This window comes from Arvicanthis niloticus, chromosome 30 (genome assembly GCF_011762505.2).
Source record: "Arvicanthis niloticus isolate mArvNil1 chromosome 30, mArvNil1.pat.X, whole genome shotgun sequence".
In the NCBI taxonomy this organism is placed as follows: Eukaryota; Metazoa; Chordata; class Mammalia; order Rodentia; family Muridae; genus Arvicanthis; species Arvicanthis niloticus.
The window spans coordinates 5,712,159-5,776,905 of record NC_133438.1 but is presented as its reverse complement, the minus strand read 5'-3'; the positions used below and the strand labels follow the sequence as shown (position 1 = coordinate 5,776,905).

The following is a 64,747-nucleotide window of genomic DNA, read 5'->3' as shown; positions in this document are numbered from 1 at the left end:
CAGGCCATTGGGCAGGTTGGACAGTCTCTGCCAGGCAGCTGGAGCCAGTCAGTCTGAGTGTCTCTCGGCATCCTTACTATTATATATGCTTGGGGGATAGTGGGTCTAGTGTATCTGGTCAGTTTCAGTGACTGTCTCAATCACGGAGTTGATTACTTCCTGAGTTAAAGGGTCTTCCCTACAGTGTGATATATTCCACCTCCCTTTAGAACATCCTGCATCTTAATGAGATTCCCTACAAGATGAAAGGTATTATCTCCAAAGAAACCGCTACAAAATAGTAGGGAGAATGCAGAGCAGGAAATGAATGTGGCAACTGTTTGGTTGTACCTATCTCTATAGCCCTACTAGGCTATGCTGGCTTCTAATTTTATGTTTTGTTTGCAGCCCTGGGAACCAAAGACAAGGACGCACACAGCTAAGGGTAGAGAGTGGAGAAGGCACAAAGAGAGAAATGTGTATCCTTGACCTAGGCATGGCATGTTCAGGACTCTTAACACTTCAGCCCCACAGGACTGGCTACAGCTTACCTAGGCAAGGCTCAGGGGATGGCAAAATTTTCCTAAAGAGTCCAAGTGCAATTGAGTGACCAGTGTGTGTAACACCGAGGGTGATGAATCCGGGGTCACTCAGATTCGCCATGGCAGAAAATAAATTTTAACAAGAGGCTTTTTGTTTAAGCACTGGCACCTGGACTAATTGGTGCCAGGACTGCACTTGGGCATTCCCAAGATGCAGCCTTTAGTCCTATCAGCCCAGAGCTTACAAAGGCAAAAAAAAAAAAAAAAACCACGAGATTATGTGTATTCTGCCTACATGTAGGCAAAGACTTGTTTTAACATATATGTCCAAGTCATCGAGCAGAGTAAGCAAACTTGATTACCAAAGCAGAAATAGCAGTTAACCTTCTGACCTATTTTGCAAGAACAGCATATTTTACAAGATCAATTTTAAGACTAGCCTTCAATGTCTGGGAAAGGGGGAAGTGGGCTACTAGGATACTACTTGAACAAGCTAGGTGCTTACGTATTAGAGCCATTTTTTTGCTTTTATATTATTCTCTATCGTAGTAGTCAAAACCTTTAATGATAACATTGCAACCTGAGACTGAGACCTACAGAGACCTACCAATACTTTGCTAAGCTCTTCCCTTGTGTTTTACCTATAAACATGCTGAGATTCCAGGTTGCTGGGAAAAGTATTTGCCCCCCAATGGTAGCAGACAGCCATCTGATCCCTGATTTCCTGTATGGGCGTCTATCAATCAACCTATCCTTTCTTCATCTTCTCATCAGCTCTAGTCAAAGTTTTAAGATCCAAGCTATGTTATTCACAGTAGGTACAGATATTGCTATCAAGATTTATTTCCAAATAGTCCTGAGTATGTGTGTGTGTATGTGATGCATGCCTGTGTGCTCATTCATGTGCATGTGGAGATCAGATGTCAGTGTTTGGTGCCCACTCTTCACCTTATTTTTTGAGACTGAGTCTCTGAGCTTGGAACTCCTTGATTTGGCTAAACTGACTGCTCAGTGAGCCTAATACTCATGTCTCCATCACTCCAGTACTGGGATTACATGCCTGCCCAGTTGTGATTTTGTTATGGTTTTGTAGACCAAGAACCTTCTCTGTCCCAGGTTAAGAACAGCTTAGGGCCTTCCAGTCTGGGCCCAAGCACTGAGCAGATCCCAGAGGAAGCAGGGCTTCCAGGAGCTCTAACCTGGGCAAGCAGGTAAGCAGACAGCAACTCCCACCCCAAACAGGGAGTAACTGGGACCCACAAAGACCCAGGAAGTCACTCCTGGCCCAGAGCACTGAGCAGATCTTGGGCCCCAGCTCTTACCCCAGTAGTAACACCCACCTAACACAGTTCTGATACAACCAAGATAATAGGAAAGACGGGCTCCAGTCAGAGACAGGGCGGGTAACACTAAGGAGATACAGATGGCAAAAGGCAAGTGCAAGAACATAAGCATCAGCAACCCAGGGTACTTGGCATCATGAGAACCTAGTTCTCCCACACAAGAAAGTCCTGAATTCCCCATATCACTAGGAAAGCAAGATTCAGATTTAAAATCACTTCTAATGATAGAGGACTTTAAGAAGGACATAAATAACACTCTCAAAGAATTTGAGGAGAACACAGGTAAACAGGTAGAAGCCCTTAAAGTGGAAACACAAAAGTCCCTTAAAGAATTATAAGAGAACACAAGCAAACAGGTGAAGGAATTGAACAAAACCATCCAGGACATAAAAATGGAAGTAGAAACAATAAAGAAATCACAAAGGGAGACAACCCAGGAGATAGAAAACCTAGGAAAGAAATCAGGAGTCGTAGACACAAGCATCACCAACAGAATACAAGACATAGAAGAGAGAATCTCAGGTGCAGAAGATGCCATAGAAAATATTGACACAACTGTCAAAGGAAAAGCAAAAAGGTCTTAACATAAAACATGCAGGAAATCCAGGACACGATGAGAAGACCAAACCTAAGGATAATGGGTATAGATGAGAGTGAAGATTCCCAGCTTAAACAAAATTATAGAAGAAAACTTCCCTAAAGAACAAGATGTCCATAAACATACAAGAAGCCTATAGAATGCCAAATAGACTAGACCAGAAAAGAAATAACTACCATCACATAATAAAACACCAAGTGCACAAAACAAAGATTGTTAAATGCAGTAAGGGAGAAAGGCCAAGTAACATATAAAAGCAGACCTATCAGAATTACACCAGACTTCTCACCAGATACTATAAAAGCTAGAAGATGCTGGACAGATGTCATACAGACCCTAAGAGAACACAAATGCCAGCCCAGGCTACTATACCCAGCAAAACTCTCAATTACCATAGATGGAGAAACCAAAATGTTCCACAACAAAACCAAATTTACACAATATCTTTCCACAAACCCAGCCCTACAAAGGATAATAGCAGGAAAGCTCCAATACAAGGAGGGAAATTATGCCCCAGAAAGAACAAGAAAGTAACCCTCTTCCAACAACTCCAAAAGAAGATAGCCACACAAAGATAACTTCACCTCTAATAACAAAAATAACAGTAAACAACAATGACTGTTTCTTAATATCTCTTAACATCAATGGACTCAATTCCCCAATTAAAAGACAAAGGCTAATGGACTGGATACATAAACAGGACCCAGCATTTTGCTGCATATAGGAAACCCGCCTCAATGACAAAGACAGATTTTACAGTGGAGTAAAAGGCTGGAAAACAATTTTTTAAGCAAATGGTCCTAAAAAATGAGCTGGAGTAGCCATTCTAAAATCTCCAACCTGAGAACACAAAGGGAGGGACTCATGGCTTCACCTGTATAGGTAGTTGTGGGTGGCCTTGCCAGGCATCAGTGGAAGTGGACAGCTTTGGTACCTGAAAGTTTGGATTCCCTAGTGTTGGGGAATTTCAACAGCAGGGAGGTGGGAATGAGAGGATGGTTGGAGCACACCCTCATAGTAATTGGAGGAGGGGCGATGGGGTAAGGGGTTAGGCATCAGTAGAAGTGGAGGGCCTTGGTACCTGAAAGTTTGTATTCCCTAGTGTTGGGGAATTTGAGAGCAGGGAGGCAAAAATGGGAGGATGGTGGGAGCACACCCTCATAGAAACTCCCAGAATTATATGGATTAGACATGACAGAAGCAGGCCGCCAGAAGACTAGATTCCAGAATTTAAACCAAAAAATTATCTTGATACTAAAATTTGTTTTGAGAATTGTATATTGTAGAATACACAGCCTTGGTGTATCAAGTGAGCTGAGCAGACTTGCTTGAAACTCTGATGTCCTGGAATTGCAGCTGGATGCAGTGAAGACACAGACATCAGAGGCTTATCAACTTACCATTCTCCCTGTCCCTCTTCTAATATCTCAACGTCCATAATCAGCTTGAAGAAGTTAATGAAGAGTCAGCGCCCCTATTCCCTGGGCTTGTGGACTGAGGTGGTTAATATTGGGCTGTCTTTCTAGGAAAAAGTAGTGGTTCTGTTGGAACAGGGAGGATTAGCTAGGACTTATTGCATAGCCATAACCTATTGATAGAAATATGTATAATTGTTATTAAGATGAAGTTATAATTTCTTAAATGGTACAAAATTTACTTTGATTTCAAATTTAAAGATTTCATTGGTATCAGCTTCTTATTGGTATAAAAATGAGATGAATATTGATACTCTCATGGGCATTGTGCCTGTATAACACATTTAGGAATACAAGGCCTAGACCCAGTCCTTCTTTAACTTTTTTAACAGATTTGAGAGGGTTAGCTTGTGAGTTAAGGAACTATAGCAAATTCATGGCTTGGAGTTTATTGTTAGGGTGTTCTCTATGTTCTATTTAGAAATAGCTGAGAGGAGTTAACAGACAACAGTCCAGGTTACCTTACATGGATGGTTGGTTTTCAAAACGTCAGAAGTCCATAGAATTGACATGACAAACATTTCTATATTAATGTCTTAATTCATCTTCTTGGTTAATTCATTTTTCTTGAGGTAAAGCTCCTGTGTTCTACACTCTCAGACCCATGCTGCCTCAGCAAACCACACTCAAAGATGAGACATGGCTGCAGGACTCACTAGTATTTACAGGAATGGTACATACGTGCAGAGGTGAACAAGCAAAGCAATGCTTGTTCTCATAACACTGATTTATCTGGATCATCAGCCTCTTTTTATTACTGACTTCTAAGTATATAGCCTTTACCCCACTGCAGAAAATGTGTATATACATGTTTTGGATCTGTTTATATTGTTAACCAGGAAGGAAGTTCTCACTGTGAGGACTTTGGTAAAGTATATACCAAGACCATCCTTCCATAAGTCAACAACATCTTCAGCCACTCATAAGCATTGTGGCATATTCATGTTTGCATGTCAGGGAGGCACCCAATGGCAAACTGAGTAGGTAAGGGGCTTCCTGAAGGAAATGACCAAAGGTTATGGGTGTCTGTTTCCATACAATTCTACAGAACACTGACTTCATTCATGGGCTCCTCCAAACACCATTCATAGGCTCCTATCAGTTAAACCATATTTCCTAATTCTCAGCTGTCCCTGAAGAGCAGATCATTAGTGAATATAAGTGGGTGCTTTCCTGTGCCAAGATCAACCACAAATCTAAAAGAAAAACTCCAGGGAGGTACAGTAATTTTCCACATACCTCAAACCAAGACCACATCCCAGGCCCCTAAATAAGATGACAGGGACCTCTTATCCAGAGTCCTGACTCAGACTTCTGGGCACTCCCTGAATCCCTCTATTCACCAATACACAGCAATAAAGATCACAAGACTACAATGGCCACCTATACTATGTGCAGGGCTGCTGTTGCACAAGGGAAGACAAGAAGTAAATAAGGCAGGAAGTGAGGTCAGTAGACAGGAAGTGAAGTCAAGAATAGAAAGTAGCAGCAGATGGGGCTGGAGAGATACCTCAACAGTTAAGAGTGCATCTGCCCTCCCCCCCCCCAAAAAAAAAGAATGCATCTGTCCTTCAGGAGAAACAGAGTTCAGTTTCTAAAACCCACAATTTACAGCCACCTGTAACTCTGAATCTGTAAGAGTTACATAATTTTTAAAATAAAAGTCTAAAACCAGAAGTGGCAGCAGAAATGGGTCCCTCATCCCTGATTGTTGGTACATCCATCATATGTAATATTTGGGTAACTAGAAAAAGCTTAGACATCCACATATCCCACCTGCCCTTATTCGAATATGAGAGGCCACTACTCTCCACACTCTTTGCTGGTTCTTTTATTTTTGGAGCTGGGGGAAGGGCAGACTGAATAACTAGATTCTTGTGTTGTAGTTTGTTCTCTTGACCATCAGTCTCTTAACTACCTGTAAGACCAGTATTTCCATTCAAGATTACTTAGAGTTTTATTGTGTAAGATTTGTAATAATTTCATATAACAGTTACTTGCATATTGTGAAACTGACACATATTTAAGTATTAAGTACAAGTAGGTGTGCTATGTAAGAACTCTTCTCCATTGATAGGTCCTTTCCCTTTAGGAAAAGAATAAAATTTTTCTGCTTTTCCAGAGGACCCAAATTCAGTCCCCAACATCCACATCAGGCAGTTACAACTGCCTGTAACTCTAGCACTAAGTATCTGACGCCCTCATCTAGCCACTGAGGATAATGCACTCGTGTACACATACCCACATACACACTGGATTTAAAAACAAATCTTTTTAAATAACACTTTCAGGAGACTATTTTTAACATTTTTTTTCTGTCTTTAATTCTCCTTAGTAGCAGAATATACACCACAAAAGTATGCATGCTTGCCAATTTGTCTTATTTTTAAAATGTAGGTTTATCTACTTTAACGATTTTAGGGCGGGAACCTGTAACTCAGTGCTAGAACACGTGCCTAGAATATGGGAAGTCTTAAGTTCCAACACCACCACTACAAAATAAATACACAAGCCTAAAACAGTCTCAATAGTACTGTGTGTGTGCACAAAAGGCAACAGCTGGACAGCCACCCTTTCAAAGTCTCAAAGAGACTTATCTGAAGACAGAAAATACCATCAAAACAGAAGCTTCAGTTTTCAGGAAGGGAACAACCCCTAGCTGGAAGCCTGGATGACAGCAAACAGCATGCATTTTCTAGATAATTCCACGTAGTTCCCTAGAAGAGACAGCCCATGCAGAAATGATGGATACCAGAAAAGACAAGTTGTTCTTTTAATATTTTGGGAGGTATAATTCATAAAACAAATTACCATCTTACAAAATCAGTATTTAACACACATAAAAACTAAAATTATACATTTGTATGGGATGTGCATATGTATATTATGTAACATGTCTTTTTCTGTTGAAAACACTCAAAACCGTTCTGTGTCCCTTAAATACACAGTACATTACGGTTATCTGAAGTCATAAGATTGCATTTGTTTTTGAGGTGAGGACTCATATGTAGTATAAAGCCAGCCTTAACTCAATGTACTCTTACCTCTCCTCCCGTGAACTAGTATAGACAGTAACTACTTTGCTCAGCTGCCTTACTAGTTGTTTTAAGTGGATCATTCAATGGCTCTTCGCACACTGACAATAGTGGACAACCATCACCTCTTTCTAGTTCCAAAACAACCTTCATCACACTATAGTACTTCCAGCATCCGTCCCACTATCCTCATCTTCCAGAAGTGATTATTTCCAATACAGGGAAGCCATGGATTGTTTTTCAGGAGTTTTGCTTCAAATGGTTCCCACCACATGTAATCGACCCTAGGTTGAAAATACTAAGTGGAAAAAAATTATAGAAATAAAAAAATTTTCACCATCCCAGACTATTGCATTTCAGAAAGTAAACCAATGTTGTGGGTCTGTATACACCGCCTGCCTGTTCATGAAGATGTAATAGCCACCTTGTTTGGAGGCTCAACTGTCACAGACATTATAGTCAGATACCTCTTATTTTAATGGCCTCAAAATATGAGAATATATGTAGGAAAATAATTATGGGTACAGGATTTGGTACTTTCTATGGTTTTAGGCATCCATTTCAAGTCTTGAAATATATGTACTATAAACAAAAAAATGACTATGCTGATCATATAGATTATATACTAATAAAAAGTAATGCCCTACCCCACTTTCTGGAGGGCACATTTTCCTTCTAAAGAGTAGACATATCCAACCGTGACTTAAGATGAGGAGAGGGTAAAGGCTAAAGCTATAGACGATCAGAGGAAAACAGACTATAAGAGAACAAGAGTTTGTGCACAAATAATGGAACAGGTCAGCGGTGAAAGCCAGGTATTTTGTAAATTAATCTTGAATTCATGTTAGCAACAGTTGAAGAAAGGCCATTACACAGGTCTATTATGACACCTACAATGCGCAAGATATCAGAAAAGAAACTTTTCCATCCCATGTGGAGTTCTTAGAGCAAAGTAGACATTAGCTCAGCTCTTGATTGAGCACAAAGAAAGCTCATGACCCGCCCTCCGACCTTGTTGCCTCTCCCCCATATTTAACCTCCACACTCATTTTTTATATAAACTCCCCACTCTTGAGTATGTCCATGTCTGTGGCTTTAGTGGTGATGTCCATGGTTATGAACATCTTCCTGGTCAATCCCTCTGCTGAAAGCCGCCGGTATTTCTAGGCCAGTGGGAGGGGTGGTAGTGGCCTTTGCACAGCTCTGATCCTGTGTTGTAGGCGTTTCTTCCGACTGTGCCAATCCTCTGCTAGAAGCCCCACCAAGATTATTATAATCATCGCACCAAGGCATATCCGGACCAGATTCCCCTTAGCATTCTCCTGGTGAGCAAAATCTAAAGGAAAGAAAGTTGGCAACAGGTGTTAAAAGGCTCATATCCATGCCACACTCCATATTCATGATTTGAGATTCTATTTTCCTCCATCAGTTAAGATGGTCATCCCCACCATCACCAACAAGGGTCAGAACAGAATAAGTCCAATTATCTATACAGTGATGCTTTCATAGCTCCCTTTGTGAACCCAATACAATCTCTCCTCTAAGACAATCAACACCTTGTTATATTACTGACTTATAAAAGAAGATAACTTGCCCCGCCTGGGGATCCACCCCATATGCAGCCACCAAACCCAGTCACTATTGCTGATTCTAAGAAGTGCTTGCTGACAGGAGCCTGATGTGAGTATCCTGAGAGGTTTGGGCAGAGCCCTACCTATACAGATGGGGATGCTTGTAGCCAACCGTCGGACTGAGCAGGGGGACCCCAATGGAAGAGTTGGGGGAAGGACTGAAGTAGCTGAAGGGGTTTGCAACCCCATAGGAAAAACAATATCAACCAACCAGATGCTCCAAAGCTCCCAGGGACTAAACCACCAACCAAAGAATACACATGGAGGGACCCATGGCTCCAGCTACCAGAGGATGGCCTTGTCTGACAGTAAAGGGAAGGGAGGCCCTTGGTTCTGTGAAGGCTTGATGCCTCAGTGTAGGGGAATGCTAAGGCAGTGGGGTGGAAGTGGGCGGGTAGGTGAGGGAGCACCCTCATGGAGGCAGGGAGATGGGGAGTGGGATGGGGAGTGGGGGTGGGATGGGGAGTGGGGGTGGGATGCGGAGTGGGGGTGGGATGGAGGGTTTTCAGAGAGGAAATCGGGAAGGTGGATAACATTTGAAATGTAAATAAATGAAATAACCAATAAAAAAATTAAAACAAAACAAAAAGGGGATAGAATATTAACATATGGAGTTCAGAATTGGTCAAGAAAATTTAGTGAGAAGGTTGAAGTTTTCCAAATAGTCAAATAAGGACATTCCTCATCTCCCTCACTCTCACAGTTATCTTCTTTTTTTTTTAAATTTCTTTTTTGTTTTGTTTTAATTTTTTTATTGCATACATCAAGCCCTGAGTTTGATCCAAGCACAACATAAGCTGAATGTGGTAGCAAATGCCCGTAATTCCAGCACACAAGAGATGCAAACAGAGGGACAGTTCAAGGTCATCCTCTGCTATATAGTGGATTTGAGACCAGCCAAGGCTACATGAAACTATGACCCAATGTTTATGAAATTTTTAAAAAGGGAGAGGCAGAGAGCTTTTGGGGGCGCTTGGCAAGAATCTGACATTAGGCTAGAACAACGAAGTAATTTCAGGCAGAAATCTAAACCTTAGGCTAGAACAAGGAAGCAGGTCTAAGACATGAAAATGACTTTGGGCTGGGACAGGGAATTAGGCTCAGATATTTTGGTCATCCTGATAAGCCCTTAGAAAGTGTTCATGGGAGTAATCAGAAAACTTTGTGTATTGCCTTGCTTGTTCTTTGATTATTCGTGTTTATTGTCCTGCTTGTTCCTTGACTATTTGCATCTATTGTATTGCTAGTTCCTCAACTTAGAACTGACCTTAATACTTGCATGTAATTAAAATGGTATAAAAGCAAAAAGGAGGAGGAGGGATGGGATAGGGGGTTTCTAGGGCAGGGGAATGGAGAAAGGGGATGACATCTGAAATGTAAATAAATAAAATATCCAATAAAAATGACTATAGATAGACTTTGATGGTAGGAAGGAGAAACCCATCCTTGTGCCCCTTTTGTATTGAGCTTTAAATGTCTACTTACTCACCAGTTGCAGATATTTTGTTTGAGGGTAAGGTTGAAGGTCTCCTGGAGGCTTCTAAAAGTTTCAAACAAGAATGTTATAAGGAAATAGAATAATGACAGTTCATCCCAAGTGCCCCGACTCTCTAGACCCCTTCTGAGACACCTGTGTTCTCTAAACATAGTTCTTCTGACACATATCGTCCAACTACTGCATTTAATAAATTCAAAAACCCCTGCACTTAGTGCCCAGTGGCCTCAAAGAATTGGACCCTTTTTCAACTGATAGACATTTAAGTTGTTTCCACCTTGGGGCTGGTATGAATGAAGCTGTTATAAACAGCTACATATGAGAACTGATATGAACAAAATTGGAGGAGTTTAAATGAGAATGTCTCCCCCCCCCCATAGGCTCAAATATTTGAATGTCTGTTCCCCAGTTGATAAAAGTGTTTGGGAAGGATTAGAAGGTTTGGCCTTGTTGGAGACGGTTTCTCCCCCCCACCCCCACCCCTCTCTCTTGCTCTCAATCTCTCAGCTCTCTTGCTCTTTCACTTTCTCTCTCTCTCTCTCTCTCTCTCTCTCTCTCTCTCTCTCTCTCTCTCTCTCTCTCTCTCTCTTGTTCTCACCCTCTCTCTCTGCCACATGCTTGTGGGTCACAACACAAGCTCTTTGTTACAGCTACAGTGTTATGCCTATGCCTGCCCATCTGCTACCATATTCCACACCATGATGGTCATAAACTCACCCTCTGAAACTGTAAGGCCCAGTAAATATTTTCTTCTATAAGTTACATTGGTCATGGTGTTCTTATCACAGCAATTAAAAAAGTAGCTAAAATAGTAAGTTTTCACTTTTCTTTTTCTTTTAGGTTTTTAGTTTTTATTTAGTGCTAACACAAGAGTTTTAGAATCGCTGTGTCATAGGATAACTCTGTTTAACTTCTGAGAGAATGCAAGACTAGTTTTCAAATCATATGTAGTAGATGTAATGCAGAAAACTCTGGGTATGACCCCCATAGACTCATGTGTTTGAATGCTTTACCCATAGAGAGTGGCACTATTAGGAGTTGTGGCCTTGTTGAAGTAGCCTTGGTGGGAAAAGTGTATCATTATGGGAGTGGGCTTTGAGGTCTCCTGTGCTCAAGCTTCACCTAGAATGGCACACAATCTCCTGCTGCCTATAGATCAAGATGCAGAACTCTCAGCTCCTTCTCCAGCACCATGTCTCCCTGAATGCCACCATGCTTCCCACCATGACAATAATGGACTAAACCTCTGAAACTGTAAGCCAGCCCCAATTAAATGTTTTCCTTTATAAAACATTTAATTTTATAATTAAATATAATTTAATTATAAATTATAAATATAATTTATTTATAATTTTATATATATAAATAAAATATATTTATAATTTATAATTAAATTTATAATTTTAATATAAATTTATAATTTATAATTAAATAAATTTAATTAATAATTTATAATTATTTAATTATATTATTTAATTTATATTTATTTAATTATAGTTTATAATTAAATAAATTTTCATATAAATTTATAATTTATAATTAAATAAATTTAATAATTTATAATTAAATTATGGTGGTTGTCATGGTCACGGTGTCTCTTCACAACAATAAAACCCAAGCTCAGATAAGCTCTGAATCTTTCCAATGCTTGTCCTGATTGGTTACTTGGTTGAGTGGTTGCTGGCTTTTTAGTTTGTTAGTTGGTTGGTTGGTTGGTTGGTTGGTTGGTTGGTGGGTTGGTTGGTTGATTGGTTGGTGGGTTGGTTGGTGGGTTGGTAGGTGGGTTGGTGGGTTGGTGGGTTGGTAGGTTGGTTGGTTGGTTGGTTGGTGGGTGGGTGGGTGGGTGGGTGGGTGGGTGGGTTGGTTGGTTGGTTGGTGGGTTGGTTGGTGGGTTGGTTGGTTGGTTGGTGGGTTGGTTGGTTGGTTGGTGGGTTGGTGGGTTGGTTGGTTGGTTGGTTGGTTGGTTGGTTGGTTGGTTGGTGGGTTGGTGGGTTGGTTGGTTGGTTGGTGGGTTGGCTGGTGGGTTGGTTGGTTGGTTGGTGGGTGGGTTGGTTGGTGGGTTGGTGGGTTGGTTGGTTGGTTGGTTGGTTGGTTGGTGGGTGGGTTGGTTGGTGGGTTGGTGGGTTGGTGGGTTGGTTGGTTGGTTGGTGGGTTGGCTGGTGGGTTGGTTGGTTGGTTGGTGGGTGGGTTGGTTGGTGGGTTGGTGGGTTGGTTGGTTGGTTGGTTGGTTGGTTGGTTGGTGGGTTGGTTGGTGGGTTGGTTGGTGGGTTGGTTGGTTGGTTGGTGGGTTGGTTGGTTGGTTGGTTGGTGGGTTGGTTGGTGGGTTGGTTGGTTGGTTGGTGGGTTGATTGGTGGGTTGGTTGGTTGGTTGATTGGTTGGTTGGTGGGTTGGTTGGTGGGTTGGTTGGTGGGTGGGTTGGTTGGTTGGTTGGTTGGTGGGTTGGTGGGTTGGTTGGTTGGTTGGTTGGTTGGTGGGTGGGTTGGTGGGTTGGTTGGTTGGTTGGTTGGTTGGTTGGTGGTTTGGTTGGTTGGTTGGTTGGTTGGTGGGTTGGTTGGTTGGTTGGTTGGTGGGTTGGTTGGTTGGTTGGTTGGTTGGTGGGTTGGTTGGTTGGTGGGTGGGTTGGTTGGTTGGTGGGTTGGTTGGTTGGTTGGTGGGTTGGTTGGTGGGTTGGTTGGTTGGTTGGTGGGTTGGTTGGTGGGTTGGTTGGTTGGTTGGTTGGTGGGTTGGTTGGTGGGTGGGTGGGTTGGTTGGTTGGTTGGTTGGTGGGTTGGTTGGTTGGTTGGTTAGCTTGTATTTGTGTAGTTATAACAATCTCAGTAGACACATGATATGTGAATCGTATCTCAGTTTTAAACAAGTATCATGAAAGAAGCAGTTATTAGTTTGTGCTTTAGGAGTCTCCTTGCCTCCTAAGTACAATGTCTTCCATGAAACTGTCTATTGTTTTTACCAAAATGTTTCTTGAACCCATTAAGCCTGTGAGTATACCACTTGAGGATAGGGACTATATTTTCAGGCACATTTGTAGTAGAACTTCATTCCCCAGAAACCAGAATCTACTGAACTCACCTGTTGTGGGATATGGTACCTCTGTGGGTACCAGGCTGGGAGTGGTAGAGGGTCCTGAGAAATCAGAAAAGGAGAGAAATTGGTACTCTATGGGTTAACTATGGGTTCTAAGAAAATAATTAAACATTTATAGGACTTGATTTTCTCACAAAGCAAGTGAATATGAAGAAGTTTCCACTGCTGACTGACTGGAAATTCTCCCTGGTACAGTCTACAACTGCTTCTCTACCTTTGTCTTAGCTGGACCCTTGTCTCCAATACCCTCACTTGTCATTGGTCACTTTCCTGGTGCTTGTCCCCAGGAATTCAATGTGGAGATGAGAACCATGGGAAAAGTTTTGGAAATGCATCAGGAACCACAGATGCAAGGAAGTATGCAATGGGAGGTGAGATGGAGACTTAAAGCAGTGTACGGTATTCTGAGTTTTGGAGTAAAAGACTATATGATAGTCCTTTTTATTATTTGTTATTCTATAATAATATATAACTAAATCTATTATATTGTATATTACATAATTATATTTTATTTATTATTTATAAAATAAATGACATTTTTCATTCATTCATATTTTTCTTTGGTACTTAGAGTTTAACCTAGGTGCCCTGGACATGCTGAGTATGTGCAATGCCACTGAGATACATTTCATTCATTATTCTAAATCATTCTTACAATCCATAACATTTCAGACTTTCAGTTTTTAATAATGTTTTCTAATTTCCATTCTATAGGAAAATCAAAATTGACAAGTCAGAAAGTAGATTGAAGATGTAACTCGGCTGGGATAGTGTATGCGCAAAGCTCTGGGCTCCATCCCTGCCACATAAACCACATAGTAGCTCAAGCCTGTAGTCCCAGTAACCAGAAGTTCAAGGTTATTCTCCTTGGCTTGAACATAATAAATCCAAACCAGCCTGAGATACATAAGACCCTAATTTTAAAAAATAAATTTTTTAAACTAAAAAAATAAAATACTGGGAATACAAAAGCAAAAGAAACCAACCCAGCAATTTATGAGCCCAAAATAATTGTTGCTGTGTCATATATTCATTTATTTTTCATTTAATCTTTTGAGAATTTTATATATAAGTACTGTACTTATCTCATTTCTAACCCGTACTTTTCCCTTTTCAATTCACCTCATGTTTCTTCTACTCTACCTCAAATTCATGACTTTTTTGTTAGTGTTATGCATATAAAAATATAAGCTGATTCCATTTAATTATTCTCAGATGTACACGTGTTTAGAGATTTCCATCTGAGATTGAATAATCTATCAGGAGCTTGTTTCTGAGAAGACTAATTCTCTGTCTCAGCAGCCACTGATTGCCTATAGGTCTTCGTCTAGAGGCGGGGCCTTGTGAGATTTCAGAGTTGGCAATGTCGAGTGGAGTTGTCATTACTCAGGTCTTGTTTAGGCAACCATAGCATTGAGATTTCATGGACACGGCTTCCCTGTCATATCAAGAAGATGCTATCTCACAGCAGGCATCCTGGTCATTGGCCTCATAATCTTTAATAGGTTTATATTCCTTTTTCTTAGTGAATTAATCATTTTTGTTCAGACTGCTAATTCTATAGAGTCATAGATAGTAAAACTGTTAAAGCACAAAATCTAAGAATTAATTGAGGTTTAGAGGACCAAAGAAGAAAACCCTTCAGATCTTACTTTGCAGGTACCTATACTATTATATTTTTACAATAAGTGTGATGCTTCTTGCTATCGACTAAGAAAGTAGGAATGCACACTTCTAGCTGTGTCTATGAGAGCATTTCCAGAAACATCAAAAAGAACACGATCAATGGATTAACCCACTGATGGATTCATTGGGTGGTAGGGGAAACTGTAGCGGGTGCAGCATGGTTGGGGGCAGTTGGTCACAAGCATGTCTTTGAAGAGCACATCTTGACTTAGTCCCTTCCTATGATCATTCTCCTTCCTGGCTGCCATGAGTTCAGTGGCCTTACTCTACGACATCTTTGTGCCTTGAAGCTCTTCTTTATCTTTAGCCCAGGAACACAGAAGCAGACTACCACGAATAAAAGGAAGCCTCTGAAAGTGTAAAACAAATAAATCTTTCCTCCTTTAAGTTGTTTCTCAGGCAACTTTACGCAATGACAAACTGTAGAGAACAGAATGGATCCAAGGCTTTCTCAGAGGCCCTGATGAAAGGACAAAAGGAGCCATGTTCTTTATCCTTGCTCAAGACTGGGCCTAGGGCCTTGGAGGAGTCAAGGTTTCAGTTTCTTGGAACTTAAATTTTTATCTTGAAGAAACTAGAGATTCCAGTCACAAGGCTGCTCTGTAATGCTCTTGATGATAACTGTGTTCCCCTCACACAATATTGCTTGATTAGTCCCCTACTGACGTCATCCCATTGTATAATAGTTTCTGCTGACTTTATTCTGTTTCTTCCCTGAAAATAGTATATAAGATATTGTATGTACTTCTTAATAAGCTTGATTGGCAAAAGTCATAGCATGTGCAGGACCTCTCAATCTCAAAGTTGCTTATCTTCCCTAGCTTCTATCCTCTTTACCCTCCGACCCCTGGTTCTCTCTCTCAGGACTTTGTTACTGAAGAATAACCTGCTGGTCCAGGTAAACTAAAAGCTGATAGGCAAAAAGGTTTCTAAAGAAATATAGAAACAAAAGACAATCTGCTAGTAAAATCTCAACCATGCATTTTGTTTTATTTAGTTTTTTATATTCCACAGATCTTTGTAACTTTTTTTGTTGTTCTTCCTTAATCATTTCTTTATTTTATTATACTGAATTATGTTAGGCCATTTTGTGTGTGTATACATATATGTATATGTGTATTCATGCATACATATATTATATGAAGTACTTTGAACAGATTCTCCCTGCTCTGCCTCCCTTCCATTAGTCCCATTGTAACTCTTAGAGCGGTGATTCTCAACCTTCTAATGCTGTGACCCTTTAGAACAGTTCCTCATGTTGTGGTGACCTCCAACCATAAAATTATTTTTGTTGCTACTTCATAATTGTAATTTAGCTACTGGTATGGATTATAATGTAAATATCTGTTTTTCAATGGTGACCTCTAATGAAAGGGTTATTGACCTATGAGCTCAGAATTACTGCCCTAGAGAGTTTGCGCTCAGCTTCCTTGCTGTGTGTAAACACACAATTGTATGTATCTATATAGAATCTATAGACACAAATGAAAGAAAACAGATTTGTCTTTCTGAGACTGACTTAATTTATTTAATGTATTTACCTCCAGTTGGATCCATTCCTACATACCCATCATTGTAGTCATCTTTATGGCCGAAAAACGTTCCCTCTGGTTATGAATTACATCTACTTTTCTTTATCCATCCCTCTGTTGATGGACAAATGGGTTGGTTCCATAACTTAGCTGATGTGAACAGTGTTACAATAAATAGTAGTGTATGTCTCTGTAGTGTGTGTGTGTGTGTGTGTGTGTGTGTGTGTGTGTATGTTATACATTTTTAGTTTTCTAAGTGAAATCTACATTGGTTCCCATAGTGTTTGGCGATAAAGAATGGCTCATTTTTGTCCACATTCTCACTAGGATTTGTGATTTGTTTGCTTGATGACCACTATTCTGGGATAAGCTAGATTCTCAAAAATCTTTTTAATCTGCATTTCTATGGTGCTAGTGACATGGTGCACTTTTCATGTTTATTAGTAGTTAATCCTTTGAGAGGCTAAAAATGTTTGTTTTCTTTATACATTCCTTTGGTCAGTTTTACACCTTAGCTTTGTGACTGGAACTGAAGTCATTGACAGCTCTATTTTATAGAAAGTGAGACCTTTTACAGACGTGAGACTTTTACAATGTTAAGGTAATAAATCTGTGTTATTGTGAGCCAACAAGAGTTGGGGGGGGGGCTGGAGAGATGGCTCAGCGGTTAAGAGCACTGACTGTGCTTCCAGAGGTCCTGAGTTCAATTCCCAGCAACCACATGGTGGCTCACAACCAATGTAACCAATTTCCTGGTTACACATCCCAATGCCAGCTTCTGGTGTGTCTGAAGACAGCTACAGTGTACTCATATACATAAAATAAATCTTTTTTTTTAAAAAAAACAGTCTGTGGTGATTTGTTATAGCAGCTATAGGACACTTATACACCTTCAAAGCTGATTGGAGCCAGAGGCTCTCCTTGCCCACACCTGACTCCCTTGAAATTTCCACATATGCCAAAGAAAAAAAATCTTGAATCTGGACCCACTTACCAGTAACCACAAGCACTAGAGGGTCACTCGGAGCTGACCACAGGTATGGAGATGAGCTGTAATAGCTGTAACACCGGTAAGCCCCACTGTGAGCAGCAGTCACTGTGATGATAGGGAAATTGGCCCGGTACCATTTCTCAGGTCTTCTAGAAGGCCTAGTATCCCCCTCTTTAAATAGAACAAATTCATCAAAACTGTGTGGGCTCTGGCACTTTAGGGTCACATCCCTGCCTGGAAGGACTGATGAGCTGGGATGAGCTGAGAGTGAGGGCTTACTGTAAACACCTGGGAAAAAAAGCAAACTCTATTAAAGACAGGAAGTAGGCTGGGGAGATGAACGATTTCTGTGCTTACTTAAGACTTAGAACATACAAAGGTCACCTTCCATTTTGGACCTGGGCTGGGAACAGAGCCTCTGCTCTGGATTTCAACAAACTCAGCTCACACCCCAGTTGCAGCTTAAGAATACCCCAGGTATTCTTTCACATCCAGGATCACAGGGGAAACACCAAACCTGCCACAATACCTGCCTGAAACAGGACCCCCTTACTCCAGAACACAGATATCCTTCCCAGCCAGAGACTCTCGTTCCTTCTGGTTTACACCTGTGCTGGGGGCAGAGCTTTTGCTCTGGGATGCCCAAACCCCAGTTGCAGCTTGACTCCCCAGGTACTCTGACACATTTAGGATCAGAGATGAGACTCTAAACCTGTACGAATACCTGGAAGAACTGGGACCCCAGAGAACTGGACCACAGAGAGACCTGGATAGCCCAACACACCTATAAAGCAAGATTCAGATCAAAATTCCTATACCATGAAGATGACAGAGGATTTTAAGAAGGACATAAATAATTCCCTTAAACAAATTCAGGAGAACACAGGTAAGTAAAAGCCCTTAAAGAGAAAACACACAAATCACTTAAAGAAATACAGGAAAACACAATCAAACAGGTGAAGAAACTGAACAAAATTGTCCTGGATCTAAAAATGGAAATAGAAACATTGAAGTATACACAAAGGGAGAAAACCCAGGAAATGGAAAACCTAGAAAAAAGAGGAGGAGTCACAGATACAAGCATCACCAATAAAACACAAGAGATAGAAGAGAGAATTGCAGGTACCGAAGATATAATAGAAGACATCAACACAACAGTCAAGAAAGATGAAAAATGAAAAAAGGCCCTAACTCAAAACATTCAAGAAATCCAGGACACAATGAAAAGATCAAACCTGATAATAATAGGCATTGAAGTGGGTGAAGATTCCCAACTCAAAGGGCAAGCAAACATCTTCAACAAAAATATGGAAGAAAACTTTCCATAACCTAAAGAAAGGGATGCCCATAAACATACAAGAAGCCTACAGAACACCAAACAGATGGAGCCAAAAAAGAAATTCCTATCATCCCATAATAATTAAAACACCAAATGCACAGAATAAAGAGAGAATACCGAAAGCAGTAAGAGAAAAAGGTCAAGGAACATATAAAGGCAGACCTATCAGAATTACTCCAGATTTCTCAACAGAGACTCTAAAAGCCAGAAGATCCTTGGGAGATGTCATACAAACCCTAAGGCTACTATACACCACAAAAGTCTCAATTACCATAGATGGAGGAACCAAGGTATTCCAAGACAAAACCAAATTTAAACAATATCTTTCCTCTAATCCAGCACTACAGAAGACAATAGAAGAAAAAGTCCAACACAAGGAGGGAAACTACACCCAAGAAAAAGCAAGAAATTAATCTTTTCACAACAATCCCAAAAGAAGAAAAACACACAAATATAATTCCACCTCTAACAAAAAAAAATAACAGGAAGCAATAATCATTGTTCCATAATATCTCTCAACATCAATGGACTCAATTCCACCAATAAAAAGACATAGGTTAACAGACTGGATACTTAAACAAGATCCAGCATTTTGCTGCATACAGGAAACACACCTCAGAGTCAAAGACAGACACTACCTCAGAGGAAAAGGCTGAAAAAAAGTTTCTGAGCATATGGTCCCAAGAAACAAGCTGGAGTAGCCAATCAAATATCCAATAAAATGTTCTTTCAACCAAAAGTTATTAAAAAGATGAAAAAGGATTCCACATACTCATCAAAGGAAAAATCCACCAAGATGAACTCCCAATTCTGAACATCTATGCCACAAATACAAGGGCACCAACATTTACAAAAAAAAAAATATTATGGAAGCTCAAAGCACACACTGAACCTCACACAATAACAGTAGAAAATTTCAACACCCACTCTCATGATTGGACAGATCATGGAAACAAAATATAAACAGAGACATAATGAAACTAAAAATATTATGAACCAAATGGATTTAACAGATATCTACAGAACATTTCACCCTAAAAGAAAAGAATATACCTTCTTCTCAGCACCTCATGATACCTTCACAGAAATTGATGATATAATTGAACAAAAAACAAACCTCAACAGACACAAGAATACTGAATTAATCCCATGTATTCTATGTGACCACCACTGACTATGGCTGCTCTTCAATAGCAACAAAAACAACAGAAAACCCACATACACATGGAAGCTGAACAACTATTTACTCAATGATAACTTGGACAAAGAAATTTTTAAAAAAGAAGTTAAAGACTTTAGAATTTGATGAAAATAAAGGCATAATATATTCAAACTTATGGGACACAATGAAATCAGTACTAAGAGGAAAACTCATAGCCCTGAGTTCCACCATAAAGAAATTGGAGAGTTTGTACACTAGCAGCTTAACAGCACATCTGAAAGCTCTAGAACAAAAAGAATCAAATACACCCAAGAGGACTAGATGTCAGGAAATAATCAAACTCAGGGCTGAAATCAACCAAGTAGAAACAAAGAGAGCTATACAAGGAAAACAACAAAACAAGACGCTGGTTTTTGAGAAAATCAACAAGATATATAAACCCTTAGCCAAACTAACTAGAGGACAAAGAGACAGTATAGTATCCAAATTAACAAAATCAGTAATGAAAGGAGAGACATAACAAGAGAAACTGAGGAAATGCAAAAAAAATCATCCAACCCTACTACAAAAGCCTATACTCAACAAAGCTGAAAAATCTGGATGAAATGGATGATTTTCTAGACAGATACCAGGTACCAAAGTTAAGTCAGGATCAGATAAACCATCTAAACAGCCCCATATCCCTAAAGAAATAGAAGCAGTCATTAAAAGTCTCCCAACCAAAAAAAAAGGCCAGAGCCAGACGGTTTTAGTGCAGAATTTATAAGACCTTCAAAGAAAACATAATACCAATACTTCTCAAACTATTCCACAAAATAGAAACAGAAGGAACATTACCCAAATCTATCTATGAAGCCAAAGTTACACTGATACCTAAACCACAAAAAGACCCAATAAATAAATAGAACTTCAGAGCTATTTCCCTCAGGAATATTGATGCAAACATACTCAATAAAATTCTCGTAAACCGAATCCAAGAACATATCAAAACAATCTTTCGCCATCCCAGGAATGTAGGGATGGTTCAATATATGAAAATCCATCAATGTAATCCACTATATAAACAAACTAACACATACAGGAAAGACACCTCAGTGAGAAAGGAAGACACTACCTCAGAGGAAAGATACTGAGGTGTGTTTCTTTTCAAAAAAGAAAATAAATCACACGAACATATCATTAGATGTTGAAAAAGCCTGTAATAAAATATAACACTCCTTCATGTTAAAAGTATTGGAAAAATCAGGAATTCAAGGTTCATACCTAAATGTAATAAAAGCAGTGTACAGGAAACTAATAGTCAACATCAAACTAAATGAAGAGAAACTCAAAACACTCTCATTAAAATCAGGCACAAGTCTACTCTCTCCCTACCTATTCAATATACTTCTAGCCAGACCAATTAGATAACAAAAGGAGATCAAAGGGATACAAATTGGGAAGGAGGAGGTCAAAATATTACTATTTACAGATGATGTGGTACCATACATAGTCAACCACAAAAATTCTGCCAGAGAGCTCCTGTAGCTGATAAACAACTTCAGCAAAATGACTGGATATAAAATCACTCTAACAAATCAGTAACCTTTCTCTACTCAAAGGATAAATGAGAAGAGAAAGAAATTAGAGAAACAACAACTTTTACAATAGTTGCAAACAATATAAAATATCTTGTTGTGACTCTAAATAACCAAGTGAAAGATACAATAACTTCAAGTCCCTGAAGAAAGAAATCGAAGAAGACCTCAGAAGATGAAAAGATCTCCCGTGCTCATGGACTGGCAGGATTAATATAGTAAAAATGGCCAACTTACCAAAAGAAATCTGCAGATTCAATGCAATCCCAATCAAAATTCCAGCTCTATTCTTCATGGAATTACAAAGAACAATTCTCAAATTCATTTGGAATAACAAAAAAAACAGGATAGCAAAAATCATTCTCAACAATAAGAGAACTTCTGGGGGAATCACCATCTCAGATCTCAAGCTGTACTACAGAGCAATAGTGATAAAAACTGCATGGTATTGGTACAGAGACAAGCGGGAAGGTCAAGGGAATAGAACTGATGACCCAGAAATGAACCCACACACCTATGGTCACTTGATTTTTGACAAAGGAGCTAAAAATCAGTTGGGGGGAAAAAAACAGCATTTTCAACAAATGGTGCTGATTCAACTGGAAGTCAGCATATAGAAGAATGCAAATTGATCCGTACTTATCTTCTTGTACAAAGCTCAAGTCCAGGTGTTTAAAGGACCTCCACATAAAACCAGATACACTAAATCTAATAGAAGAGAAGGTAGAGAAGAGCCTCCAACACATGGACACAGGGAAAATTTTCCTGAACAGAACACCAATGGCTTATGTGCTAAGATCAAGAATTGACAAATGGGACATCATAATATTGAAAACCTTCTGTATGGCAAAGGACACTGTCAATAGGACAAAACGGCAACCAACAGATTGGGAAAAGATCTTTACCAACCCTACATCTTGATATCTCAAGACGTTAGACTCCAGAGAACAAAATAACTCTATTTAAAGATGGGGAACAGAGCTAAACAGAAAATTCTCAACTGAGGAATCTCACATGGCTAAAAAGCATCTAAAGAAATGTTCAACATCCTTAGTCATCAGGAAAATGCAAATCGAAAGGACTCTAACATTCTGCCTCACACCAGTCAGAATGGCTAAGATCAAAAACTCAGGTGACAAGAGATGCTGGTGAGGATGTGGAGAAAGAGGAACACTTCTCCATTCCTGGTGGGACTGCAAGCTGGTAAAATGACTTTGGAAATCAGTCTGGTGGTTCCTCAGAAAATTGGACATAGCATTACCTGAGGACCCAGCTATACCACTCCCAGCCATTTATGCAGAAGATGCTCCAACATATAACAAGGACATATGCTCCACTATGTTCATGGTAGCCTTAATTATAATAGCCAGAAGATGGAAAGAACCCAGATGTCCTTCAACAGATAACTTTTTGTCAACAATTTAATATTACCCATATTAATGGGATTTCTTATAATTCTTAAGGACAAGAGACTGTGGAAAGGACCCATGGAACTTTAAAATAATATCCTCATAAAATAAAAAAGTAGGAGATATATCCCCATATACCACAAATTTATTTAAATCATGTCTTTTTATTTTAAATTTGTTTACATTTTGGATGCCAAGGAACTCTCTGCTGAGTGTCTATAGCACCCTATAACTAGGCATACTTATGCCTAGGTGAAAGGGAAAAATCCACTTACTGGCATAAGGCATGATCCCAATCAGGTATTTAATATGGGGAAAAGGGCATGTTGTGTTTTTTCTTCAGGATACTGAATGAGTATGGTGGCTGCCAGAGAGACAGGTGAGACATGCTGATGCCAGGACAAAGATGATGCTGACCTGTGAGCTTGATAAATGTCCTGACAATGGTGACTGGAAAGCTGTATTGGACATATGTTTCTGACCCACCTTTGCTTGCCTATATATCCAGATGGGACAAGCTGCCTTGCCTTAAGTTTTTAGACTTTGTAGAACAGAGAATCAAAAAAGAAATTATAATGACTCTTATATTTTCCTTAAATGTGACCAGTAATTTGGACTTAATCATGGACTGGTCTAGAAATCAATCCAATATTGTAAATAACAGTCTTCATTTGGAAGACTGGATCTGGACATTTTCAGAGATATATTTGGAAGTTAGCTGCAGTTCTCTATGATGTTATGTTAGCAAGAGATAAAGTTGGATCTGGATTTCAAACAAGTCTTAGTACATGTGTTAAGGCTCTTTTAATTGTCATGTTAAAATTATTTTTGTTTCTTCTACAGTATTTAATGTAAGTTGCATTGATTGTACACTTTCTAATTGTGTTAGTGTGTTGAAACTCGGCATGTCTGTTACAGAGGTCTATCAACCAGCTTTTGTTTTATTGCCCTGAGTATCACAGAACCTTGGTATTCTGAAAAAAACTTGCAAGTACTGGAAGAAGTGAATCAGGCTTTAGGCAAATGCAAGAGGGTGGTGTGCTTGATTATTGCTGGTATAAAAGCTTTAATTACATTAACTGCTGACAACACTGCTTCTGCAATTGCTTTGACACAAGAAGTTAAGACAGCTACTTGTGTTAATCATTTAGCAAAAAAAAGTTACTAATGTGTTGAATATACAAGAGGATTTAGATAGGCATTTGGAAAAACAGATTGATGCTCTTTATCCTATTCAAATTATTGAAAGGGGGTTCAGAGTTTAAGAGTAAGGAACCATCTCAAGTGTCATGCCAAATACCATTGGATTTGTGTTAGTTCTAAAATTTACAGTGATAGTCATTATAATTAGGAAAAAGTTTAAAGACACTTGCAGTATATTTGGCATAATTCTAACACCTCTCTGGTTGTTTTAACTTTGCATAGTGAGCTTATAAATTTAAAGAATGCTGCTCTGCTGAGAGTTGATGTGGAAAATATTGCTGATAAAATTACCCATGGCCTGAGGTCAGTATTCCTATTTTGGTCAGGCTTCAAGAATGGCATATATAGTTTGATCATGCTAACCCTTTTTGTCCTGGGAATACTTTTATTCCTGCCCATCATGTTAAAGCTTGTCTTTAACAACATCAACATGTTGGCAAGCAAAGTACATGGCTTGAAACTGAAAATGGACCCCCAGACAGAGTTCTTAATTTAACAGGCTGGCAAGCCAAGAATGGGTAAGATTCTTCACAGAACCTTACCAATGTAAGACAGAAATGCATTGCTATTGATAATGCATATTCCATGATGGGTAAGGAAAGCATTCTTGTCAGAATGACCTAAGACAGGCTCAGTCTTGTTTATGAAATAAAAAAAGGGGGTGAGGCAGAGAGCTTTTTGGGCTGCTGGGCAAGATTCTGACATTGGCCAAGGACAAGGAAATGGGCTGCTTGGCAGGAATCTGACATTGTTCAAGGACAAGTGGGCTTCAGGTAGGAATCTAACATTAGGCTAGAACAAAGAAGTAATTTTAGGCAGGAATCTAAATCTTAGGCTAGAACAAAGAAGTAATTTCAGGTAGGAATCTAAGTCTCAGGCTAAAACAAAGAAGTAATTTCAGGCATGAATCTAAATCTTAGGCTAGAACAAGGAAGTAGGCTTCAGACATGAAAATGGCTTTGAGCTAGGACAGGGAAGTGGGCTCAGATATTTTGGTCATTCTGATAAGCCCTTAGAAACAATGATCACTGGAATGATCATGGAACTTTGTTTATTGTCTTGCTTGTTCCTTGACTATTTGCATCTTTTGTATTGCTAGTTCCTCAACCTAGAACTAACCTTAATACTTGCATGTAATTAAAATTGTATAAAAGCTAAAAGGAGGAGAGAAATGAGACAGGGAGTTTCTGGGGAGGGGAAATGGAGAAAGGGGATGATATCTGAAATGTAAACATATAACATATCTATTTAAAAATGAAAAATAAGACAATGGCTTCATGAAATTCAGAGGAAGTGAATGGAACTAGAAAATCTCCTCCTTAATGAGGTAACCCAGGCATGAAAGAACACACATGGTATGTACTTACTGCTAAGTGTATATTAACCTGAAAACTCACAATGCCCAGGATACTCCCCACAGACCATGTGGAGCTTAGGAGGAAGAAAGACCAGGGTGTGGATGTTTCAGTCCTACGTTCAGAGGGGATCAGGATAATCATGGGAAGTGGAGAGATGGGGCACCTGAGAGGGAGAAAGAAGGGGGAGGAGATAAGGAGGGCAGTATCAGGAACTAGAGGGGACCTGAGAGGGGTATCAAGGATCAGGAAATTGAATAAAAATATGTATCAGAGGGGATGAAGACCTGTGGATAGCCACTGGAGGGTCCCAGGTGCCAGGGGAATGAGAGGCTCTCAGGACCCAATAGGGTTGATTTTAGCAAAGAAGTGGAGATAGAACCTATAGGGACCACCTTCAGAGCTAGGCATGACCCCCAGTGGTGGGATGGAGCCACACAACCATCTCAAAGTTTTTAACCCAGAAATATTCCTATCCAAAGGAAGAACAGGAACTAAAAGCGGAGCAGAAACTGAAGGAAGGGCCATCCGTGGACTGCCCCACCTAGAGATCCATTATGACTGCAGACACCAAACCAGATACTGTTGCCATTGCCAAAAGGTGCTTGCTGACAGGAACCTGGTTTGGCCAGCAGTTACTGACCAATGCAGATGTGGATGCTTGGAGCCAACCATCAGAGTGAACTCAGGAACCCTGTTGGGGGAGCTATCAGAAGGACTGGAAGAGTGGAGGGGGATTGCAACCCTATAGGAAAAACAGCATCAGCTGGCCAGACCACCCAGTGCTCCCAGGGACTAGACCACCAACCAAGAGTGTATGGGAGGGATCCATGACTCCAGATACATAGGTAGCAGAGGATAGCCTTGCCTAACATCAATGGGAGGGGAAGCCCTTAGTCCTGTTTAGGTTTGATGCCCCAGCTTAGGGGGATGCAGGAGAGGGTGGGTGAGTAGTAGAGCACCCTCATAGAGGCAAAAGGGAGGGAGAAGAGGGAGGTTGTAGAATGGGGGGTGGGAGGGCTGTGGAGGAGTAACCAGAAAGTTAGATATCATTTGAGATGTAAACAAATGGAATGATTAATTTAAAAAAACATACAAAAGTCAAGAGCATGCCTAAATAGGACATTTGGGCAAATGCCGTTTAAGATTCAAGAAACACTGAAGAAGAGGAAGCAGAAAAAGCTTAAAAGCATGGAGAAAATATACAAAATAACATCTTCAGTGCATGACACAGGCATTTCAAACAGGATCTCACAAAAACTGTGGCTACCTATACAAGATCAAGCCAGTTTAATATTGGAGAGGGGAGGGCCTTCCTGAGGAACTGCAGGCGGTTGATAGCTGCTGAAGGAAAGAAAATCTTTTTCTGTGATAGCCAAATTTTTTAAGTTTTCTGTGTTGCATTACAGTATTACTTCTCTTGATTAGTGACTGTCCCAAAGACATCACTCCTAAATTCAGTAAGCAAGACCAACAACTCATTTGTCTCATTCTAACTCCAGCACCTGGGGATTTAGGAGTTGGCTGTCTATCACCAACTGTACTTTCATACTCCCCAAGTCCAGAAATGGAGCCCAGGAGCCCAGGAGCCCAGGAGCCCAGGAGCCCAGGAGCCCAGGAGCCCAGGAGCCCAGGAGCCCAGGAGCCCAGGAGCCCAGGAGCCCAGGAGCCCAGGAGCCCAGGAGCCCAGGAGCCCAGGAGCCCAGGAGCCCAGGAGCCCAGGAGCCCAGGAGCCCAGGAGCCCAGGAGCCCAGGAGCCCAGGAGCCCAGGAGCCCAGGAGCCCAGGAGCCCAGGAGCCCAGGAGCCCAGGAGCCCAGGAGCCCAGGAGCCCAGGAGCCCAGGAGCCCAGGAGCCCAGGAGCCCAGGAGCCCAGGAGCCCAGGAGCCCAGGAGCCCAGGAGCCCAGGAGCCCAGGAGCCCAGGAGCCCAGGAGCCCAAGAGCAACAGTACTCCATTCCTCCCCTGTTCAGTTACCTGTAGCAATTAGCTCAAGCTGGTCACTTGCAGGAGACCAGTGACTCCCATTCTGATATGAGCATCGGTAGCGTCCAGCGTCATTTCTTTCCATGGTTGGAATGATGAGAAAGTCTTCATCTTCGTACTTCTTCGATTTCAGTTTCTCCAGCCGATACAAATCCACATCTGAAGGCCCCTGGCACTTCAGAGTGACTGACTGACCCAGGGGCACCAGGGAACTAGGCTGAGCCTGGAGGGAAGGCTTGGGGAGTAGGCCTTGGAAGGGAATCAGATTCTAGGTTAGCTTCAATGTAAACAGGTCCCTTTTGAGCCTTGGCACTCCCTCCAAACTCTCACTAGCTGAATGCTGGGGGAGGCTTAGGGTGCTAGGGAGATATACTCACCATTCTGTGTTTGGGTCACTTGCAGTACACACAGCCCTGAGGAAAAGAACCAGAGGCTAGAGACTGCCTTACATGGACACCTTTATACATGCATTAGTTTGTATCATAGTTATCTTCCATTTTAATTGATTTATACAATCCAGGCTGGCCTCAAACTCGCTCTTGTGACAGAGATGAACTTGAACTTTTGATCGCACTGCCTCCATCCCACGAGTGCTGCAACTGCAGCCATACACTACCACACCTGATTTTATGTAGTGCTGGGAATGGAATACGGGCTTCATCAACACTAGTCAAGTCACCCCACTGACCTATGTTCCCAGACCATAATTATCTTAGTATTTCAAAAGGCACGGTTGCACAAGATTTATCTGGAAAAGGCCAAGCCTCAAAATCAAATCCTATCCAGGAGAGGAATCGTGAGCATGAAGCTGTACCAGTGGGTTCTCTTGGCATTTGCAAGCTACTGGAAGAAAGACTCCTAGTTTTTCATTAATTTATTTATTTACTCACTTTACATCCCAAGCACACACCCCTCCCTCCTCTACTCTCAGCCCCACCCTTACAGATCAATTCCAACCATTACTCCCTCCCCTTCTCCTCAGGAAAAGAGAAGCCCCCCTTGGGAACTACCTCACCCCAGCACATCAAGTTGCATCAGGACTAAGCACATCTCCTACTGAGACCCAAGCAGTCAGTTCAGCTGGGGGAAGGGGAAACAGTGGGAGGCAGTGACAATGGAGACAGCCCCTGCTCCAATTGTTAGGGGACCCACATGAAGACCAAGCTATACAACTGCTTCAAATATGTAGGGGGACCTAGGTCCAGCCCCTGCATGCTTTTTGGTTGGTGGTTCAGTCTCTGTGAGCCCCCCATAGACCCAGGTTAGTTAACTCTGTAGGTCTTCTTGTGGTGTCTTTGGCTCCTCCAGCTCATTCAATTCTATCCCCCTACTCTTCCACACAACTCCCTGAGTTCTGTCTGATGTTTGGTTTCCATCTGCTGTTGGATGAAACAAGAGTCCATTTTCTTTAAGGGTTGCCCCCTCAAAGCTGACCATGATCTAGTGGAAGTTCACATACCCAAGAGTATATGGACTCCACAAACTGTACTTGATAGCTTTAAAAAGGAACACAAAGTTGGGTGAATATGGAAAAGGAAAGGATTTGGAGCAAAGGTATATGTAATCAAAACACATCCCACAAAATTCTCAAAGATTTCTTTCTTTCTTTCTTTCTTTCTTTCTTTCTTTCTTTCTTTTTCTTCTTCTTCTTTTCTTGTTGAAAGTTACAGGACTGTTGTGTCATGTCACTTGCATGAAATGTCCAGAAAAGGCAAAGCCATAGAAGCAGGAGGAAGCCCAGTGCTTATGTGGGGTGATAAGCATGGGACAGTGGGGAGGTGGGACCATTTAATAAGTGTATGGTTTCTTTGGGGGGTGGAAACAATGTCGTGAAAGCAGACTGAAGTGCTATCTGTACCATATTATCAACGTACTACATGTCACTAATAATTTTTAATTACTTTTTTAGGCTAGAATAGAGAATAACGGGTTTCAGCTTGGCGTCTTCATACATATGTTCTTATACTGTGTCCTCATTCATTACTCTCCCACGGTCCCCTACCCTATTTCTTCTTTAGCTGTTCTCTTCCGCCAGTTCTGCTCCCTCTCAATTTCTTAATGTGTAAATCCCATTGTTCGTTCTCTTTATTATACCCCTTAAGATCTCCTTCTACTCGCATGACTCTCTTTCTGGTTTCGAGACCTATATACACACATACTTGTAGTGGGTTGGCCTAATGCTGCTTGTATTTTATTACTAATTTGGGTCCCCCACAGCTGTTTTCCCCCAAGAAAGAGTCTGCACCTAAAGATACTGAGTGACTCTGCCCCCGGTTGATTGTGATTGGTGAATAAAGATGCCAACAGCCAATAACTGGGGAGACGAAAAATAGGTGGGGTTGAGTTTTTATGAGCTTAGGGGAAGAAGAAAGGGGGGGAAGAAAGAAGCCACCATGGAGGAAGAAGAACATGCAGGAGACAGAAAGAGAGCCACCATGGGATAGGAATAAAGAAAATGAGGTTGTGTGGGATGGCCAATTGGAGCTAAGAGCAGCCCAGATGAGACATAGTAAATACTAAGTAATAATTCAGTGTTATCAATAGGGAAATGGATTCTAACAGCATGGAGGGTAGACAGTTGCCCAGCTATTGTGCTATTTAAGGCATATTAAAATATAAAAGCTTTGTGTATATCTTTCATCCGGGAACATAAATGGTTTAAGGTGGGTAGAAACCTTGTGCTGGGATTTGTTAATAATTTGTTACTACACATACACCACAACTTTATTTTTTTTTTCTTGGATGTATTTTTTTATTCTCCTCACTTTTTGTTATAAAAACCATAAACATTTTTTCTATTGTCATATTCAAACAGATCTTTGAGCTATAATTCATAAAGCATACATCTACTCATATAATATACACAGAGTAAATTATACTTCCGGTATTACAAGTGGTTGTAGTTTAAATAGTTAAATAACACAATTCTAAGGAAATGGACCAATGTCTACAAAGTGCCCATCCTCACACTCTATCAAGAAACATGTTTTATCAGCTTTCAGAGAATCCCTTTTACGCAGTCATGTTGTCACAGGGTCTCATCCATTATTTCATGACAGCCAGATGATTACAGAGAAGACATGTTACAACTTTTCTGAGTTTTCCTCAGTTTCTCCACTTCCCCCACTTCACAGGAAACTACTTAGCTAATGAAGTGTCAGGGTTAGATTTATATTCAGCCTGACTGTGTTAGGTGATGCTCTGATACCTGAGACAATGTTTCTTTTTCTTTTTTTTTTTTTTTTTTTTGTCTGACTAATTAAATTTTTATTTTATTTTTGAGTCAAAGCATATGCACTATTTTAATGATCTCTCCTGGCTCGCTCACTTTCTTTCTTTCTTTCTTTCTTTCTTTCTTTCTTTCTTTCTTTTGCTTTATGTCTGAAAAAAAAAAAAAAAAAAAAAAAAAAAAAAAAACCTTTAAAATCTTGAACCCACCAGGCGGTGGTAGTGCACGCCTTTGATCCCAGCACTTGGGAAGCAGAGATAGGCGGATTTCTGAGTTCAAGGTCAGCCTGGTCTACAGAGTTAGTTCCAGGACAGCCAGGGCTACACAGAGAAACCCTGTCTCGAAAAACCAAAATAAAATAAAATAAAATCTTCAACCCAAAATTGCCCTGCCTACAAGATATACAGGGATTAAAATGGAACAGAAATTGAAGGAATAGCCAACCAATAACTGGTCCAACTTGATACACATCCCATGGGAGAGAGCCAACCATTGACACTATTTATGATTCTATGCTTGCAGACAGGACCCTAGCATATGTGTCTCCTGAGAGGCTTCATCCAGTAGCTGATGGAAACAGATTCAGAGAACCATAGCCAGACATCAAGCAGAATTCAGGTAGTTTGTGGAAGAATAGGAGATAGGATTGAGGGAGGTGGAGTTGTCAAGGACACTGCAAAAAGACAGAGTCAACTAACCCTGGGCCCATGGGGACTCACAAAAACTGAACCACCAACCAAAGACCCTGCAGAGGCTAAGCCTAGCCACACCCCTACACACTTGTACCAGTGGTGCAGCTTGGCCTTCATGTGGGTCCCTAACAATTGGAGTGGGGACTGTCTCTGATTCTGTATCATTGATGTTGGGCTTTGAGGTCTCAGATGCTCAAGCCACATACAGTGTGACACTTGCCTCCTGCTGCCTGCTGATCAAGATGTAGAACTCTCATCTCCTTCTCTAACACCATGTCTGCCTGGATGCTGCCACCATTTCAGCCATGATGATTGATAATGGACTAAATCTCTGAAGCTATAAGACAACCCCAATTAAATGTTCTCCTTCATAAGAGTTATCATGATCATGGTGTGTCTTCATAGTGATAGAAATGCTAACTAAGACAAGTGCATAAAATATATTTGATAGTGAAAGTATAAAATACAATATGAATATTTGGTTTCAGACCTCAGGACAAGGGACTGAGGTGCATATTTTATATACCAAACTAGACTTGGCCTCCAGGTTTTCTCAGCATCCCTCTGTTACTACCTGCCAAACCCTCCCTATAACCCTGAATTTTCCAACCCAGGGGCTGGGCTGCCCTTCCCCCAGAATCTCTTTGGCATAAAAGCTGGACATTTTGGTTTATTTCTCTTCTTTCTCTTTCTCTTCCTCTGGTTCCCCTCATTTCTTTCTCTTTCCACATGCTCTTTCTATTTTTCTCTTTCCCTTCCCCTCTGTCTCCCTTCCCATAAAGACTTCCCTGGCCTCTGTCCTTGGGTCCAGTTAACTTGCCCACCAAAAAACAGCTTCCCAGTAAACCTGCATCGATTTGTATTTTTTATCTGGCTTTAATTGGCTCATTTTACCAACAGAGAAAAAACTTATCAGTGAAGCTCCACAGCTTCTGATTCTATAGAAGTTCATTGAGTTGTATAGTCTTTGGGTGTGGTTAATTTCAATGTGTTGGGTTTTTTTTTTTGTTTGTTTGTTTCTTTGTTTTTTGGGTTTTGGGGTGGGTTTATAGCTTTTTATGATAAAGTTTTGAATTTTTGATTTTTATTAAAATAATTTTTATACAATTATGCTTTGATCCTGTTTGCCCTGCCACAGGTCCTCCCAGATCCTTCTCACCTCCCTTTCCACCCAACTTCATGTTCTCTCTCTCTTCCTCTCCAAACAGAAAAACAATATAAAGTCAAAACAAAGACAAAAAAATCAAAACAAAAAGTCCTCCCCCAAAAAAAAAACATGGAGTTTTTCTTGTGTTGGTCAACTACTCAAAAGCATGGAGTATGAGTGATATACCCAGTAACACGCCATTAGAGGAAACTGGTTTTTCCCTTTGCCAGTGGGAATCAACTGTAAACACCTTCTTGGTTAGGGGTGGTACTTTCTCTGGCTTGAACTTGTTAGGTCTTGTGTGTGCTCCAATAGTGTGTGTGTGTGTGTGTGTGTGTGTGTGTGTGTGTGTGTGTGTGTGTGTGTGTGATTTGTTTATGTTTAATAACAATCTATTTTTCTATGTTTTAGGGGGAGATTTTTATTGTAGGTATGAGGAAGGGTACAGCCAGAAACATCTGGAAGGGTCCAGAGCAGGGAGACAGAGTAGGAGACTAAGCATGACCAGCTGACTGAACTGGGTCATGAGAGGAGAGGGAGGAGGAATTAAAGGAGGAAGACCAAGAGGAAGGGCAGGAGATAGAGGAACAGAGACCACCAAGAGGATACATGGCTGACAAGGCAGGGTTGTATAGGAGTAAGAAGCTGGGAGAAGGGAAGTTCATGAGCTTGAGAAAGTTAGGGTAGGGAGAGGTTGAGAAGATCCAGGATGCCAGTATGAACTCTGTAACGGGTATTTGCAATGCTGAGAGATAACAACACAAAATATTTTATTCTTAAAATTTTTTTAATGTTCTCATTATTTTCAAAATTGGCATATATGCAATGTATATGTTAATTAGCTTTAGCTTGCTATTCCATATGCAGACATTCATCAAGACATCATCTTTCTAGTTTTTATATCTAGGTTGGGTGTTGGGTTACACTCCTGATTGAGCCTTACCAAACTTATAAAGCCTTTGATTAACATTTTTAAAAAATTGTATAAAAGCAAAAATGAAAAGGGGGCATGGGATAAGGGTTTTCTAGGGAGGGGAAATGGGGAAAGGGGCTGACATCTGAAATGTAAATAAAATATAAAATAAAAATAAAGAAATGTGAACAAAAAAGACATCATCTTTTATTATAGATATATATTGCCTTTTACAACAATGAAAAAACTAAACAGGTTCCTTCCTCTCATTGACAAAAGGAAGAAGATAAGTGTTTTTAAAGTGTGGAGATAGAGAAAAAATAAATTTTATAAAAAAGAATGTGGCATGAGTGGAAAGAAAGACCCTCTGTGGGCTAGAGCAGAGTGTGAAACAGAGCCACATGCATGATATTTGAATCTTTTATGATACATATAAATTATTTTTGTAATCAGAATAAGCAACCAAATAGGTCTTTCTTATTAGGAAAGCAAATGCAGAGCTGGTGGCAAAACTCCTTGGTTTGTATTTGAATCCTTGCTATGTGACAAGTGCTTAACCTCCCTAGGTTTTAGTTTATTTACCCATAAAATGAAGGCAATTGCTGGCCCTGCCTCATTAAACTGTGGGGCATCAAATGAAGTTTGTTTTTTTTTTTTTTTAAGCAAAAAGAGGAGGAGTCCTAGAGTAATGTCTAACCCTTACTAAACATTCCATACGTGTACTAAAGGGTGAGTGACGGGTAGCTTGAACCCAGAGGGCACCTCTTATTCCCAGTAGCTCAACAGTCCCCTGCCTGTTCTACCTCTTGGGGTCATAAAGCTCTTCTTATAAAATAGAGAAACAAAGATGCAACTATACAAGCACCAGCCGGGTGAAGAGTGGGCAAGAGAAATGCCTGCTCCATCCTGCATCATTCAGCTCTGCTGTTACAGCACACAGAGCCAGATTAGACCTGTAAACTAATCCAAATGTTACCAAACCCACACGGGAACAAGTAGAGGTGAAATGAAGAGGACGGGAGACAAAAGAGACAAAAAAAAAAAGAAAAAGAGAGGGAGAGAAGAAGCAAGTGAAGAAAGAAGAAGGGAGGTTGAAGTTTTAAAAGAAAGATACAATGAAGAAAGAAAAGGAGAGGAGAGAAAAGAAGTGAAGGGAGAGGAGGGGAGGGCAGGGAGAGGAAGGGACTGGAAAAGGAGGGGAAGGGAGGAGAGGGTAGGGGAAGGGAAGGGAAGGGAAGGGAAGGGAAGGGAAGGGAAGGGAAGGGAAGGGAAGGGAAGGGAAGGGAAGGGAAGGGAAGGGAAGGGAAAAGGGGCTAGTAAGATGTCTCCATAAGTGAGGTTGCTTGCCAGCAAAATGATAACTTCCTTCCCCAAGACTAAACTTAATGGAAGGAAATAAGGTGTCCTCAGACCTCCATAGTTGTCCAGGTTTCAAACCTGAGACAAATGGCTGAGATGCCTATTTAATATATCAAAGCAAATACTGGGGATGAGCTGAAAGGTCCTCCATGCACTTTTCAGTCCCTACCTGTTACAGGGCCCTCCTGGCTGGTATACCCTGCCTTCCTACCTTAAACCCCTTCAGCCTAGGCAGCTGGGCTGCCCTTCCCCCAGCTGCCCTTCTCAATATAATCCAGCCATTTTCGTTACCTGCTCTCTTTGTATCTTTGGGCCTCCTGGCTGCTACCCCTGGTTTCCCTCTCTTCCCTGTACCTTCCCCTCACCGCTCTCCCCACATGGCTCACTACAGACTCTTTCATATATCCCTGCCTCTGGCTATTTTTTCCTCATTCATTTTGGTGTAGGAACTACAGGAACAGCATAAATGAGCTCCCTTCTGGAGAATGGTCTGACTCTCCTAAGATACAGAAGCTCACTTGTTTCTGCTGACTCCTGCCACTCACAGAATTGGATTCCAAATTCTGGAGTCCAATTCTTCAGCTGCCACTTCCCTCTGTCTGATTTCTAATGCTGCTCTCCTCTCTCTGGGCTCTGGCCTGCTGTGCCTTCCACATGGACAGCTCTCTCTCTCTCTCTGGTTTCTGCAGCCTGCTACATCTCCCCTTTCTCCTGTTCTCTCCCATCTCTTTCTCTATTGGATAGATGAGTGTCACCCCAAGCTGCCTGTTTTGTTTACTGTTATTACAAAAGCCACACCTGTGTGCCAGAAAGCTCCTCTTGCCTCCTCTGGGCTCCAATCACAAGGACAGGGGAAGGACACCTTTCTTCTGTGATTTGGAACATTTTTCTCTCTGGCAAGCTACTCATTCTACTTGGGGACTCCTCAGATGGAAAGTCTTGTCCCTGTGACATTCATACCTCTCAGCTCTGGCCTGTTACACCCATCTGGGTTTCTCTATAGATCACCTTTCCCCCCTCTTCCTTCACCTCCCCACCCCCAACATCCCAACATCCCAACAACCTCACCCCCCCCCGAAGCCCCACTCTCTTCTAGCTTTCCCTCAACTTCCCCTAGGCACTACAGCCTGCCTGCAGTCCCACTAGCTACCTCTCTAGCCATAAATACATATACGTTGCACATACACACATATATATGTATATATGATTCAACTCGTGTATATGTAACTTGGAGTCCACTCATGTTTTAAAAATAGATATTTTAAATACCAACCACATGACTGGAAACCATCTTTACTAAGGTTAAAGAATACATGTCATGTGACTTTACCATCTTAAGATGACCACCTGGTATAAAGCAACAATTACAAAACTTCTCATCCTACTGAGCCCTTAGATTATCACTATATCTCTTTTTAGAATAAGGAAGGAAAGGTCTCTAAAATATTTTGGATTTGTATTGAATTTTATAAGACGATAAAATTTAAAGTTATGAAAGTCTACTCAGATAAACAAAAGCTGATTTAAGATATCTTACTGTTAGCGTTTTGTCTAAGCTCCACCCTACAGTTACCTGGCAACAACCAGGTATGCCTGACTCACTATAAAAGGAGCTGCTTGCCCCCTCCACTCTCTCTTGCTCCTCTCTCTTGCTCCTGCTCTTGTCATTCTCTTTCCTCCTCTCTCTTTCTCCACATGCTCATTGCTGGCCTCTACTTCTCTTCCTCCTCCTCTTCCTCCTCCTCCTCCTCCTCCTCTTCCTCTTCTTCTTCCTCCTCCTCTTCCTCCTCCTCCTCTTCTTCTTCTTCTTCTTCTTCTTCTTCTTCTTCTTCTTCTTCTTCTTCTTCTTCTTCTTCTGCTGCTGCTGCTGCTGCTGCTGCTGCTGCTTTTTTCTCTGTGTCTTTGTCTCTCTCTGTCTGTCTCTCTCTGTCTCTCTCTGTCTCTCTCTCTGTCTCTCTCTCTCTCTCTCTCACTCACTCTCTCTCTCTCTCTCCTGCCTTTCACTGTCTCTACTACCCTCTTGACTCCCCTCCCCATGCCCTGAATAAACTCTATTCTATACTATACAGTCCTGTGGCTGGTCCCTCAGGAGGAAGGGATGCCTAAGCATGGGCCCACTGAGGAACCCCCTTCCCTCACACCTCACCACACATCCACCAAAACATATCCCCTCTCTCTTTATCTTTTTATAAACACATCACTTACTACTTATGGCTTTGCTAACTGCTCAACACCAGCTTCTATAATACTTACATAAGTAACAACGTATGTTTGATAAATAAGATGTATTTGGTAACCAAGATTTACAAATTCCTAAGGGTCTCCTGAGGTTCACAATATTATTTGCCTGACTCCTTTGTCTTTGTGCACTTTGTTAAACTTTAGCTCTTTGGATATACTAAGTCATACAAAAATGGTGATAGTTCTGTTTTGAAGGTAAAGGTAATTCAATTAAATCTTCAACTCAGATTTTTAAGATTCAAACTTAACAGGGATAAAGTTCTAAAATATGTAAACTGCTAACTTATAACCTGTTCATTTAGTAGCAAGCTTTATTTAGCCTCCAGTACATGTTTTCAAAGTTAAGCCTAGAGCCTAAAAATAGGTATAATTAATAGACAGATTATCCTCAAACTCTTCCCTTCCCTTCCCTTCCCTTCCCTTCCCTTCCCTTCCCTTCCCTTCCCTTCCCTGCTGAATATGGAATTTAAAATGCTTAAGCTTCCTGTAATAGACAGAATAACCCCCTCTTAGAACCCTTAAGGTATCCAAAGAGAATATATGGCTGGGCAGTGGTGGCACATGGCTTTAATCCCAGCACTGAGCAGGCAGAATCAGGTAGATCTCTGTGAGTCCCAGCCCAGCTTGGTCTACAGAGGTAGTTCCAAGACAGAGAAACACTGTCTCTAACGGACACAAAAGAAAAGGAGAAGAAAGAGGAGGAGGAGGAAGAGGAGGAGGAAGAGGAGGAGGAGGAGGAGGAGGAGGAAGAGGAGGAGGAGGAAGAGGAGGAGGAGGAAGAAGAGGAGGAGGAGGAAGAAGAGGAGGAGGAGGAGGAAGAAGAGGAGGAGGAGGAGGAGGAGGAGGAGGAGGAGGAAGAAGAGGAGGAGGAGGAGGAGGAAATGAAGGAGGAAGAGAAGGAGGAGAAGGAGAAAAAGAAGACTCAGAGTATGGACATTTTGGGATATATTGCCATACTTTGCCTGGTCAAAGTAAAGTCTGTTTTCCCAGGTTCCTCTACAGGAAAATTCTCAAAGCTCTATCCTGTTTTGTATGACAGCTAAAAATTGAATGTTGCTGTATATAGCCTTCAAAGACTGCCCCCAATGAATCTATAGAGACCACCATCTTGGGTAATGGGGATGTCTCTGTCACTTTAGTTGATACATAGACCGTTTATACTTCTAACTAGACCATGGATTATATACTTCTAGCTAATTTATCCTTCTCAGATCTCTGACAATATTCACTAACTGTATCCAGCTCTTCCCTGAAGGCTTCAGGGGCCTTCTCAGTTCCCTTCACAATGTAAAAGTCAGGTCTCAGGCCTCACTTACCTAGAGCTTCTAGACCTCCAACTGAGAAAGACAAAAGGTTTACCTAGCTATCAGACTCTAAAATAAATAAATAGGCAAACAAACTCACAAAAACAGGTTTTAAAGTAACTTTTTTCTATTCCTTTATTTAAAGGAACTTGCTTCTCAAGGACTGCCCTGAGTGAGCAACCGCCTGTGTCTTATAGGAAATAACTGGATGTTGAAAAAGTGATCCTCAGGTAATAAGGAATATGGAGCCTAAAGTGACCACCTCCAGTAGCTAGGCAGGACTACCAGTGGAGGAATAAGGACAACAATTCACCCACAAAAAAACCTCCGCCTACAATTTGTCCTGCCTAGAAGTGAAGAGACAAAGATGGAGCAGAGACAGAGGAAATGGCCAGTCAATGACTGGCCCAACTTGAGATCTACCCCATGGGCAAAAACCAATCACTGACACTATTAGTGATACTCTGTTTTGCTTGCAGACAGGAGTCTAGCATAACTGTTCTCTGAGAGGCTTCACCCAGCAGCTACTAAAACATTACAGGGAGCTCAAAAAGTCTGGTGAAAGAACTGAGGGAAGGATTGAGGCACCTGGATGGGATAGGGACTCCACAAGAAGACCAACAGACTCAACCAACCTGGACCCTTGAGGGCTCCTAGAGGCTGAACAAACAAGGGCTGAATCCAGGCTTAGATATGCAGCTTGGTCTTCTTGTGGGTCCCGCAACAACTGGAGCAGGGGCTTAGCCTGACTCTGTGGCCTGCTTGTGGATCCTACTTTCCTAGCTGGGCTGTCTTGTCTGACTTCAATGGGAGTAGATGTCTAGTCTTACAGTGTGAGAGTGGGTTGGTTCCCCAGTAGAAACCTCCCCGTCTCAGAGGTGAAGGGAAGGGGAGGAAGGGGAGAAGCCTGTGAGGGAGGACTGGGAGATAGGGGTGCATTCTGGATGTAAAATAAATAAATAAGCAAACAAACAAGGAAACAAATGGGAAAATTTTTTTTCAGATTTCTTTTTCTCACTATGTTATTGTTATACTAATACTTCAAAGAGATTCAGAATTTTAACAATCAATGAAGTGCTGAACATTTTGGTTACCCATTCTCTCTTTGTATCTTTGGACCTCCTGGCTGCTGCCCCTGGTTTTCCTCTCTTCCCTCTACATTCCCCAACCCTCTCTCCCCATGTGACTCAGGGTCACATCCTCTCTGAACTCTCCCAGATGTCCCTGCCTCTGCCTATGCTCTCCCAGACATATCTGTAATAAACCCTTTCCTCCACTATATCTAAGAGCAATCAGGTTCCTTTCCTTTTTAGTTCACACACAACAAATAAATAAATAATAAATGTTTTTCAAATGAAGAGAAAAAAGAGGAGGAAGAGGAGAGAGAGAGGAGAGGGAAAGGGAGAGGAAGAGGGAGAGGGAGAGGGAGACGGACGGAGATGGAGACGGAGACGGGGGGGGGCAGAGAGAGAGAGAGAGAGAGAGAGAGAGAGAGAGAGCAGCCTTGGGTTTCCTGGTATAGAGGGGGCAAAGTGTAATCAGCCCTGGAACACATGCTCAAATGTCCCGGCCAAGACAAAGCAAATTAAAACAATTAAACCAAAATATATCATGTCTCTATTTTCCCTTCCAGCAAATGCAACCTCATAGATGTCATTCTTGTACTAAAATTTACCAGTGACAAGACGTTTTTAATTTCTTTGTATATGGGGACTGTTCTAAGCACTTCCCAGGTCACCCTCAGGACTCACCAATACAGAAGAAAGCGAGTGAGGCTAGAGACATGGCTCTGCAGCCCAGTCCTGAGTTGTGTGGCCAAGCAGGGAAGTTGTAGATGCCTGGAACATAGGAACTGGATGCGCTGAGGATGAACAACTCCCCTCCTCCCTGCTTCTACCAGCCCCAGCTTTCCTAATTGAGAGTCATCAAGACGGGGCCATCCCCTCAGTAGGATGACTTGCACCCAGCTTTTAAAGCCGTCACTTATCTCTTCTTGCCAGCTGTATGCCAGCCATCTGACTGCATGCAGGGGCATAAACTGTGTCGTAGACTCCCATAAAATCCATAACAGTTATTAGGGAAAGGCTAGTCCAGACAGCCAGGTCCAAAGGTCATTCCACTTCCCAAAACTCCAAAAGACAGTGCATAGGTCCAGAAAAAAGCACCTTGGCCCAGCTCAAGCTAGACAATAGAAGAATTTCTGATAGTTAGATAAAAGTCAGCATTCCCAAGAATTTCTGAAACAGTTCCAGATACCGAGAAGAAGTCAGCTCCCCTCCCCCATCACTCACTTGGTCCCCTTGGCTGGGACAGACACCTAGCTGGTCTACTTCTGTGAAGACACCATATCCTGGACCTTCCTAGAGCAGCAGGTAAGAACCCTCCCCCACAACTCTAAGCCCCAGAGCTGCAATTGGGAGCCTGGGACACTCAGGACCCATCACCCCCTGGAACACTGCCCCTCCAGAATACCACTCTCCTTCTGCCCCTTGCTTGGTGCTTTTGGCTGGGGCAGACACATATCGGGTCTGCTTCTGTGAGACACAATATCCTGAGCCATCCTTGAGGAACCACTGCACTCAGAATAGCAGAAGAACCACTGGACTCTGGGTGGCAGGATTTCAGGATCCCAGAGACAGCCAGGCAGCATGAGTCCCATGAGCTCTTCCATCCAGGAGCTCAGGATCACAGGATCACAGAGACAGCTGGACTGTGAAGAGTTCTGACACAAACAAGATAACTGGAAACACAGGCTCCAGTCAGAGACAGTGAGTGCAGGTAGCACTAGAGATAACCAGATAGAGAATAGCAAGCACAAGAACATAAGCAACAGAAACCAATGTTAACTGGCATCATCACAACCCAGTTCTCCCACCATAGCAAGTCCTGGACACCCCATCACACTGGAAAAGCAGGATTCAGAATTAAAAGCACTTCTTATGATGATGATAAAGGACTTTAAAAAGGACATAAATAACTCCCTTAAAGAAATACAGAACACAGGTAAACAGGTAGAAGCCCTTAAAGAGGAAACACAAAAATCCCATAAAGAATTACAAGAAAATACTACCAAAAGGGTGAAGGAATTAAACAAAGCCATCCAGGATCTAAAAATGAAAGTAGAAACCATCAAGAAAGCACAAAGGGAGACTACCCAGGAGATAGAAAACCTAGGAAAGAAATCAGGAATCATAGCAACAGCATCAGCAACAGAATACAAAAATAGAAGAGAGAATCTCAGGCACAGAAGATACCATGGAAAACATTGACACAACTGTCAAAGAAAATGCAAAATGCAAAAGGCTCCTAACCCAAAACATCCAAGAAATCCAGGACACAATGAGAAGACCAAACCTAAGGATAATAGGTATAGATGAGAGTGAAGATTCCCAACTTAAAGGGCCAATAAATATCTTCAACAAAATTATGAAGGAAAATTTTCCTAACCTAAAGAAAGACATGCCCATGAACACACAAGAAGCCTATAGAATGCCAAATAGACTGGACCAGAAAAGAAATTCTTCCCGTCACATAATAATCAAAACATCAAATGCACAAAAAAAAAATAAAAAATACTTAAAGCACTAATGAAAAAGGTAAAGTAACATATAAAGGCAGACCTATAAGAATTAGACAAGACTTCTCACCAGAGACTATAAAAGCCAGAAAATCCTGGACTAATATTATACAGACCCTAAGAGAACATAAATTCCAGCCCATACTACTATACCCAGCAAAACTCTCAATCACTATAGATGAAGAAACCAAGGTATTCCATGACAAAACCAAATTTACACAATATCTTCACAAAACTCCAGCCCTACAAAGGCTAACAAATGGAAAACTCCAAAAAAAAAAAAAAAAAAAAAAAAAGAGAGAGAGAGAAACTACAACCTAGAAAAAGCAAGGAAGTAATCCTCCAACAAACCCAAAAGAAGATAGCTACATAAACATAATACCAGCTCTAATAACAAAAATAACAGGAAGCAACAATCACTTTTTCTTAATATCTCTTAACATCAATGGACTCAGTTCCCCAATAAAGACAGACTAACAGACTGGATACATAAACTGGAATCAGAATTTTTCTGCATACAGGAAAGGCGTGTCAGAGACAAAGACAGACACTACCTCAGAGTAAAAGGATGGAAAACACATTTCCAATCAAATGGTCCCAGAAAACAAGTTGGAGTATCCATGCTAATATTAAATAAAATCGACTTTCAACCAAAAGTTACCAAAAAAGATAAGGAAGGACACTTCATATTCATCAAAGGAAAAATCTACCAAGATTAACTCTCAATTCTGAACATCTATGCTCCAAATGCAAGGGCACCCACATTCATAAAAGAAACTTTACTAAAGCTCAAAGCACACATTGCACCTCATACAATAATAGTGGGGGATTTCAACACTCCACTCTCAGCAATGGACAGATCATGGAAACAGAAAATAACCAGAGACACAGTGAAATTAACAGAAGTTATGAACCAAATGGATTTAACAGATATCTCCAAAACATTTCATCCTAAAACAAATGAATATGCTGCCTCCAGTCTCATAGAACCTAGAGGAAGCAGGCCTCCCAGGAGGTATAACCCGGGCAGTATCTTAGGTAAGGAGAAAACACCGTCCCCAAACAGGGGGTAAATGGAACCCACTAGGACCTAGGAAGTCAATCCTGGCCTGGAGCACTGGTTCCTTCCTGTCTGCACCTGAGCACTGAGCAGATCTTGGGCCCCAGCTCTAACCCCAGTAGTAACAACCAACCCACACAGTTCTGATACAACCAGGATAATAGGAAAGACAGGCTCCAGTCAGAGACAGGGCAGGTAGCACTAAGGAGATACAGATGGTGAAAGGTAAGCACAAGAACATAAGAATCAGCAACCCAGGGTACTTGACATCATGAGAACCTAGTTCTCCCACACAAGAAAGTCCTGAATTCCCCATATCACTAGGAAAGCAAGATTCAGATTTAAAATCACTTCTAATGATGATGATAGAGGACTTTAAGAAAGACATAAATAACACTCTCAAAGAATTTGAGGAGAAGACAGGCAAACAGGTAGCAGCCCTTAAAGAGGAAACACAAAATTCCCTTAAAAAATTACAAGAGAACACAACCAAACAGGTGAAGGAATTGAACAAAACCATCCAGGACATAAAAATGGAAGTAGAAACAATAAAGAAACCACAAAGGGAGACAACCCAGGAGATAGAAAACCTAGGAAAGAGATCAGGTGTCATAGACACAAGCATCACCAACAGAATACAAGAGATAGAAGAGAGAATCTCAGGTGCAGAAGATACCATGGAAAACATTGACACAACTGTCAAAGAAAATGCAAAATGCAAAAAGTTCTTAACACAAAACATCCAGGAAATCCAGGACACAATGAGAAGACCAAACCTAAGGATTATAGGTATAGATGAAAGTGAAGATTCCCAACTTAAAGGGCCAATAAATATCTTCAACAAAAGATAGAAAAAAACTTTCCTAACCTAAAGAAAGAGATGCCCATAAACATACAAGAAGCCTATAGAATGCCAAATAGACTAGACCAGAAAAGAAATACCTCCCGTCACACAATAATCAAAACACCAAGTGCACAAAACAAGAAAGAATATTAAATGTAGTAAGGGAAAAGGCCAAGTAACATATAAAGGCAGGCCTATCAGAATTACACCAGACTTCTCACCAGATACCATAAAAGCTAGAAGATGCTGGACAGATGTCATGCAGACCCTAAGAGAACACAAATGCCATCCCAGGCTATTATACCCAGCAAAATTCTCAATTACCATAGATGGAGAAAGCAAGATATTTCACGACAAAACCAAATTTACATAATATCTTTCCACAAACCAGTCATTACAAAGGATAATAGCAGGAAAGCTCCAATAAAAGAAGGAAAATTATACCCTAGAAAAAGCAAGAAAGTAATCCTCTTCCAACAACTCCAAAAGAAGACAGCCACACAAAGATAATTCCACCTCTAATAACAAAAATAACAGGAAGCAACAATCACTGTTCCTTAATAACTCTTAACATCAATGGACTTAAATCCCCAATTAAAAGACATAGGCTAATTGACTGAATATGTAAACAGGATCCAGAATTTTGCTGTATACAGGAAACCCACCTCAGTGACAAAGACAGACTCTACCTTAGTGTAAAAGGCTGGAAAACAATTTTTCAAGCAAATGGTCCTAAAAAACAAGCTGGAGTAGCCATTCTAAAATCTCCAGCCTGAGAACACAAAGGGAGGGACTCATGGTTGGCCTTGCCAGGCATCAGTAGAAGTGGACGACCTTGGTGCCTGAAAGTTTGGGTTCCCTAGTGTTGGGGAATTCGAGAGCAGGGAGGCGGAAATGGGAGGATGGTGGGAGCACACCCTCAGAGAAACTCCCAGAATTATATGGATTATATGACAGAGGAAGGCTGCCAGAAGACTAGATTCCAGAATTCAAACAAACAATTATCTTGATACTAAAATTTGTTTTGAGAATTTTTATATTGCAGAATACACAGCCTAGGTATATCTATTCATCAGGCAAGCTGAGCAGACCTGCTTGAACCTCTGATGTCCTGGAATTCCAGCTGGATGCAGTGAAGACACAGTGTCAGAGGCTTATCAATTTACTGTTCCCCCTGCCCCTCTTCTAATATCTCAATGCCCATAATCAGCTTGAAGAAGTTAATGAAGAGTCAGCGCCCCTATTCCCTGGGCTTGTGGACTAAGGTGGTTAATATTGGGCTGTCTTTCTAAGGAAAAATAGTGCTTTGTTGAAACAAGGAGGATTAGCTAGGATTTATTGCATAGCCATAACCTATTGGTACAAATATGTGTAATTCTTATCAAGATGAAGTTATAATTTCTTAAATAGTACAAAATTTACATTGATTTCAAATTTAAGGTTTTCATTGGTATGAGCTTCCTATTAATATAAAAATAAAATTAATATTGTTACTCTCATAGCCAGTGTGCCTATATAACACATTTAGGAATACAAGGCTTAGACCCAGTCCTTCTTTAACTTTTTAAACTGATTTGAGATGGTTAGCCTGTGAGTTGAGAGCCTATAGCAAATTCATGGCTCTGAGTTTATTGTTAGGGTGTTCTCTATATTTTATTTACAAATAGCTGAGAGGAGTTCCAGATTGCCTTAAATGGATAGTTGGTTTTCAAAACGTCAGAAGTCCACAGAATTTGATGTTACAAACATTTTTGTATTATTATTCATTTTTATTAGAGACCTGTCTGCTCCTGACAGCTTCCTGTCTTGGATTCTAAGAAGAAATTGAGTATCTTTGGAGTTACTCCAGTTGTGGTGAGACAGCCACTAGGCAAGAATTGCCTCTTGTCATCTACAGAAAAATTACTGTCCAGAAAAATACACACTTGCAGAATAGCTGACAGATTATATCTGCCTAGACAGAGTAATCAGCCCTTAATAATTCTGCATCACTAGGTCTGTCAGATGATCCTGGGCCAGAAGGCTGAAGATTGGATGCTCCAATGTTTTGTAGTATAGGAATTGTCCAGGTGTTCAGTGGTCTCTAAAAATTGGCTAAGTTTTAGAAGCCATGCTTTGTGCTTCCCACAATTTCAGTTAACTCATTCTGGATTTCTGTTGGGGTTGAAGACTTATAGTCTCATAGCCATTCCTGGCTATTAACTTTGAGAGAAAACATTTGAGAGAATGGTTTTCAGCTGACATTCATTCTAAAGCCAAGAAAAAAGCCAAGTTCAGTACCAAGCCTTTTAGTTAGAAGAGATGACAGAGGTTCAGGTTAGCCAACAAAATGATGGACTGGGTACTAGGTCTATCTTGCAGCTTACTGATACAAATTGGTATAGTTATACTCTAATTGTATTCTGAGAGAAAAGTTTTATTTTAACGGGAAGGGTGATATGTAAGAGGAGCTAAGGTGAGAGGAGTATGGAGAAGAGGAGGAGTAAAGAGAGAAAGAGGAAGAGTAAGGAGAGGAGTAGAAGGAGAGGAGGAGACAGGTGATGACAGAGGGGGTGGGGAACATGGAGGCAGATGTTCGAGTGTCTCTGCCAGTCAAAGATAGTTGATATATTATAGGTTAGGTATTGGGTTACACTTCTGATTGTATGGGCATCTCGTTATTGAGCATTAACAAACTTATAAAGCCTTTAATTAACATTTTAAAAATTGTATAAAAGCAAAAAGGAGAAGGGGGTTGGGATAGGGGTTTTTAGGGAGGGGAAATGGGGAAAGGGGATGGCATCAGAAATGTAAATAAAATATTCAATAAAAATAAATTAAAAAAAAATGACTCTGGCCCGGATACCGGTGGCTCGAGCAGTCTCCCAACTGATCTGCTCCCCTCTGGAAACTGAGTCCAGAGGTACCCTAGGGAGGGCACGGATTGCAAAGCAGAAGGTAGGAGAACCCGCCCACAGCCCTAGGCCTTAGAAGCACAACTGGCAGTAGACAGCCCCCCGGGGGCATCTGGCAGCCAGACCATGCCTTACTGCTTTTAGTATTTTTTCTTTGTTTTGTACATTTGATGTTTTGAATATTACATGGCGGGAAATATTTCTTTTCTGGTATTTGGAGTTCTGTAGGCTTCTTGTATATTTATGGACATCTCTTTCTTTAGGTTAGGGAAGTTTTCCTCTATAATTTTGTTGAGGATATTTACTGGCCCTTTAAGTTGGGGGTCTTCCCCCTCATCTATACCTATTATCCTTAGGTTTGGCCTTCTCATTGTGTCTTGGATTTCTTTTATATTTTGGGTTAGTAGCTTTTTGTATTTTGCATTTTCTTTGACAGTTGTGTCAATGTTTTCCATGGTATCTTCTGCAAATGAGATTCTCTCTTCTATTTCTTGTATTCTGTTGGTGATACTTGTGTTCATGAGTCCTGATCTTTTTTTTAGGTTTTCTATCTCCAGGGTATTGTCCCTTTGAGATTTCTTTATTGTTTCTACTTCCATTTTTAGATCTTGAATGGTTTTGTTTAATTTCTTCTCCTGTTTGGTTGTTTTCTTGCAATTCCTTAAGGGATTTTTGTGTTTCCTCTTTAAGGGTTTCTGTCTGTCTACCAGTGTTCTCCTTAAGTTCTTTGAGAGTGTTATTTATGTCTTTCTTAAAGTCCTCTATCATTGTCATGAGAAGTGATTTTAATTCTGAATCCTGCTTTTCCTGTGTGATGGGGTGTTCAGGGCTTGCTATGATGGGGGAACTGGTTTCTGATGATGCCATGTAACTTTGGATTCTGTTGCTTACGTTCTTGTGCTTGCCTTTTGCCATCTGGTTAACTCTTGTGCTGCCTGTACTTGCTGTCTCTGACTGAAGCCTGCCTTTCCAGTTATCTTGCTTGTGTCTGATCTCCTCGGGGTCCAGATGTCTCTGTGATCTTCTCCAGCTGCACTGAGTACAGTGGTACCTCTAGGATGCCTCAGGATATGATGCCTCCAAGATAGCAGTCCAGCTAGGTGTCTGCTGTTCTGGGTGCAGTGTGTCCTCTAGGATGTCTCAGGATATGTTGTCTGACACTCTGATTTCAGTTGTTCCTCTGCGGCTCTGGGTTGAGTGGACCTACCAGAATGTCTCGGGCGGAATCCTGGGTCCACACAAGAGCAGACCAGGCAGAGGTCTGGTCCAGGCCTCAGATCAGTGCATGTTTTCATGATTGGTTCTATTTCCATTTTCAGGTCTTAAAAAGGTTTATTTATTTACTTCATGTGTTTGTTCATTTGTTTGTTTTAACTTTCTTGGCTATTTTTAAAAGACTTTTCTTCTTTCCACCATTTTTTTCTTTTTCTCCAATTCTTTAAGGGATTTATTCACTTCTTTTTTAAAGGCCTCTATCAACTTAATAAAATTGGTTTTTATTGGGTTATACTTCTGATTGAGCATTACCAAACTTATAAAGCCTTTGATTAACATTTTTAAAAAATGTATAAAAGCAAAAAGGAAAAGGGGGCATGGGATAGGGGTTTTCTAGGGAGGGGAAATGGGGAAAGGGGATGGCATCTGAAATGTAAATAAAATATAAAAAAATAAATAAAAAAGAAAAAATAAAATTGGTTTTAAGATCTTTTTCTTGTATTTCATCTGTGTCAGACTATTCAGGGCTTACTATAGTAGGATACCAGGCTGGGTGGGGCCAGCTCTCTTGCCTGAGTCAGGAAGAAAGAAGAAGGGAATAAGGCATCTCTCAGACACCTGAGCAATTTCATTGCTGATGAGGAACAGGGCCAGTGCTTCCTTGTTCATACCCTGGGGACCATCTTAACTACACCCCTACCACCAGGGGCAACTCTACTGTGCTGCCCTGGTGAGGTATGGGGCCCATTCTCAAGTGCTGCAGCTGGCCAAGGAAGGGGCCAGATCTCCCATACTGCCAAGGCAAAGGGTGTGCCAGTTCTCCTGCTTGTCACAAGCAGCAAGGGATAGGACCATCTCTTCCATACCCATACAGCCAAATGGTCAGTAAGGGATGGTTCCAGCTCTCCTGCCTGCTGCAGATGGGTAGGGGCAGGAAAGGAGGTATCTCTTCAGAGGCCATGCCATTGCACAGCTGTCAAGAGGCAGGAACAACTCTCTTTTGCTAAAACCCTCAGAAAAGGATTACCTACCACCAGCACTCCGGTGGAGCCTTTTCTTGAGAGTATTCCAACAAGGAAGGCACAGAGTCAACTCTTCTGAGCTACCCAGGTGGGTGACAGGTGGGCCAGATCTAATCAACCCTCAGACGTCAACATGGCCTTCATTGTCAGCATGGCTAGGACTTCAGCATGGCCTCAGGTGGCAGCAGAGGCTACTCCCACCAGGCTGTTCCTCACCACCCTGGCATATCCAGTTCCACCTTTCCTCGCAGTGCACAAACCATTCTGCTTCTTTTTCTCTCCCATGGATGTGGTGTTCTCTGTATGGTGTGTGTGTGCTGTGTGGTGGGGTATGAGTGTGTGTCTGTGTATTGTCTATGTTGTATACGTACTGTCGTGGGGCATATGCATATGCTGTGAGCACTTTATGTATGTTTTGTGTCCAAAGTTTTTCTCATGAGATCACCAGTCATATCAGATCAGGCATGCACTGTACACCACTATCACTTCATGTTCACTCTATTAGTTACAAATTCAACACTTCTATTTCTTAATAAGGTCACACTCTGGGCCAATAATGGATAAGATTTCAACATACAAATGTGAGGAAACCATGCAATTCTACATAGCTGGTATGGAGTAACATCACCTTGATGCTGAAACTTTACATTTTTGCTGTTCCTGTACTACTACTGTTGTTGTTGTTGTTGTTGCTGCTGCTGCTGCTGCTGCTGCTGCTGTTATTGTTGTTGTGAGACACGGTCTCATGTACCACAGGGTGAACTCAAACATGTTATGTAGCCAAGAGGGACTTTAAACTCCTGATTCTCCTGCTTCAACATCTCTAGTGCTGGTATTAGAGATACGTGCCTCCACACACAGCTCTGCAATGTTTACTTCTCTATTTCCCAGGAGTGTCGAGCATGACCCTTATATGGTCATGTGAGCTTACACAGTGCTCCTGTAAACTGTCCTGCCTTAAGGGACAGTTTACAAGATATATTTATGTTTGTGAGGCTAGCAGATGCAGAAGCAGAATCTGACTATGCCTTCAGGTGCCACTCATCTCTCCCTCCCCAGAAATGGACACGCCCTTTCATATTATCCCCGAGTTCACTTCCACTTCAAATTCTCAATTACTTCTAACTCTTCTCCTCCCCACCCACAGCTATGTCATAGCATCTCACTGCTCTTGCACACAACTTTCTTCCCAGCTTCCTTCTCATTCTTTTTTCTCTTCAGTAACTTTAAAAATATTTTATTTATTATTCATATATGCATATAATGTGATTTGATCAGATCCATCTCCCATTCTCTTCCTTAGAACCTCTTCCCCCTTTTCCCCCACCAGCTTTTCTTGTATGCTTTCTTTTTGCTTTTAGACACAAGGTCTTATTTATGAGTCACTTCTCTTCTTCTACCATGTAGATCCCAGATTCAGGTCTTCAGGCTTAACAGCAGGCATCTCCCACCAAGACTAGTTAACCTCTTCTCCTGGTGCTATGTATAGTAAGTAACCTTAAGTATTTAGTGACCTCCATAAGAGTTACTGTCAGTGAGAGAGCAAACCAGTTGTAAGAAGTACAAACACAAGAGGGTAATGGGAATATGAACAAAGTACAATGGTGTGTGTGTGTGTGTGTGTGTGTGTGTGTGTGTGTGTATGTATGAAATGTTATAATGAAGCACATTATTCTATATGCTAACTAAAATATTAGTAATAAAAAACAAAATGGACAAAGTCTTGGATTTTATTCATCTTCAAGAAGATACAAAATTTACAGCAAGTATACAGAAAGGTGTTTGGTATCAATAACTATCCTGTAAATGCCAATCAAAGATACCATGAAATAGCATCTCACATCTGGTAGGATGTCCATCACCAAAGAGAAGAGGTGACAAAGAATTGAAAAGAGTGTGGAGAATAGGGGATACTTGTACACCTTTGGAGAGAACATAGATTACCACTGCCTTTGTGGAAAATGGTATGTAGGTTATTAAATAAATTTGAAAAGACCTGTCTATCGTGTTACCCAAATCATCTCTTCTGCATATATGCACAAATGAAATAACATCGTCTCCTCATAAAGATTCTTGCAATCCCATGTTTGTTTCAGTGTTATTCACAGAACAAAGTGATAGCAAGAATTCTCATTTTTGTTTGGCAAAAAGCAATTTAAGGGAGAGTCCAAAGTTATACTCCATTATGGTGAAGAAGTCAAGGCAGCCGGAAGCTGATGAAGCTAACATATTGCACCCACAATCAAAAAGAAGATGATGATTCCTTATGCTCAACTAACTATCTCCGCTTTAAATAGTCTAGAATCCCAACCCAGGGAATGCAATGGGCAGGTCTTCACACCTCAACCTAATCAAAATAATTCCTCACAAGCATATGCAGAGGCCAGTCTCCCAGGAGACTATTTCTCATCACGTTGATGACTGAGAATAATCATCACCAAAGGTTTGTTTTGACTTAGTTTGAAGGTATAGTCTACCATGGAAGTGAGAATACAGTAGATAAATGTGCCTCTAGGTATAGTGGTAGGCACATGATACAGATGGTCATTCTAAATCCATAGTCAGAATGCAAAGACAGAGATAAATGAATGACATTGTTACACTTGATTTCTATTTTTTTTATTTAATCTAAGACCATGCCCCATAAAATAGTATCACCTATTTTCATGGTATGTCTTTTCACTTCAGGTAAACATCTCTGGAGGAACTCTGCAGACACACCTACAGGTATATCTCCTACATGATCCTAAAACCCATCACTTGACAGTCAAGGTTAAGGATCACTCTGTTGAAGTGTTCTGTATCACTAATCAACAGGATTCCACATTGTTCAACTTGCCTCTTTCAGTAGATGATGAAAACCATGTCTTACTAAGTTAATGTGAGCCCAAGGAAAGAATCATCTGCAAACATCTGAGAAGTACACAAGTGAGTAAATGAGCAAATCACAAGGAATTGGAAGTTTGCTGAGTGATGTCTGTGAGCTCCAGGGTTCCTTCTCATTTACAAGCTTCTCTACACTTGAGGTCACTGGAGCTCCAAGTTGATGGCTTGAGTTGAAGATTAAGAGAAGCTTCATTCATGGCACCTCCCTCTGCTGAAGAAATACCTGCATTCCTCATTGCTAGCTCTGGCTCTCCTCTTGGGATAATCTGAGCGTGGCATACACACAGGTCTGTGTAGACATGCCCTGAAGTGTATTGGAGGGAAGTGAATCCATGTTCTCCAGGGAGATCTCGTGGCATAGTTGGGCATAAGTCACCTCCTTTGAGTCTTCTGCTGCAGTCACCTGTTATAGTGAGACACAAATTATGATGAGAATACCTAGGTAGGATTCAAGAAAAGGAGAGCAGGAAAGGAGGGAGAGCTCACCTGAGTGTCTGCCTGACTGCAGTTCTCAGGCTTAATGTGTTCCATCTCATCATCTGGAAGGAAAAGTGAGAGAGCGGCCCTCCTTCACATGAGCCTTTAAACTACATAGATTTGTATTTCATATTTCATAAATGACCAACAGAATCCTAGGGAAAGACAGCAACATTACATGGCAGAGTGGCACCTCCCACCTCTTCTGCTCTTCCCTAAGTCCCACAAGCACCCCTTTCCTCAGAGAAACACAATTCCACCTTACGTTTAATTTTTTCCTCGGTGTCCATGGGAGCTGAGCTGGAGCTGAGTAAAAAGAAGTGGAAATGTTAAATAATGCCTCAGAAATTATATACAAGTAGAATTTTTAGGAGTTAAGAGCACTTGTTGAGCAGTAGGGGCCCTGGCTTCAATCTCCAGTACTCAGACAAATGTCTTGGATGGAGAGGTGTAGTCACATTTCCCTACCTCTTATGTGTCACTTGGCTCCTGCTCTCACCACTGCTGGCCTCTAGAGAGAGACAAAGATCAGTCTTAGAACCCAGCAAGACCCATACACACCATATACCCCATACAACCCTCCCAGATTGATATCCTTCCTGGGACATACTACATTTGGCCCAATGGTGGCAGAGGCAGATGAGGAGGAGGAAGATGAGGAAGCAGACAGCAGAAACTGTGACCCAAACCACAATGAGAGACACAGATGGACCTGCAATTAGAAAACAGTAGTGATCTGTTATTAAAGGTGTATTACATTAATTCACTCGTTCAATCAAACATTTATTGAGTGCCTACATTTTACCAGACATAGAACTGGGTGTTTAGGAAACTATAGGGAACCTACCTAACAAAACAATTGAAGCAATCAATCCATGTGTTATTGATCATATAGGTAGTGTCTATGATGAGTCTTATAAAATAGAGTCTTACTATGTAGCCCAGGATGACTCCAACCCTGAGACCTCCCTGACGTCAGTTGCCTTCAGCTGGGATCATAGGCATACACGAGCATACTCAATTGATGAGAGAAATTAAGTACAATAACAAAGAGAAGTCATTTGGGGAGGTGGTTCATAAAGGATAATACTCAGTCCTCTGGGGTTCAAGAAAAACTCTATCCAGATAATCTCGGAAGAACATGCATTAGTCTTGACTTGGAGACTGAGTAAGCCACATACAGAAAAGACAGTCAGGAGACAACAGGGAAAGTGTTTTATAATAAAAATTGAAGGTCAGACATGAAATACAACCATCAGAAATTGAAAAATATTATAATCTACAAACATGTCTAAATGAAATAACAACCTACAAAGTGATTGGTATACAGTATCTAATATATTGTATTTTGTTTGTTTTGTTTTGTTTTGTTTTGTTTGTTTTAATAAAAGGGACAGAGCCTCATAGCAAATCCTGGCAAACTCTAAGTCAGCCAGCAGGGTTTTGCACATGTGTGTGCACTCTTGCCTTAGTCACAGCAGCCAGGGAATTTACACAGGGCAGGATAGATGTCCATCCACTGATAAGACAGTAAAAGAATAGGACAATGTAATATATAGGCAGTGTGGACCTTTATACTGCTGGAGAGAAAAATGAAATCATGATGCCCATAAGAAAATAGATGAAACTGGAAATCATTATATTACACCAAGTAAGCCAGACTCTGAGGGATAATGACACGTGGTTTCACTCATGTAAGAAACTTATATTTAAAACTATGCGAGTGTGTGTATTGAAACTAAAAAAGGTGATCATAAGGAATGAGAACTTAAGATCGGTAGGAAACTGAAAGCGTACAAAATTGTGTTACAGGAAAGCAGCAGTGGGGAAGAAAAAAGAAGAAGTAATGGCCCTGGTTCTTCCTCCCAGCCCCATGTTCCAAGAAATGAGACTCATATTCAAAATATATTTTAAAATACCTTGGCCATATAGCTAGGCTCTTTTCTGACTATTTATAACTGAAGATATCCCATTTATTCTAGCCTACATTCTGCCATGTGGCTTATTACCTGTGCTCAAGTACCGTGTGTCTGTGTCATCACATCTTCTCTGCCTGCTTCTTTCTTCTCATCTCCTCAGCGACTCCAAGTTCCTCTGCCTGCTGGTGTATGACCTTCTCCTCAGTGCATCTCATGTCTGCAATCTCTCCCTGGATATCTCTTGAATCTCTCTCTTATACTCTTACTATTTTCTAGAACCTTCTTTCTTCCTGCCAGTGTTCCACCTTCTAATTCCTGCCTCAGCTCATTGGCCATGGGCTTTTTTTATTGACAGGTGATGTTTATAAGAGATTCTCTCTACACAGTAGTAACACATATGGCCTCGGACTCACAGAGATCTGAGTGTGGGGATTGAAGATATGTGTGCTTGCCATCACACCTAGCCTAAAATTCTAATGCAAATGTGAATTGAGCCAGTCAGCAGTGTCACATGCCTTTAATCTCAGCACTTGAGAGACAAAGGCAGGCAGATCACTGAGTTCAATGCCAGCATAGTCAACCGAACAAGTTACTGGGTGTTTAAACAGAAAAACCTGTGTCAAAAGCAAAAATGAAGTCATTTCTTTAAAAAGAAAGACGGCAAAAGGCTGGTGACATGGTTTGTATATGCTTGGCCCAGGAAGTGGCACTATTAGAAGGTGTGGCCTTAATGAAATTGGTGTGTCACTGCTAGCTTGGGCTTAAGACTCTAACCCTAGCTTCCTGGAAGCCAGTATTCTGCTAGCAGCCTTCAGATGAAGATGTAGAACTCACAGCTCATTTGGACCATGCCTGTCTGGATGGTGCAATGTTCTCACCTTGATGATATTGGACTGAAGCTCTGAACCTGTAAGCCAGTCCCAATTAAATGTTGTCTTTGGTCATGGTATCTGTTTACAGCAGTAAAACCCTAACTAAGACAGCATACTTGCCTTGTAAGCATGAGGACCTGAGTTCAAATCACCAGTAGCCACACAAAAACTTAGGCATAAGCTGTACATGCTTGTAGCCTCAACACTGTAGAGAGGAGACAGTGGAGTCTCAGGGGTTCAGTAGTCAGCCTGCCTGATGAAAACAGCAGGCTGCAGGTTCAGTGACAAGTCCTATCTCAAGGAAATAAGGTAGAGAGTGGTAGAGGAAGACACCGGACATCTTGCACTGGCCCCCACTTGTGTGCATATACCCACACCACTATGTGAGCATGCACCACACATGGACCACACACCACTCACATTTAAAAAAAAAAAAAAAGAAACAAAAAGAAAATAGGGACTAACTATGGGAGGAAGGAAACCAGTTGGCAGGAGAGAAGGGACACAGGGGAGGGCAGAGAGGGAGGGTAGCAATGAGAACAAAGCATAATGTCATGTGTATAAAGATGTTTCAATAAAATCTATTGCTTTGTGTGACCTAAAATAAAAATTCACTTAAAATTTTTGCTTGTGTTGGTAGTATTGATTAGTACCATGTCAGTGTCTACCTAGGAGACAAGCTTCTCTGCATGTCTGCGAGGGATGCTCTAGATTCAGCTAGTTTCTAGCCATGCCTATGAGAGGTCATACTGATTATATTAATTGAAGTGGGAGCACCAACTCTAAAAGTGAGAAGCACTATTCCCAAGACCTGAGTTTTGCATCGTATATAAAAGAAGAAAAGTTATATGACCCCAAGCAGTCACCTCTGTCTGTTCCTTGCTTCTTATATGCTGACATGATGTGATCACCTGCCTCAAGTTCCTGCCACCATGCATTTTCCACTGTGATGAATAAACCTCAAATACCTCAAAATGTGAAATAAAGTAAACTCAGACTTCTTTAAATTGCTTTTGTCACATGTTTTGTGGCAGCAACAAAATCATTAACCAACACAATAGTATTTACACAGAATGGGGTTTTATTCAGACATAAAGATGAACGAATTGATGTAACTGGCCAGACTAATAGATGAAAGTGAGACCTCATATTGAGCAAAATAAATCAGCCTAAAATGGCATATGTTTTGCCTCTTATGTAGAAGTTGAGTATATATATATATATATATATATATATATATATATATATATGTATATATATATGTGTGTGTGTGTGTGTGTGTGTGTGTGTGCATATATACACATCTATAGAGCGTACATATTCATGACATCAAGGAGAAAAGAGACCAGATAAGAATAGAAGATTGTGGGAGTGTGAAGAGATACAAGAAAATAATGGAAGTGAATATTGCCATAGTACAGAATATATTTAAAGAAAAATGGTATTATGGAACCCACCACCTTGTGAAATACAGAGACACTTAAAAAATATTTAATGTGAACTTTCTGTGGGATAAATGGATAAAAATATCAGGTAGAAAGAAGAAAGACAGTAAATTGGCTGGGTTAAAGGTGACTGTGGAGTGACAGAGATGACACAAGAAAGAACAGGAATTTAAAAGCTATTTCCAGACACAAAGGTGATTTAACAAGGAGCCATGTGAGAATAAGAGCAGAAGAGGGTGCCTAAGGAGTCCCAGTGCAAGACAGACAGCCTGACTCTATGACAGTGCAAGGACATGTGTGAAGAGGAGGAGAAGAAAAACAATGATCATTTGAGTTCCAGAATGTCATGTTCAACACAGAAACTACCACAAACTCTTTCAACTTTTCTGTTACCATTGGCTACTGTTCTACTTGTCACACACAATTCAAAAGGAATGTTGGTGAGTAACAATAAACAAGTGATTCAGCATCTTTCAGAATCCATCTCATCATGGATACGTAAGGACTGTTACCCCCAGGATGTTACTTGTATCTGCTCAAAAGAATATAATTGACACATAATGTTCACAGTCCATCATGGCTCCTTAGACACAGCACTGTGCTCACAAAAGATGTTGGGGAGAAAAGATTCAAGACTTCCTGAATGAAGAAACTAGCACAGACTGTTTCATTTTCAGTATCACTATTAGCTGGAAGGTATATGTGCATGTGTGTGTACATGTGCATGCACTGAAGTAAATTACACAGCCACAACTAAGAGGAACACCATATATCAGGATGAGTAATATCTGTTCTCCAAAAGAATACACCTACATCTACTGTAATTTCACATGATTAGCAGAAAATAGAGTCCAGATGCAAATAAACAATTCCAGTCAGAATAGCAGTTCATTGTGTATCAAATAGGACAGAGCAGACATAAAGTGGACTTGATATATCCCACATGGCATCTCTTGGGACTGCTCTGGACACAGAGACAATGACGAAGTATCAGACATTCTTACCTGGGGTTGAAAGCTCAAGAGGGTCACTAGGCAGTGACCACAAGTAGGAATTGACTTTGAAAGAGACAAAACATCTATAGGTTCTCTTGTACCCTGGGCTCACAGGAGAGATGAGAAATTTGTTGTGGTCCTGTTTTAAGCAGTTCAGAGGAAAGGAAGCATTTCCATCTCTGCAGAGGATAAAGATGTTAAAGAAACGAGGTGGGTAACAACCAAGAGTCACATTTCTTTCTGATAATTCCTGAGGTCCTGAATCAACAGTGAGGGATGGCTTCTCCTTGTAAAAACCTAGAAGAAAAAAGACCGGGTTATTAGCTGCTCGTGGTAGCACAGGCCTTTAATGTTAGGACTCGGAAAGCAGAGTCAGATGATTTAAAATCATCCTGCTCTATATAGAGACGTCAAGGCCAGGCACAGTTACACATGAGACTCAAAAATCACCCCCCCCCCAGGAAAAAAATAACAAAAGACCCTGTTATGTAAAAATATTATTAGAATTAATGATACAATTCAACTTTTTTTTTCCCACAAGACGTGGGAGGAGGCAAGCGGGAACGAGCAGGATTCGAACCCGCGGGTAGAGAGAGAGTGCAGAGGGCCCCGCGCCCTCTGCAGGCGGAGGCCTTAAGGGCTGTGCCACCGCCGGTTCGCTTACAATTCAAAGTCTTATAAATACAAAAAAAAAGATGAAACTAAAAGTAAATTTATCAATCTATAAATCTCATGAAGCATGCTCCTATTATTTTTAATGAAACACAACCATAGAAGACTCTATGTAGCTACAGAAGCTGTAGTCATTCCCCATGAACTCCATCACTTAGGGACATAGTCACCATTCTGAAGGGAGCCTAGGCCACCGTCAGCACAGAGGGAGGATCACTAACCTACACAGGGTCAGGGTGTGAATCTGAGTTGGTCGAGCTCTTGCCACATGTATGCAATGCCCTGGGTTCTATGTCCACCATCACATGACTGACGAGACTGTCCAAGGATATAATGCCAGTACTAACACAGTAGAAGCTGGAGGATCCGAAGTTCAAGGTTATGTGTGGATGCACATAAAGGTCAAGACCAGACAGACACTTGAGATCCTTTCTCTAAAAAGTGGAGAAAATGGAAAGTAAAAGGAAAGAATAGAATAAGAGAAGAGGAAGCAAAGGGAGGACCAGACAGGACAGGAGACGAAAAGAAAGAGGAGAGATGGATGTATAGGAGCAGAAATACAGGGCAGGGCCTGTGATGGGGAACGTGAAGTTCACTGAGGTAGGTAACAGAGACTAAGGATGAAGAACAGTGTTCATGGCAATTACTCACCAGTCACACTCAACTCCAGTTTGTCACTAATTCGTAACCATTCATATCCATTGGAGTAATCACAGTAGTAAGTCCCAGCATCAATGTGCATCATATTCTGCAGACTGAACTCAAAGACTTCCTGGAATCCTCTCTGTGGAGTACGATCATACCATTTTCCACTGGGTACATGATATAGACGTACTTTGGTCACTCCTGGAGGGGTCCTGCAGAAGATGGCCACAGCACTGCCTGTAGAAATCACAGTTCCTGGGACTGCCCAGATAGAAGGCTGAGGAGACAGCTCTACAGAGACACAGAAAAAGAAGTCTAGTCATCTAATGTCAGGAAAGCCTGGTTCCCAAGGAGCTATAGAGGAGATTCCACATCAATCATGAATCAGGAAAATGGCCACACAGATGTGCTCACAGGCCAATATGGTGGAGGCAACTGCTCAGTTACCACTCTTTGTTTCCAGATGACTGCAGCTTATGTCATGTTGAAAGAAAACTAAAGCAGCAAAATTTCTGGCATGTTTCAACAGGCTTAATCATCTTTACTGTTCTTGAACAGCGTAAGAATTGCTCTCATACCTTCGTGCTATCTACTAGATTCTCTCCTTGTCTCCTGCCAGCCCAAGAATCAATTCTGAGGATGGACATTATTGTCACCAAACCGTGACACTCCCATGGGCCAGTCATCATGGTGTTCCATCAAATCACTTACATATGTCTTACTTTGCCACTTCCCTACCTATAAAAACCAATCACTATATACCACTCCAATCTCACACAAAACCTGGGGCCTCTGAATATAGATGAATCTCTTCTGTGCTGCCCCTCATTAGACAGCAGTTACTGCAACTCTGTCCTACAGATGATGTGTCTTCCCAGGAGCAGGCCTCAATAAGAGAGCCAGACAGAGCCCACATGAGAAGACATGGAGAGAAAATCAAAACAAATTCAAATTTAAATGTCTATATCCTCAGAAGAAAGTGTGTGTGTGAATTATGTTTTCAATGTCCTTCTGAGCCAGATAGCATGTGGGCCTTAATAGCCAATGATGGAGAATCCACACCAGAAAAACAGAAACAATAGCAAGGACTAAATATGAAGGAAGCAGACAGGTGGCTGCCAATGAAAACACCATCTCAGGATCTGCTCAAGATGCCTCCTCAAACTCCTCCCATGCTACTCCCAGCCAAATTCAGATCTCCAGAGCTGAAACAGAGAACAGACTCACCAGAGTGTGCCCAGATCCTCTGCTCCATTAAACACACTGAAACAGGAAGAAAAAAAGACCCGGTGAAAGAATCTGTCCTATTATACACTGATCCCAACCCAGAGCTTAGATAAAAACACCAGGACTAGATGGACAGGCTGAGGTCAGGAATGAACCTTTTGCAGCCATCAGGCCAGGTCTTCATAGAGGAAGAATTTTGTGAAAACAACCCTGGTTTTAAACCTGGGAGTCTGTATGCATTGCCCTCTGGCTAAGAATAATGAGCCCTGTAGTGCTTACCAAATCCAAGAAGAACAGTCCCAAGGCTCATGGCAGTGAGGCTGACAAGCTCACCACATACAGGCACAGAGAATGAGTAACACACTCTGCACAGGGGGACACACCCATGGGATAGAGCAGACTGGTGTCCAGAATGCCTGTCAAGAACAATGACAACAAAACAGGAAGGAGACAGACTCTTGCACAAAACCTGCTTCTGACTCCTCAATGCTACACCACAGCTCTGGGCCAGGCAAGAGTTTCTCTATACACTTCCTGTTCCGGCTTTAAAGTCTCAAATATTTTATGGGTGTGGGCATACTATCCTTGGGCATTCACATATATGTGTGCACTTATGGGTAATGTTTGAGAGAAAACAGTGGATGAAAGAAGCTTGGATCCCAAGTGCCCCACAAATCTACTGGAACAGTTAGACTAGTCTAGGTGGGAAATCACAGACATGAAAGAGGACAACTTGGAATGCAGACGTGGAAAGCCAGAAAAGACGCAGAGCAATGCTTCTGTAGTATGTGTATGTTCTCAGTAAATAATTCTTCTGCCCAAATAACTACACAGCCAGGTCCCTACAGATGACAATGCAAATAAACGAAACAAAAATAACTCAACTTAAAAGCAGGCTACAGATCTAAACACAGTTCTCAGAGGAAAACAAATGGCTAAGAAATGTTGTCAAAAGTGTTCATCATCCAACCCAAGACAGAAATTCAAATTAAAACTAGATTAAATTTTCATCATATTCTAGCCAGAATGGCTTGTTAAAAAAAAAACAAACAAACAAAAGCAGAGCCAGGAAACATAAAACAGGTGGGAAAAGACACCCACAGACCTGTCTGTAGCCACACTGTGCAGCAAAGTTGAGGGGAAGACACCCAAGGGCCAACTCACTGCTCCTCACAGTTGGAACCCCTAAAGTGTGCAAGTATGTGATGCAAAGATGGAAGAGAAAGAGAAGTGGAACAATTTGAGCATTACAAAAAGAGACAGAACTAGAGACACAAGGGTGGAGAGGAGGAACCTGATGTGGGAGCCTGCCCTGACCCCTCAGGTTATGCTGTAACTGATGGCCACGTCATGCAGCAGCAGAGGTCTGTGTCCATGTCCATGGCTTATATTACCACCATGACCATGCGGTCATCCCTAGTCTGGGTCTCCTTCTGGAATAATATTTGATACCCAAGGGTTATGCAGTGTTGGCCCCACCACTCACTGGCTGTAACATTGTGGAGACCTAAGTACACACTGTACTGGCTGTAGCATTTGGGAGAGAAGACCCTTTACCTCACCTGGACAGCACAGTAGATCTGGCCCTGATTGTGAAGGCACCATGGAGCAGACTGAGGATGTGAGAGGAGGAAAGTTGTCCTACCCCCTGCCACCTGCAACACTCAGGAGAGAACAGCCCACATCTCAACTGAGCTGCACATAAGATCTGGCCCTGATTGTGAAAGCATGCATAAGTGAGACTTCAGGGCTTATGAGAAGGAAACATTGAGGCTGAGGCTGAGGCTGAGGCTGAGGGTGAGCAAGCCAGGGCAGTGCTAGAGAGCTCACCCTAGTGGTATGAGGAGAGCTAGTGAGCTAACCAACCCAGCTACCACCCAGGCCCAAATCCAGGGTTATGACATGACCCACTCCAACATCTACATCATCCATAAACTGATGGAGCATGTGAAAGGACTGGTCTTTTGGATCCAAAGGTGCAGGATCCCCATGACACGGGGCAACAAAAGGATATTCAAGAGGAGTCTCTGTGAGGATCCCCTGTAGAAGTATAGAAGGCAGAGGCCTTGAAACAAACTAATGAACATTTGTTGGGCCCATTTTGGCCCTGTTTTGGGCCTTGTGGGCAAACCCGAGCCTGGCTTGTGGGAGAGCCTAAGACTGGTTCGAGTTTTAAGACCTGTTTCCATCATTTCCATACAGGGGTGACTCAGCAAGACCAGTGTGGCCCTGCCTCTGCCAGGCCACTGCTAATGTAGAGCTTTGCCATTGGCCCTGTCAGTCACCCTATACCCTCCATCACCCTTCCCTGCCTCCTATGTCGTCTAACCCCACCAAAAATCCCCCTCCCTACGCTCCAAGTTTATATAAGCAAGAGGCTGAAGCAATAAAGTTGAGTTCCTGCTTCAACAAGACTCACAGCCTGGTGTGTTTCTTTTGGACAGTTGACACTCACCATCCTGCTCAACCCCAGAGAGACTGGGCAGGACTGGACCACTCTCCTCTCACTTGGATATGCCAGCAAGGAGCCAACAAACATTTGCAAGTAAACATGTGTGGATGCAAGGATCTATTGTATGACACACTGTAGTGCATAAGAGCTTTGAAAGGGAGATTATTTTATGATTTGGTTGGTTTGGTTTATTTTTATTGATTTTCATTGTCTTTTGGAAGAAAGGCTGCAAGGGCAAAGGGTGGATACAAAGGGACAGGGAAATGAGTGGGATTGGGGTACATGATATAGAACGCACAAAGAAGCAATAGAGAGCTAAGAGATGAGAGACAGAGAGAGAGAGAGAGAGAGAGAGAGAGAGAGAGAGAGAGGAACAAAACTCTGCTAACTATTATTTTGGAGTAATTGGGAACCTTCATCTACTGTGGGCAGGATTACACATTGGGGCAGCCACTGTGGAAATCAGTGTAGTAGCTCTTCAGAAAACTAAAAATGAATCTACTATATTAGTAAACACTATGGCTCCTGACAAATACCCAAATGATTGTATTTCCTACTGCAGAGACACATGCTCTTCATGTTCAACATGTTCAAATTGCTCTGTTCACAATACCAAGGGTATAGAAACATCCGAGAGATCCACTGGCTGATGAATAGATGAGAGAAATCTGACTTGGATAAAGATAGCCCCCATAGGCTCCAAGATGTGAATGCTTGACTCCTAGGGAACGGGACAATTTGAACCAATTAGGACAAATGGGCGTATTGGAGGAAGTGTGTCACTGACTGTGGGCTTTGAGGTTTCAAAAGTGCTTGCCAAGCCTAGAGTCTCCCTCTCTGTCAATGGATTAGGATGTAATTCTCACCGACTGTTCTAGTATCTGCCTGTGTACCACCATGCTTCCTACCATGGCGATAATGGACTAAACTTCTGAAACTCTAATCAAGTGCCAATTAAGTGTTTCCTTTCATAAGACTTGCATTAGTCATGGTATCTCTTCACAGAAATAGAGCTGTTGGGGGCCGACTTTTAGCAGAAAGCGGCTATCAGCTTTGCAGCCATCTTGAGCCATATACCCTGACATGTGACTTGGATTACAATAGCCTACAACAGTTTAGCACACTCCGATAATCTTGGTTTAGATACCTTGAGATTAAAGGTGCGTGAGATTAAAGGTGTGTGAGATTAAAGGTGTGTGACTTAAGAGTATGACTTAGAAGTATAGAGATCAGATTTAGAAACAAGACCTAAGGGCATGATTAAAGGTGTAACTTAGAGGTGTGGCTTAGAAGTAAGACATATAAAAGGCAGAGGCAGACAGTAGAGAATCAGACATTAGGGAGACACAGAAGAGAGAAGGAGACACTTCAGAGAGTACAACTTGGAGTACAACTTGGAGTAGGAATTAGGCATTAGGTAGCAGGCACTTGGAAGAAGTAACTTGGAGAAAGAACTTGGAGGCACTAGGGACTAGGAACTAGGCACTAGGAACTCAAGACTTAGGACTTAGACTGAAGAATAAAGGGGATTGAATTACACTCTGTCTGGTCTCCATTCTTCAAGTCCGGCCTCACTCTCGCTCTTGCTGAACCCTGACCCGCAGACTGGAGCGGCAGCTTGGGCCTGGATACAGTGGCCACCCAAATGTGGGCCAGCCCGGGCCTCAACATTGTGCTTGGGCCGAGACATTTTTTGGCTGCCCCAACGTGGGGCTAGTGTGGACCCCAACATAGAGCAGTGACTAGGACAGGTGCCTATATAATTTCAGACTTTTTTTTCAGGTATAAAGAAAAAGGCAATAAGATAAGCAGATAAAAGTAGAAAACTTTATATTGAGCACAGTCATCCAAACACAGAAAGACAAATCTTCTGTGTTTATATCCATATGTGGATCTAAGTGTTGAATCTTTAGATAAATGGGGGTAAGGAGGGTGTTGTGGCAGTCAGTGGAGGGGGTATTCAGTGTTGAAGTGTGTGGTGTGTGTGTGTGCGCGCGTGCGTGTGTGTGTGTGTGTGTGTGTGTGTGTGTGTGTGTGTGTGTGTGTGTGTGATTTGAAGCACCTGAAGAACCAGAGAAGTAAAACATGGCCTTTAGTGTGGTGAAGAAAGACGCTAAGGACGGTAAGATAGAAGAGCAAAGCTGATGCAGAAAGGAAAGACGGACAGAGTTTAACTGCAGGCGCCCACACAGGGAATCGTGTTCCTCTAGTAGGAATTAAATGGGATCCAAATCCATTGC

General features: G+C 41.4%; 2 protein-coding genes across 7 annotated transcripts; both read right to left on the bottom strand.

The window, feature by feature from the left end:
* Nucleotides 1–6,037: 6,037 nt before the first annotated feature.
* On the bottom strand, nucleotides 6,038–40,255 carry LOC143440852 (platelet glycoprotein VI-like). 2 transcript variants are annotated; one of them, XM_076927723.1, is made up of 7 exons: nucleotides 40,057–40,255; nucleotides 27,798–27,833; nucleotides 27,412–27,669; nucleotides 17,396–17,563; nucleotides 13,169–13,222; nucleotides 10,093–10,143; nucleotides 6,038–8,308 (listed from the first exon to the last, which is right to left on the bottom strand). In XM_076927723.1, exons 1-7 carry the CDS (start codon nucleotides 40,088–40,090, stop codon nucleotides 8,136–8,138), a joined length of 774 nt encoding a protein of 257 aa, XP_076783838.1. In that variant the 5' UTR covers nucleotides 40,091–40,255; the 3' UTR covers nucleotides 6,038–8,135. The 2 variants fall into 2 exon arrangements, with proteins under 2 accessions (XP_076783838.1, XP_076783837.1); XM_076927722.1 differs by having other exon boundaries at nucleotides 6,041–8,308; nucleotides 17,396–17,680; nucleotides 40,057–40,254.
* Nucleotides 40,256–50,633: 10,378 nt separating this feature from the next.
* LOC143440850 (platelet glycoprotein VI-like) lies at nucleotides 50,634–60,526 on the bottom strand. 5 transcript variants are annotated; one of them, XM_076927719.1, is made up of 9 exons: nucleotides 60,335–60,520; nucleotides 60,056–60,091; nucleotides 58,835–59,119; nucleotides 57,521–57,808; nucleotides 52,891–52,992; nucleotides 52,749–52,791; nucleotides 52,546–52,586; nucleotides 52,290–52,342; nucleotides 50,634–52,206 (listed from the first exon to the last, which is right to left on the bottom strand). In XM_076927719.1, the coding sequence occupies exons 1-9, from the start codon at nucleotides 60,363–60,365 to the stop codon at nucleotides 52,042–52,044; spliced, it is 1,044 nt and encodes a 347-aa protein (XP_076783834.1). In that variant the 5' UTR covers nucleotides 60,366–60,520; the 3' UTR covers nucleotides 50,634–52,041. The 5 variants fall into 5 exon arrangements, 3 of the variants coding, with proteins under 3 accessions (XP_076783834.1, XP_076783833.1, XP_076783835.1); XR_013108205.1 differs by having other exon boundaries at nucleotides 52,120–52,206; nucleotides 52,290–52,435; nucleotides 60,335–60,525; XM_076927718.1 differs by having other exon boundaries at nucleotides 52,749–52,992; nucleotides 60,335–60,522.
* Nucleotides 60,527–64,747: the final 4,221 nt, after the last annotated feature.

What these genes read in the sequence shown, in the direction of transcription:
- LOC143440852 (XM_076927722.1), bottom strand. Translation starts at nt 40,090, where the DNA reads ATGTCTCTAGCCTCACTCGCTTTCTTCTGTATTG. An exon ending in TCTAGTGCTTGTGGTTACTG is followed by an intron (nt 13,223 to 17,395) that starts GTAAGTGGGTCC and finishes CTGATTTCTCAG; the next exon opens with GACCCTCTACCACTCCCAGC. An exon ending in GGTACCATATCCCACAACAG is followed by an intron (nt 10,144 to 13,168) that starts GTGAGTTCAGTA and finishes TGAAACTTTTAG; the next exon opens with AAGCCTCCAGGAGACCTTCA.
- LOC143440850 (XM_076927718.1), bottom strand. Translation starts at nt 60,365, where the DNA reads ATGAGCCTTGGGACTGTTCTTCTTGGATTTG. An exon ending in TCTTGAGCTTTCAACCCCAG is followed by an intron (nt 52,993 to 57,520) that starts GTAAGAATGTCT and finishes TTCTAATTGCAG; the next exon opens with GTCCATCTGTGTCTCTCATT. An exon ending in AGCCAAGTGACACATAAGAG is followed by an intron (nt 52,587 to 52,748) that starts GTAGGGAAATGT and finishes CTTTTTACTCAG; the next exon opens with CTCCAGCTCAGCTCCCATGG.